This window comes from Brienomyrus brachyistius, chromosome 18 (genome assembly GCF_023856365.1).
Source record: "Brienomyrus brachyistius isolate T26 chromosome 18, BBRACH_0.4, whole genome shotgun sequence".
NCBI lineage: Eukaryota > Metazoa > Chordata > Actinopteri > Osteoglossiformes > Mormyridae > Brienomyrus > Brienomyrus brachyistius.
Genome location: NC_064550.1, coordinates 182,455 through 247,500, shown reverse-complemented (window position 1 = coordinate 247,500; position 65,046 = coordinate 182,455). Strand labels below are relative to the sequence as shown.

Genomic DNA, 65,046 nt, shown 5'->3' with positions numbered 1-65,046 from the left:
TTATGGGTGTATCGAGACTAGATGGTCATTATAGATAACTAAGGTGCACTAAAATTGGGTGAGCAGGCAAGGAATGTCACCCCAGTTGTGTGACAATTATTTTACATAGATGTATATATATATTCCCTCCACCACCCCTCCTCTACGGAGGACTGCTTTATTTTTAATATCCATTGCGAAAAAAAAACACAAGAAAAAGAAAAACTATATATATACATATATATTTATGGGTGTATCGAGACTAGATGGTCATAATGGATAACTAAGGTGCACAAAAATTGGGTGAGCAGGCAAGGCATGTCACCCAGGTTGTGTGACAATTATTATTTATATATATGTATATATATATTCCATCCACCATCCCTCCTTCACGGAGAACTGCATTATTTTTATTGTCTATTGCAAAAAAAAAAACAAAAAAAACTATATATATATATATATACATATATATTTATGGGTGTATCGAGACTAGATGGTCATTATAGATAACTAAGGTGCACTAAAATTGGGTGAGCAGACAAGGAATGTCACCCAGGTTGTGTGACAATTATTTTATATATATGTATATATATATTCCATCCACCATCCCTCCTTTACGGAGAACTGCGTTATTTTTCTTTTCTATTGCGAAAAAAAACTATATGTATATATATATATATATATATATATATATATATATATATATATATATATATATATATATATATATATATATATATATATATATATGGGTGTACCGAGACTAGATGGTCATAATGGATAACTAAGGTGCACTAAAATTGGGTGAGCAGGCAAGGCATGTCACCCCAGTTCTGTGACAATTATTTTATATATATGTATATATATATTCCCTCCACCACCCCTCCTCTACGGAGGACTGCTTTATTTTTAATATCCATTGCGAAAAAAAAACACAAGAAAAAGAAAAAGAAAAACTATATATATATATACATATATATTTATGGGTGTATCGAGACTAGATGGTCATAATGGATAACTAAGGTGCACAAAAATTGGGTGAGCAGGCAAGGCATGTCACCCAGGTTGTGTGACAATTATTATATATATATGTATATATATATTCCATCCACCATCCCTCCTTCACGGAGAACTGCGTTATTTTTATTGTCTATTGCAAAAAAAAACACAAAAAAAACTATATATATATATATATATATATATACATATATATTTATGGGTGTATCGAGACTAGATGGTCATTATAGATAACTAAGGTGCACTAAAATTGGGTGAGCAGGCAAGGAATGTCACCCCAGTTGTGTGACAATTATTTTACATATATGTATATATATATTCCATCCACCATCCCTCCTTCACGGAGAACTGCGTTATTTTTATTGTCTATTGCAAAAACAAAAACACAAAAAAACTATATATATATATATATATACATATATATTTATGGGTGTATCGAGACTAGATGGTCATTATAGATAACTAAGGTGCACTAAAATTGGGTGAGCAGGCAAGGAATGTCACCCCAGTTGTGTGACAATTATTTTACATATATGTATATATATATTCCCTCCACCACCCCTCCTCTACGGAGGACTGCTTTATTTTTAATATCCATTGTGAAAAAAAAACACAAGAAAAAGAAAAACTATATATATATATATATATACATATATATTTATGGGTGTATCGAGACTAGATGGTCATAATGGATAACTAAGGTGCACAAAAATTGGGTGAGCAGGCAAGGCATGTCACCCAGGTTGTGTGACAATTATTATTTATATATATGTATATATATATTCCATCCACCATCCCTCCTTCACGGAGAACTGCGTTATTTTTATTGTCTATTGCAAAAAAAAAACACAAGAAAAAGAAAAACTATATATATATATATATACATATATATATATGGGTGTATCGAGACTAGATGGTCATAATGGATAACTAAGGTGCACTAAAATTGGGTGAGCAGGCAAGGCATGTCACCCCAGTTGTGTGACAATTATTTTATATATATGTATATATATATTCCCTCCACCACCCCTCCTCTACGGAGGACTGCTTTATTTTTAATATCCATTGCGAAAAAAAAACACAAGAAAAAGAAAAACTATATATATATATATATATATATATATATATATATACATATATATTTATGGGTGTATCGAGACTAGATGGTCATAATGGATAACTAAGGTGCACAAAAATTGGGTGAGCAGGCAAGGCATGTCACCCAGGTTGTGTGACAATTATTTTATATATATGTATATATATATTCCATCCACCATCCCTCCTTCACGGAGAACTGCGTTATTTTTATTGTCTATTGCAAAAAAAAACACAAAAAAAACTATATATATATATATATATATATATATATATATACATATATATTTATGGGTGTATCGAGACTAGATGGTCATTATAGATAACTAAGGTGCACTAAAATTGGGTGAGCAGGCAAGGAATGTCACCCCAGTTGTGTGACAATTATTTTACATATATGTATATATATATTCCCTCCACCACCCCTCCTCTACGGAGGACTGCTTTATTTTTAATATCCATTGCGAAAAAAAAACACAAGAAAAAGAAAAACTATATATATATATACATATATATATATATATATATATATATATACATATATATTTATGGGTGTATCGAGACTAGATGGTCATAATGGATAACTAAGGTGCACAAAAATTGGGTGAGCAGGCAAGGCATGTCACCCAGGTTGTGTGACAATTATTATTTATATATATGTATATATATATTCCATCCACCATCCCTCCTTCACGGAGAACTGCGTTATTTTTATTGTCTATTGCAAAAAAAAACACAAAAAAAACTATATATATATATATATATATATATATATATATATATATATATATTTATGGGTGTATCGAGACTAGATGGTCATTATAGATAACTAAGGTGCACTAAAATTGGGTGAGCAGACAAGGAATGCCACCCAGGTTGTGTGACAATTATTTTATATATATGTATATATATATTCCCTCCACCACCCCCCCTCTGCGGAGGACTGCTTTATTTTTATTTCCATTGCAAAAATAAAAAAATGTAAAACACAAAAAAAAACAAAACGAAAATAATAATAATAAAAATAATGTGTTTGAATGTGTGTGAACTATATAGAGATATATATATACACATACATATACAGAAATATATACACACACACACACATATATATATATACACACACACACACACACAGACACACACTCACATAAACACATACACACACTGTGTACAGTCTTATGCAAAAGTTTGGCACCCCTTGACAAATAACATCTTTTCAATTACAAAAGCAACAATATCAGTTAATACAGTCTCTTTAGGAACTGGGGGGAAAATACACAATATTTTCAGCAAACATTGATGAATAGTTACTTTTTGTGCCATAAATTGAACAAAATTACAAAATAAAAACATTATTATGGCACTCTGCAAAAGTTTGGGCACCCTACGTAATCAGTACTTAGTAACACCTCCTCTGGCAGATATCACAGCTTACAAGCGCTTCTTATAGCCAGCTGAAAGGCTTTCAGTTCTTGTACTTGGGATTTTCTCCCATTCTTCCTTGCAAAAGGCTTCTAGTTCTGTAATATTCTAATATACCAAGGGCTGTATTGTCAAATAGGAGATCGCCAGCATTCTCCCACCTGAGAAAACTGTACTACAATGCCCTTGATAGTGTGTAGAAACACACTCGTCAGTTCTAGTCCTCCTGTAACAACGCAAAAGGACTGGCAACCCTCAGGTATTTATGCGTGCGATTGTATGATAAATTCACCCTGACAGTCTCACACTTCTCTTGGCACCAACAGGTCTCATGGAATATATAAAAGGCAACTGCAACAATTATACTCGGCACTAAACATCGAGGCACGGAAATGCAGCAGAGCTTGTGTATTTCTCAGGATGCATTCTAGTAAAATGCCCGGAAAATGAGCTAAAGACATATTTCAAGGGGCACTATATAAAACCGATGGAAATTTTACTGATTAAATAAAAGGAAAAGCATCGTTTGAAAAATCACAAATGTTTCTAAGATTCAATGCATCGCTTTTTGACCACATCATAGCGATGAACACATCATTGTTCCTGACAATGCCCTAATACAGAAATAAAACTTTATGTTGGTAAACTCAAAAAGCCTTCACCTGTCACACTGGCTAACGATCTCAAACGATTATAAAGCAGCATTTTGAAAAGCGCTGTTTTAAAATAACAGGTACAACACTTACCTTGTCTTCTGGCCAAATGCTTTTCACGGCTTGGCACTCCAACGGTGCTGAAACGAAATTTGTATTTCCTCCTACCTCGTTGGCCCTTCAGTTCTTCTTTTCTCCCTTTGGATGTTTTTTTCCTTCTTCTTTGGATATTGTTTTTTTATTTTTGTTTGTTTTTTTTTACTTTGCATGTTTTTCCTTCTTCGGATATATATTTTATTTTTTTAGACGATGTTTTTTTCGTCTTCTTTAAAAATTGATTTTTTTTCGTCTTCTTTAAAAATTGATTTTTTTCGTCTTCTTTAAATATTGTTTTTTTTCGTCTTCTTTAAAAATTGATTTTTTTTCGTCTTCTTTAAAAATTGATTTTTTTCGTCTTCTTTAAATATTGTTTTTTTTTCATCCTTTTGATGTTGTTTTACGGAACAAGAGCCGTACAGTGTTACTTTATCAGGAGGTAGCGCCAACTGAACGCCTTGAAGCAGTACCCAGCTCTTTTATAGGGAGCGTCAACCCGAAGTTCTAGAACGTTGCACTCACTTTTCATTGGTTTCCCAGCTATGCTGTCAGAATAATGTTTGCTGATTGGTCAAAAATGTTAAAACGTACCCGAGTACTGTAAAAAAACTCAAGATCTTGCTACCCTACGGAGCACCCATAAGGTGATTTTTTTTTTATACGTTATATGCAGCTATTTGTAGCAGGCCGTAATTAGACTAATCCACCCTTTGTCAATAAAGCCAACAAGAGAACAGGTTGCCCAAAGTTTGCTCAGGTACACGCCACAGCACAACCTTAAAAACACATCCAGCACAAATCACACTAGTGAATGACACAGCAAATCACAGCAATAAAAAAGACCCCTATGGGCAATCCAGCACCCAGACTACAGGTGCCAAAAGGCCCAGCCTGCCTAATAATGAACCCAAAATATACATACAACAAAGAAAAAGACACAAACAAAAAAGAAAATAAAACTAGCCAGCTGCTCCCACTAAACCCCGCTCCCGAGGCCACTAAGCCGGCTGGCTTGATAATACACGATACAACCTCAGATAAAACATATTAAAGCAACACCAGGGAGGGTTACATCCAGATCCTTAAAATTATCGACCCGTAATTCCACCTTGAAAACCCCTAAAGAACAGTAGTTTACCCCATAACTCACTGCCCCATTCAAACAAAAAAAAAAACAGGTTTTTGGGGTAACCTTTAGGTCAGCTCTTCAAAACCAGGTATGAGGACTCTTCAGCTAATCAGTCCTCTAATTAGAAATCTAATTAGGGAGTTGCAGCGAAAACCTGCATACACACCGGCCCTTTGCGGATAAGATTACTCACCCCTGAAACAAACAAACAGAAAGGCTGCTACACTGCAAATTCAATATGCCCGCCGATGCTCCACCAAATCTATCAGGACCCTGGCTGTCTTTCCCGTGCCTGCTCCTTTGCCAATATGCCCTACCATCGGAACATGCACAGCCATCTCGCCCCGGCTATGCCTCCAGTCCTAACTGCAGTTCCTATACCTGCCTATAATTGCCTGGCTACAATCCATCCCCCAAAATGAAATTGATGACCCAACGATCACAGCTAAGAATTCTATCCTCAAACCACTGGTCTTCCTCCCCAACCGAACGATCATTCACTGACCGTGGTAACTTATAAGGGTTGGTATGATGACCAGTGGTGGACCACACCGAACGTTTAACTGGTCTCTACACCTCGGGGGGGACATAACCTCCTCCATTATATGAGGCCTACTTGTGGATGCTCTATTGCGACCCCTTCCACCTGCCCTGTCCCCGTAAAATCACAGAGTCCTCATCCGATTCCATTTCTGTTGCCCCTGTGGGCAACCCAGACTCAGGAGACATTACCAGAACATCTTCCCCTGACATAACAACCCCCTGTGGTACTGGACGCAACTCTGTTCGGTGAACTTGACGGACAACCCCGTCCCCCTCCATTGGAGTTGCAGAGTAAACTGCACCCTGATCTTGGGGACACCGAACTACCATATACAAACAGGCATCCCAATGATCTTGTATTTTACCTCGAACATGGTTCCGCAAACACACCAACTGACCTTCATCAAACCCCTAATCATTAACCAACTCATTGTGTTTCCGATTTCGTGGTGTGGCTTGTTCCTCCAACTAAGCCTTGACATACTCTTGAAGCACCTGCAAACTTTCCTGATGGTTTTGTACCCATTCCTCCAAAGGTCCACCATCCTGACTGATCCCGGCAGGAGCCTGAAGATAGTGTACCGGTAATCGAGGTTCACAGCCAGACCTTAAATAAAAAGGCATCATCCAGTCATTTGGTGGGGTGTAGTATTGTAAGCTTCTCTGCTGGAGGAAGTGTGCGAAGCAAATTGTGCAAAAAAAAATATTAAAGCAACACCAGGGAGGTTTACATCTAGATCCTTAAAATGATCGACCTGCAATTCCACCTTGAAAATCCAATTACCATATAAAGGATACAAGATGTAAAGATGACAAATGACATGGCACACATTTGTTGTTTACACTGTTGTGTCAGGTTAATTGAAAGCTGAAGGATCTTAGTGTTTACTAGTCTAAGTAACAGAATGTCTAAACACTGTGCTTGCCTTTATGGGTTTTTAAGCAGAACACATAGGTATAGAAACATATTAACATTACGTTTCACGATTCACTGACTGGAGAATAGGAGAATATACACATCAATATTACTACTTAAGTTAACTAACCCTAATCCCAACCCCTATTGGCACGGAGCCCGCCAGGGTTCAGGTGAGATATAAATCTGTAATCTGTATCAACGGTTTTGCTATCCATACCCACCCTATTAATGTTAGCTTCCCAGGGTTTCTTGTTAGACAAGCTCTGTGTCTCTCTATACCCCCATTTACTGCGCGACTGATTGTCCATTTATAAAGAATCAAATAGGGTGAAGATGGTTTTAGTTTACAATTACTCTGGAAGGTGACCACATTTGAAAAAAACTAAATACCATGCCTACGTGTATGTAATCTCCATCACAGTCCCCATTTTCCCCATAATCCTCGTTTTGATAGTGCCAATTTGTGTAATGTGAGTTTTTTTTTTTTGTTGAAAAAACTGTTATAGAAGAACATACTGGATGCCACATGTGTACAATTACCCCTTTCTAATTAGTGGGGTCCGTTGTGTCAGCTACAGCCTTTACTAACATACACATAAGTATACAGTCTTACAGCACTTTTGTTTTCCTTTTGTATTTAATGGTTTTCCATTTAGGGGGCAGCATGGTGGTGCAGTGGTTAGCACTGTTGCCTCACACCTCTAGGGCCCGGGTTCGAGTCTCCACCTGGGTCACATGTGTGTGGAGTTTGCATGTTCTACCCATGTCATCATGGGGTTTCCTCCAGTTACTCTGGTTTCCCCCACAGTCCAAAAACATGCTGAGGCTAACTGGAGTTGCTAAATTGCCCATAGGAGTGTATGCATGAGTGAATGGTGTGTGAGTGTCCCCTGCGATGGGCTGGCCCCCCATCCTGGGTTGTTCCCTGCCTCGTGCTCATTGCTTCCGGGATAGGCTCCGGACCCCCCGCGATCCAGTAGGATAAGTGGTTTGGAAAATGGATGGATGGATGGATAGTTTTCCATTTGAGGAATTTGCAAAAAACTGCAGTGCATGATGGGTAGGATCTAAAGGCTGCCTAACGTCCTTAATTTGTTTGCAATTTCGCCAGGTAGGCTACCTTCTTTAAACTGTGTTTTGTTAGACTACACATTTCGAGATGTTTTATTGTAGTCTTGGTAAATATATATATAGTTTAGCCTAACCCAGCCACTTAAGGGAGCAAGCCAGCTCAGGTAGGTGCCAGTCCCAAGCCCGGATTAATGGAGAGGGTTGGCGTCAAGAAATAAAGAGAAATAAACACAACTAATACTCCTAGTTTGCAAGATCTGACTGCAATGGCAGCACTGCCACAAGGGTGTGGATAAATCTATACAAATATCACCTGCATGCACATTACTTCTTTTACAATAACCAACTCCTGATCCATACTGTTAGTCGTGAAAAAAAAAAACTATCGTGTACATAGAGGCCCTGTGTAAAAAGATAACTGCCAAAGAAAAGATCAAAAACATTTATTTCAAGGATTCAAAGTTTTTATGGTCATGTACAGTGTACAGTGCAGTTCTTATTTGATTAACTTGAATGTCTCCACAGACTAGACGATGAAACAAATAAAGCAGCGCAACATTACAGTAACTAATAACAAATAAACAAAGCTCACGAGTACTATTACAGTATTTATATCATTTATTTAAACTTAATTTTACCAGGTAAATTAACTGCAAAGCAGTTACCACTGCTTTACCTGCTTCTCGGGAGAAATAGCAGATATACAAACGTCATGTATGTGACTAAATTCTTAAGCCAATAAGGGCAAAGTTGTGTCGTCATGAAGACGGATCCAGTTTGTGCAGCCGGTTAAGAGGTGCAGCGTGATCTGTCTTGCTCTCGCGAGGTTTTTGTACGACGTGACATGGTGACATAATGCAGCGGATGATAAAAATCTAACCACAATGCATTGCGTCAAGACCAGAATGTATTGCTTTAAGCCAGCGCTGTATGTGGGTACATGAAGTGGAAAGCACCCAATAACAAACATAACATTAAAAAAAAAATCTACAAACTAGTGGGAATATAAAATAAATGTGTCTGGGCAAATTGGTAAGTTAAATTAAATCGTTTTAAGCAGTGTTAAGCAGTGTGTGGTTTTAAACACGAGTAGCATGTACCGTGTTGACGGCGCATGAACGTATCTTGGCAGCACATGTAAAACTTAGATTTGCAAGCGGGATGTGAAACAGCATTTAGGTGTTTAAAACAGCAATAGAGTGCGTGTTTGTTCACGCAGTTACAATGTTTGGTTGTTATTTCTGTGGAACATCAGTGCAAACCCTTAGGGAACATGTTTTACATGTCAAACTTCACCGTAATGAACCACGATGCGTGTTCAAGTGTGGCGCTACAGATACGTTTCGTTCATATGGGGCATTTAAGGCTCATTTTTACCGTAAACATAACACAGATTCATATATTAATACTACAAATGCCCTTACGGTGTTTACGTGTAATATGTCTATGTGCCAGCGCCATTGTCGCGATGTCAGATCACTAACAGCTCACTTAAAGGAACATATAGCCGAAGGACGTGTTGTGACATGTCCGGTGACAGGACGCGACCATACGTTCACTGTAAGGTCGTCGTTTACAGCCTACATGTCCAGGAAACACAGACAATGTTCTGTGGACAGTATAAGAGCTCTTTATAAGGAGACAGTTTCTCAGTTTCTTGAAACTGAACCGTTAGTTACAGGCCCTACAGAGAGATTTAGTGAGACTGATGAAGGTGAAGTCCATCTTACAGAAAATTTCAGTGACCTTTTTCTTAAAAATATTTCTCTTTTCTACTTGAAATTACATGGGCAGTTTCTTCTGCCAGCATCAACTATACAAAATATTATTGAAGAGATGCTAAGCATATATGAACTAGGACAGACATATACTTTGAATAAATTAAGTGCATTCCTGAAAAGTGACTTAACTGAATTAACAGATGAGGTTATTGGTAGTATATGTGATGTTGTGAAGGAATCTGACCTTTTCACCATTAGTCATGAAGGACCAATGAGAACCAATTTTTCAAGAACTAGGACTTTTAAACAGATGTTTAGATACACAGAACCTGTAAAGTTGTACTTAGGAAGGGATGAAACAAGGTCACAGAGGTTTGCCTACTATGTTCCATTGAAAGACACTTTGAGACATTTACTGGAGTCAGACTTATGGCAGAATTGTGCTGCACAGGGTACATACGTACCATACACTGATGTTCTTTGTGATGTCAGTGATGGTCAGGTATATAAAAACAATGAGTTCTTTTCTCAAAACCCATCATGTCTAAAACTAATTTTATATCAAGATTCTTTTGAGGCGGTGAACCCATTAGGTTCAGCAAAAAGCAGCACAAAGTAGTAGCTGTATATTTGTCTCTGGCTAATTTACCACCTCATATAAGATCAAGTACAGACCACATGTCACTTGTAATGCTGTGTCAAGAAAAAGACTTCAAACACTTTGGCCATGACAAAAGTTTGAAGACCTGGAAGACAATGGAATAACGGTGGCAGAGGAAAAAGTTAAAGGGACTGTTTTGTGCATTGCAGGGGACAATTTGGGGTCTCATAATATCGGTGGATTTACAGAAAATTTGAGTTTTTCTGAATATTTCTGCAGGTATTGCCGGACAACCCGAACAGATTTTCAAACAGATCCAAATGCATGTGGACCTCAGCGCACTCGTGAGCACTACAAATCTGCAGTAGACATTTTACAGTCTGAGAAACAACAAAACGTTGAAGGTATAATATCTGAGTCCATTTTTAATTCATTGAATTACTTCGATGTTTGTATGCCTGGCCTGCCACCTTGTTTAGGCCATAACATTTTTGAGGGTATCCTTTCCTATGATTTAGCCCTTTACCTGAAGTACTTCATCAAGCAGAAAAAGTGGTTCACTTATTCAATTCTGAATAGACGCATTAAAAAATTTAAGTACAGTGGCTCTGATGCGTTGAGTAAGCCATGTGCAGTAAACTCCAATGGAGTAAAGCTTTCTGGTCAGGCTGTTCAGAACTGGAATTTTCTAAGACTTCTTCCTGTGATCATGTGTGACAAGGTGAAAGAGCCCACAGATGATGTTTGGCAGTTGACCCTTCAGCTAAAAGACATTGTGGAGCTGATTTGTGCACAGAAAATTTCATTGCCAGAGGTTGCATACCTTGACGTTCTTATCCAAGAATATCTTGCTTGTAGATTTTCTCTCTTTCCAGGACATAGGTTAAAGCCTAAGCATCACTACTTGCAACACTACCCTGCACTGATTTTAAAGTTTGGTCCTTTGATCAGGTTGTGGACAATGCGATTTGAAAGTAAATAAGGCACCAGGGCAACAACAGTCAGAACAGCATCCATTTCACAGCTAGTTTTAAAAATTGCTTTAACGCAGAGTGATTGCAGGAAATAAGTGAACTGCTTAATATTAATTAAATTATCAAAATGTGCTAATAATAGACATATTTGTCAGTCAGACATTGTGCTTTTTAATGAGCAGAAGGGATACATTAAATCACGATTATATTGTCCTTACTGTATATATTTAAAAAATTTTCCCCTCAATGATATAAATATTTTCCCCCCTGACACATAATCAGTGTAAGCACACAAACACGTTGGCCGGTTATCCTATTCATTCAGTTCCACGGACAGTGACCTGTGTTACTGTACTGTGACATCTGGTTCCTTCATTGGCTCTGAATATATTTCTATAAATGACTAAATGGCTCTGTTGTAGAAATTTCCAGCCAGAGACTTGGTTCTTATATAACGAGAAGATTTTATTTTTACTCGGACTGAGAAGCTAGAGAAAATCAGCTCTGCATGTGATCTCCCCTTTACTGCTCAAGCAGAGCACACACACATCAGCAAGTCCATACAAACAACTTCTCAGGACAGTTATAGGGCCTTCAGGAAGAGTCAGACTGCAGTGCCATTCAGAGATACCATTGTCTAAGACTTGCACTAAAACATTCTATGCACTTGGGCATATTTAAACAAAGTAGTATGGCACCTGTGTCAAAATCCATCCCTGCCTTGTCCTGTTCACATGTCACTGGCCATCCTATTCTCTCCTCTGTCTTGTACCCCTTAGCCCGTAGTGTGTTTGCCTGCTCATAGGGCCACCATGTGGCTTAACGGGCCAAGTGGTTGGCCACCGTTCCTGACTCCCCTTTTGGTTGTGGGTTTTGAGGATATCAGAGGGTCTGTGTTTTCATGATTGTCCCCCAGGCCACCATGCAGCTCAGCCCTTGATTCCAACTACAGTAGAAATCAGGTGGTTCTCAGTCTACTAGGACTGTATAACAGGATTCTCCACCCATTCTACCTTTACTCCTTCAGCCGCATACATGAGTCAGACCTATAGGTTATTCAAATGTCGTCCTGCCAAATTTACTGGACAGGAAGTGGACACTGCAAATGAATCTGAATACTCCAATACCTACATCTTCACAAGTTACATTACGGGGTTTGGTACAGTAAATGGTTGTGAGGTGGGATTTCTTCTTGATGTCTGTTTGTAGCCCGTCCACTAGCAGCGGCTGCTGTATTTATCACACCAAGTAGGGAACGTATATTGCTAAATTTTCCTTAGTTCAATTACGCTTGACTAAGCTAATTAAGCCGGCTATGTTGTTTACATTCAGAAGGATGCCGCCATATTGGGTTATACACAGATGCCACGATAGCTCGCACTCACATTCCCTCTTCATTATTTTTCTAAATACACTCTATCCTGCCTTGTCTCCTGCAACAAGATCTCACTCCCTGTATCAAGTAAAGTCTTTCTAATGATTGAGCAGATTTCTGTTTCTCTCTTAACCATGGACATCCAAAGTAAGATGAAGCAAAATGTTAGGAAATTTGATAACACATGGTTACTCTTTTGGTAACAGTGACTTTGGTTTTATTTGGATAGATGTAAACCACATAATATGGTCTTAACCTTGTTAATCTGTCCTAAAAACAAACTTTTGTGTTACGGGAGAAAAGTGCACAGCTGCTCAGATCAACCCCAGCTAATCAGCGCATATGGGAATCTTTTCAAAATACCATGTGAGTCTTATGCAATTTACCCAAGTAATATAAGCTCTTTAGATGACGCTCAAATAATCAATTCCCATCAACTTAGTGTCAGAACACAAACTCGGTGGCAAAAAAGTGAAGCATAACAGACTAAGTTGTGAAAATGAAATCTGCATGTGATGAAAGGGCATGTGACTGTATCACGATGATTATAATATCAGATCAAACGGAGTTGGCGGTATGGCCACACTGCTGGTCCCATGTCAGTAGGGTATAGCACACCCCTGGGCCCGGATACCACTAGGATGTCACTGGTGTACCACTGTGCTGTCAGAGTGTGGTGTGTCACTCCACAGCGTTGGCAGGATTGCTCTTCTCCCTGCGGCGCCACCATACGCACACAACAGTCATCTGTGGTACTGCAGAACTGAGATGTATCGCTGAACATGGTAGGACGCCAGTCGTCATCAGTCCATGCCTCCCAGTGACTACACCACTCCAAATGCAACCGTTTCTGTGCTATTGTGAACGGCAGCCTATGCATGGGACGGTGAACCCGTAGTCCAGCTGATGCCAGTCATCGCGACACGATGATATAGGGTGTTGTAGAGAGTCCAGTAGCTGTGTCCATATATCAGGCGCAGGTGTCATGGGGATCTGTGATACTTGGAGCACAATCCGACGATCCTTCCTTGGCGTGGTCTGTCTTGGATGAACAGAAACTTCACGATGTGTGTGGGTACCCTCACGTGCCCATTGGTTTCAATATCAGGCCACTGTGATATCCGCATGGCCCACATGCAATTGCAGCATATGACCACCTGGCTTCATGTAAACCTGCAATGCAACCCTATCAAACTCCGTCAAGTGCCGTTAACCCTGTCTAATGTGACTACGAGGCATCCTGTGTCTGGTGATTAAACATGCCAACTCCTTGCAATTTGAATCATTTACATATCTGTCGCTGGTCTGCACATGTACCAAATTACATCTTTAATCGGATAGTTACTTCTGGGTTCTCAACTTTTTTTTTCATAATACCCCTTAAGTGTATATGCCCTTCACTGATGAGAAATTCATCAACATCTAAGTCCTACATTCATGTACAATGCATATTAAATGAATATTTTGTCACTATTAGTTTTGATGTATCATTCTTTGAATGCACTCAATTGAATCATGGACATTGGTTCCAAATGGGGAAAAAAAAAGAATATTCTGAAAAGGAAACATCCTTCTTCGGTTGATACATTCACTTTGTGTTCTGAGAGTTTTTCCCTTGTGTGCCTTGTACAGTATGTCTAGTGTATTTTTGGTGTGAATGTGGCCATAATCATAAAAGGAAAAAAACACTGACTTGTAGTGAACATGTAAAACCGCAACATGCAGTGTCATATATAACTGAAATAAGAAATACTGGATTGCCTGAGTTGCATGCCTGTGTGTTTTTTTATATGGGCAACATGGTTCCCTGAGATGCCTCAGTGTTGCTCACCACCATCTCTAACACGCAGCCTCACAAACCATCTTAAAACTACTGAAAGAAATAATTAATTGGCTACACTGCAGCTCCACTGTTTTCTTTGGCACCCCTGCATGTTCTGCATTGTGTGGGGAAAAAAGCTGAAGGCTGAGGAATGTTACATAACACAGCTAGAATGCAAAAACTCTCTCTGGTGTAATTCACTGCGTAAAACCAATGGTCCTAAGTGTGGTGTCTTCTTCATAACACTCCCTGACGTTTGTATCTGTGACCATGAGATAGGGTGGTCTGCTTTTCTTCCTTCTTTGACTAGTGTTCCTCCTTTTCCTCCCCAGTCCTGGTTGGAGGGTCAGGCAGCATCACCTTGTTTTAATAGACTCAAGTGCCATTTATCTTGAAATTAGGCTCAAGTGCAGAAAATGTTCTAGCAGAAGTCTTTGACAATCTCTGAATTACACAGAAATCTGACTTCTTCTGAAGCTGTGAAATTGTTCATCTGTATTTGCTGCATTGGTACTTGTTGATGTGCGTGTGCCCTGCTTAAGCAGTAAAGGGGAGATGACATGCAGAGCTAGTTTTCTGTAGTTTATTTTCTTTGTCTGAATAAAAATATTCTCTTCATATAGGAACCCAGTCTCTGGTTGGAAATTTCTACAAAAGAACCATTTAGGTATTTCTAGAAAAATATTTAGAGCCAATGAAGGTACCTGATGTCATAGTAACACAGGTCACTGTCCGTGGTGCTGAATTCTCTACTTGATGGGCTGGTGCTGAATGAATAGGCCAGGTGTCTGTGTGCTTCCACTGACTGGCACCCAGACATATAATGACTTTTAACAATGAAGGGGGAAAAGTCCAGACAAGAAATTAGGTAACAATAATTAGTAATCATAGTTCTCATTTATCATGATGTAAATTTCAAAAACCTTTTCTGACTATTAATCTGCACGTTGCAATAATTTAATATTACCTAACTTGCTGTAACGTAAAGTGAAAAACAAGTTTTAAAACTAGCTGTGAAATTTTTGATGCTGTTGACCTGAATGTTGTTGCCGGAGCCTTAGGATACGTCTCTACACATAAGTGAGGGGATGGATGCACTATTCTATGGAGGCTTCTGAAGAGAATAATTATCCCAAATTTAAATTGAGAGAGATGATTAATTCCTTTTTAATGCAGTCTGCATTAAGAGCCCCAGTTCTGCCGTTGATCTTTTGCATGGATGCTATCATGTATTAGTTTACTCTATGAAATTTAGTTTGAATTTTGATCACATGTCAAACTAAAGCATTTTGGACTGGATTCCTGAGTTCTTTTTAACGCTGTTAAGTTACATTTTTATTTCAGCATAATTACAAGATCCTGCAGGGAAGAAATAAGTCAGTTACTTAATAAATGACTATAAAGTAGTTGCTGCAGTATATATTCCATAAATTTACTGAACTGGAGTTTTATGCATCCTTACAAAGTAATAACTGTAAGTGTTCTTTAAGTATGAAAGAGTTTAGGACATTGTCACCTGCAGTGGACGGCCACGTGTCCCCATAATTATAACTTTAGATTATATTTCTGCATGACTGAGTATTCACTGAGTACCTGGTAGTGTTGGATGATATTCACGTCTCATATTTACCATTTATATCAGTCTTCAAAGTGTGTGGATTATTAAGGTTGGTCTTGGTTGTTTTCTTCCCTGGAGAAACAGAAGTTTAATGCCATGATGCCACAGCAGCTCGCCGTTCCTGTCAGTACGGTGGAGGTAAGAGTTTGAAACATTCATCACGCCTGGATATGGGACTCAGCTTTTATTCTTCCATAATACCCCCTAAGTACCTCACTGTACTCAATCTCAGTACTGTTTGGTAGTAAATTAGTTATTGTCACTGACTTCCACAGATTATGGCAATTAAATGGCAAACATGATGCAGACATATAAATACAGTGGGCTGTTTGCAGTAAGTTGGGCTTAGGGTTAGTAATGGGGCTTTTTCCACTGACTTCTGCTTCTGTGCCCTTTCTTCACACTGCTGTTCAACTGTCCTCTTTATAGGAGGGAGGAGCAGCGCAAATGCAGCCGACAGATATAAAGCCATGTGCTGGCAGCAGACGCTTCGCACCCCTTAATAGCATATCTGTTGCTGGTAAGACTGTCTGTGCTGCCGGGCATCTCAGTAACCAGGTGAAACTCCGCAGGTAAGGACAGGACAATGTTGTGTTGTTTTCCAGGGAGTTTCCTGTGTGTAAAGCCAGTTTTGGGGTCAATGTGGAGCCTGGTCCAGTCATGAGCTGGGGAGACGTGACCAAGGACTCATTCACAGGCTGCACTGTTACTCTTGTGTCTTTTCATTCAAAACTCTTTCTTTTTTTATTTCCCCACAGTGTCCATCATCTTGAGCAGCACCGGCTGTCATTTAGCACGAAAGATGCCTGTTCAGTTTTCCATCTGAACAAGGGCCCTCTGGACCCAGGTGTGCACTACATGAGCACTTTGTTCCTGACTCCTTATCAGCGTTTACATTTACACTCTCAGCCAGTCTTTAATCTGCAAAGTTCCACTTGGTGAGATTTATACAGACAGGAGTAAAGAGGATCTTTTCATTTTTCCCAAATTCCCACTGAGTCTGTATTTTCACCTCTTGAATGCTGGGATTTGTAGGCCCAGCTCTTCACCATGTATAACAACATCACCCTCAACGCTAGAGAAACCAAGGAGCTGATCCTGGACTTTCGCAAACGGGTGACTCCCCAAAGTCCTATCTACATCGCAGAGGATGCTGTAGAGGCTTCAACAGCTTCCAGTTCCTCGGGCACACAGCTTCTGGCGGTCAAAGGCATCGTCTTCAGGTGCTGCCTCAGAAAAGCAAGCAGCACCTTGAGAGACTCTAGCCACCCAGCACTGTCACTTTTCACCTTCCATCCATCCATCTGCACAAGCATTTCCAGATTTAGAGACAAGTTTCCTCCCCATTGCTGTTAACCAGCCAGTGACGCTGACATTTCCTCACACTGCCACTGTTACCTCATTCTGTACCGTTGCTGTCTATGCTGGTGCCATTACTTTAATTTTATTTATATAGTATTATCACTGGTTATACTGTTGAGGTGCAACTACAGACAATTTTTCTTTGAATTAATCTAGCGACTATTTTCCCAAGCTGTTGATTCATCAAAACTATTATTTTTCCTCCAGAAAATCAGATTGACCGTTTAAGTTAATATTATTTTAAGAACAACACAAACTACGTCATTGCGGGGTTTTAGATAATGGACACTATACAGATATTTTTTTCGCCCACCATTCAATAAGCAGATAAGTAACTTGTCTAAAATATTTAGATTTGTATTGTGATGCCCAAAAGTTAGTAATCTGTATAAAATCAGTGTATCTTTGTTTTTTAAATTTGGTTCTGTAAATCAATGTAGAATAAGCCCAGATTTTAACCTAAAAATTTTCCTCAAATGTTTATTCAGTGGAGATAAGTACAACCTCTACAGATAGGCCTACACCCGTTTTGGCAGTGTCTCCGGATCCCATGACAAATAATGCCTTCAGTACATCCTCCTCAACCCACACTGAAAGCAGAAGTGCTATGGGCTTTGCAAACGGTTTGCGGACATCACTCCTATACGTCCAATGATGACATTCACACCGTCTCCAGGGCGATGTTCCCTGACTCGCAGGGTCACTTGTGGTAGGGATAAAACCGCTTTTCTTGCGCGATTTGGACTCGCTCCATATATTAAAAGGGAGCTTCGTTGTTGTCATGCCCGGCTCGTCCGCTCCTCCTGTGTGCCACGCCCCCTGATTACCCACGTGTTTTCTCCCGATTGTACCCAGCTGTATCCAGTTCATTTGCTCAGTCCTGTCTATTTCAGTCCGTGTCTTACCTGAGTCCTTCGTCCGTCATTGATGTTTGTGAGAGTCAATGCCTGTTTCCCGTCCTGCTCCCAATAAACCCCCGTTTTCCCCGTATCCCGCTTGCCTGCCTGCTCCTTGCCCGCACGATCGCCGCTCTGCCCGCGATCGCTGACGATCTCCCGTGACATTTGTCATGTTTGACGTAAGTATGAACAGGACCATCAAAAGAAAACAACTGGATGTGCATGTCAGGTATTGGGTAAATGGCGAGAATGGCTCTCGAGTGCAGTCCTGGTATCTGGGATCACAGTACATGAGCCACTACACCGCTGAAGACTTACTGGAGAAGTTTAAGGTAAGCCATTCAATAACATTTAAACTCATTAACGAACCCATGATTTTTAAATATCCATGGTTTATCTTTCCATGTGTTTAAATGGGAGAACCATATTTATTGGTAAGCATATTTTAAAGATTTTATTGCTGCTTCATGGCTTTTGCTGCAAAAAAATAGTTCATTGAGGAAATAGAATGTTTAAGTGTTGTGTGGCAACATGTACAGCTGGTCCTGCATCACTCTGTCGGGGCTTATTCCACGAGAATGACCGCCTCACTGAACATTATCCCTTACATAAGATTGTTTCATTAGCAAGTCTTCTGTACTAGTGTATGCTTATGTCCTTGCACTCCTTATGTTGCGTGAACTTAATATATGAAAACTATTTGACTGCAATATCTCAGTATAGTGCTATAAATATCTAACTGTTTTTACAATTTTTTTTTCTCCAGTAATTTCAGGAGTGTACAAAGGAGCTCAATGTAAAACATTTGCTCTCCTTGTCGGTGGATGGACCTGCGGTCATTTGGATGTTCGCAGAGCTCTTGCAAAAAGACCATGGTGAGCAATTTGCTGGGACCCAGTTAATTGTAGGAAGCTGTGGCCTGCATACCCTTCACAACTCATTCAAGATTGGTTTTGAAGTGTGGATGGTGGAGAAAGTTCTCAAAGCCCTACATTTTCTTTTCCAATCTGCACCAGCCAGAAGAGAGGACTTCACAGCTGCAACATCATCCTCAAGATTCCTTCTACCTTTCTGTGGGCAACGGTGGCTCGAACATTTGCCAGCTGTCAAACGAGCATTGGAAGTCTGGCCCTCTGTTGTGAAATATGTGGACCTTGTGAAGTCAGAAAAGGTGAAAAACCCAGGGACATCTTCTTTTGACTGCATTTCTGAAGCCCGAATGGATCCCCTTCTTCTGGCCAAACTGCATTTTTTTCATGGCCCTATCACAAGCATTTCAACCATTTCTTGCTAAATACCAGACAGGTGTTCCCATGATGCCCTTCCTTTGGAAGGACTTGGCAGAATTGATCCAGGTAAATATTCACCACCACAGTAACAACAGCAATAAATGAACATACAAAGACGCACATGTGAACTTAACTCTAATTTTAATTTTATTTTCAGACTCTCCTTCAGCGCTTCATCAAACGAGATCCCCTGCCTCTCACTCCATATAAGCTGGTCAGACTTGATGTCAGTGATCAAAAACTCTGGCTCAGTCCAAAGGAGGTGGATATAGGAATGGCTGTCATCAAGGTGGGACTTCTGTGAATTCACTGGTATCTTTACATACAAATGTATCAAACAATTGTGAAGTAAAAAATATGTGAATAACATGGAGTTTGAGCTGGTTTGACATGTACAGCTGAGGAAGTGTTAACCTTGGGCTGAGTGTGCAGAAAGATTCTGGAAATTTGACAAACCATCTTTTTGTCAGAGACAGTCAGTAGCCAAAGGCAGTGGAAGTGACCTTGGTGTCCTTCAGATAAAAAAAACTGCCAGATTGTGCTCTCAAAAATGTGCAAAAAGGCCTTGGATAAATGCCCTCTGAAGTACTCGATTGTACATGAGATGACGTGCTTGGACCCAAACAAAATGCACACCAGCCAGATAACTGCCAGCAGAAAAGGAGAAATCTCATGCAGAAGTTTGCGCAGGAGAATCGGTTGGCAGGCAGGATATCTGCTGGTAAATCATAGGAATTAGAATAGGATAGTTCAGAATATTATTGTTAAATTATGCTTTTCTTTTTTCACATCTAACTGAATCAGGGACGGATTACAAACCGGACCAGCGGGGCCGCTGCCCAGGGGCCCTTGGGGTGCAGGGGGCCCGTGGGCCCCAAGCCCAAAACAATTTGCAATGCTTATCAACAATGTATTTTCGTTTGTCTATTTTAGAGGGCCTACATTCTTTGATCCTCTGCCTACAAGGTCCCCTGACCCTATAGGGAGGGTGTTTGGCTGCCAAGGGCCCTTGACTTGTGGTGGTTGTGGTGGTGGTGCAGGTGGTGGTGGTGGGGGGGGGCCTCGCGAACGTTTTACCCAGGGGCCACACAACCCATAATCCGTCCCTGAACCGTATAGTGTTAACACGTAGATTTTAGCAGTATTTAGAAGACCGTCTCTTGGTGTTTGAAAAGAAGCATCAGCTCAGTTAACATATTTTCTTTGATGAGCCTAGAGATATCTCAAGATTAAATTAAAATGATTGCACATTTATGGTATCATAGGAAAATTGGGTTATAAATCACTTTCCTATTCTACATGTGATTCTGTGTATTGACATTGTTGATCTGCATCTAATCTACTCTAATTACAGGTGATGCAATATCCCAGCAGTCTGATAATCACCTGCACAATGAGGCAAAAGGCTTGGATTTTATATCCTTCATTCCTTCAGCACCATCCAAAGTTGATGTCTTTTTCCATCAAAAAGTTAGTGGGCCTTATCCTGACCTCTGGATGTTCTGCAAGAACTTGCTGCTACTGTCCTATGGGCAAGCCGAAGTGGAACGAATAGAGGTGGAGACCTGCAACTTATCAGAGGAAACAGTTGTTGCACAGAGGCTTATATGCGACCATGTCAGAGCGTGTGGGGGAGCAACCAAAGCGCCTCTGACCAAAGGTGAAAGATGAGCAAAAAGCAAAAAAGAAAACTTGAGGAACTCAAGAGGAAGAGAGTCTCACTGGAAAGTGTATGTGAGAGTTTACAAAAGGATGCTGAGCACATGGCAGAGGAAGCAGAGAGTGCTGCTGGAACCAAAAGGGCAACATTACTTACCAAGTCCAATACTCTGAGGCGACGAGCGAAGGAGGAGAAAGAGCAGTTTGTGGTCTTAAAGGTAGATACTGAAGAGTGGGCTACTGCACTGCGACTCCTAACACATCAAGAGTGAATCGGTGGAAACAAAAATATTTAGGTTCTTTGCATTTTTGGAGTATTTTACTTTCTGTGCTTGTTTGTACATTGTTCACAGCCACAATATTTTATAATTACAAGGTAGTTTTATGTTAGAGCTCTTGCTCCAATAAATATGTGCCTTGTAATTAACTAAATTCTAGGCTATTCAGTTTTTTTTGCCGTCGTGATGGTCGTGGGCTGTGAAAAATGCCTTCTTGTTAGGGGTACCGCTGGGGCCAGCCGGGCGTATGTCGTGGCTTCAGTGAGTACTTATGTTTGTCATGCTGCCTGTGTACTTTATAGCGGCACAACATATTTCTGCAAATTGCATGCGTCAAATTGTCCGTCTCTCTTAAAAAATATGAAGTGTCACCAAAATTTTAGACAGGGGGAATCAATCTCAATGAAAAATATTCGTCAAGTATTGTTGGTAACGTTTCTAAATAATAAAGACATACTAATAATTATGTATTAATAAATCGGATGAACGATGCATCCCAAATTGTATCCGCCGCGCACTTCTTAATCAGGGCAATCGCATCGTGGATGTTTCTGCAGACGCCCAAAAAGACTTACTTAAGAAAACTGTTGCATGATAATTTGTACCATTTTCAAGGGTGGGGGGCGTGCAGTAGATGCCCCCTTTATTTTTGTGCTTCTGCCGTTCAAACCGAGCAGCACTGAGTTTGTCACGGCACCTGACGCCAAATCTACTGCTTAGCTGCTACAGACAGAACTATCTTCAAATCACCACTAGGGGGTGTCAATGCTGCAGCTTCGTTCTATGGTTGATCTTTTTCAAATACAGTTTTTTTTCTCTCTCTCCACATAATCAACTTAACTGATTAGCGTTCTTTCATAGTAATGGTTTTTAATCCGTGTTAATCTTCTGAACAATGACTAGTAAAGGTTCTATGAGGTTATCCTACTTACTATGGATTTAAAGTTTTTTTATCAAGGTGTTAAAACGTACCACAGTTGCCAGTCCTGTGTTTTATGTCTAGCAATTTGTACAGTTTCTTCAGTATAAACACATGCCATCATCTGTGAGAATCTCCTCCAGAACTCTGCATTTCCTCAAGATCTTTTTGTAATATTGCATCATGGCACTGCTCAGAACAACACAGATGGTGCATAACAACACAAGGGAGTACAAGACAACATGGTGCAGAAACAGTGCGATACAAAGCAGGACAAAACTGGATGATATGTGGTCAGTGGTGGATAAAGTGCAGAAACAGCTGTACAGTGCAGCTGCCGTGGAAATGACTGTTACAGGGGATGCAAAAGCTGCAGGTTTGAATTGTTTGGCGAATGAAGCTGTTCATGAATCTGCTAGTCAGTGTTTGTGGATGGTGGTCAGAGTCCTGGATTATAGACTGAACCTTGTTACTGTGGCAGTTAAAGTACAGCTGGTCAATGGAGGGCAGTTCAGTGCGAATGATGTTCTTAACAGACTTCACAATGTACTGCCTTCCTGTCATGTGGCTCCACCATACCATAGTACTACTGTAAGAACCAGGGATGTAACGATACATTTAACTCACCATTTGATGCGATTCACGATTCTGAGTTCACAATACGATTTTCTCATTTTTTGTAGAATGAGTTGCAGACAAATATATTCAAAAATATTCTTATATTTATCTTTCTGAACTGTTGACACTGTTGTGAACAGTGCAACTGAATTTGAATAAAATACTGTTGAAAAAATCCCAAATCAAAATAAGTAAATAAAAAAAAAAAAATCTAATAAATAAGCTAAGGTTTGCATGGCAGCTTTTTAGCGTGCTTTGCCCTTTTAATAATCTTCGCTCGGCTCACAGTGGTGCCAGTGGACCTGTTTGTGTATGTTATCAGTCTTTTACAATGTTTGCATGCAGTTTATGTCTTGTCTGTGCTTCCTCGTTGTTTGTGATCACCAGAAAGCTAATATGCTGCCGGAGCCCCCGGCGAAAATGGGGAGAGCATGCGAACTCCACACAGAAAGGGCCCAGGACCGAAGCCAGCACTAACCACTGTGCCGTCCTCCGTTTCAAATTCATTCGCCATCTCACGCTTGGTCAAAACCAAAAACTCGTATCAGTCGACGTGATACGTAGTGACATCTGACGTCAAACTCACATTGTGAAATCAAATGTAATATTACACCAGTTTTTCTGTTAAAGTACTGTGAAGTACTCCTACAATAGTGATTCATTTTCCACATCAGCCGGTTTAAATCGTCATACATTTGTACCGATTTTTAACTGATTTGTGATTCATCGTTACATGCCAGGGCCAGCAGCTCTGCATGGCTCGACCCTCATAAACATTCTCCACACATGCTGTTCAGGCAGTGGCCACAGAAATTCCCCCAGTGAACTTTATGCTTTCTGTCGGAGAGTATTCTGTGTTCTGGCCTTAAACCCTGCATACTACTTTGCAGACTTTGATCCTCTTAACAACAATTGGCATTTCTGGTGGCTGAATATCCATCCATCCGTCATCCAACTGCATGCTTAAAAGCTGTGAATAATAGTAATAATTCTTAAAATTGCAACTATCTAGAATTTCAGCCTAGTTACTCAGCTAAATCACTATTTAAACCTAAAATAATTTCTATATGTGTGATAGAATCAAAAAATATTTTGTTTTACATATAAATCTTCACAAGGTGTATTACACATGGTATTCCCCAGACACCGCCACCCCAACAGATGCTTTGTTTGTTAAGACAATAGCTCAGAAAGTGGTTGATCGATCTTTTGCAGCTTTTACCAAGGTTTGTACAAGCCAAAATTAAATTTTGAAATGGATCCCTGCCACACCCTGCCCTCCTGAACCTCCCGTTTCCTCCCTAGTGTGGTATAACGTGCCATGCCTGTTCCGCGTTTGTTTTACCTCTCCTTCCTGCCCTTGTGTTACTCATTTCAGGTGCCTCTAGTTTGCTCCCTGCTTAGCCTTGTATAAATGTGCTTCTCAGTCCTGCCATTAATGTTGCTGCTGCTGTTTGCCTGTGTGTTCTTCCCTGCTTATGATTCCCCCGTGATCCAGTTGTCTTCATATAGATAATGTCACTCTACTGCCTCAGTCCAGTATTATCTCTGACCATCATCTTATTGCGTTCAATATTTCCCTTGCTCAAAATATTAGCCCCCCGACTCGCTTCTATATGCCAAACGTACAATCACATCAAATACAGCGAGTAACTTTATCGATAATCTCCCTGAACTATCGTTTTCAACCAAACTAATGTTGAATTCTGCTGAACTTGATAGCATTATGGATTATTTATCATCTATGCTTAATTCCACTAGAGAAAATTGCTCAGTTAAAAATAAAAAAAACAGCGTAAATAAAACTGCTCCTCGGTATAATGATCACTTGCGTACTTTAAAACTGGAGACACGGAAATTAGAACTGTAGGGAGCCGCCCACTGGCCCAATGGTGGAATCCAATGGCGCAGCCGAAGGCTGTGAATGCGTGTTGGTCCTTCCAAGCGCTCCTAGGAATTACTTACCCTTTTTAATATGCAAAATATTCTTTTAGACACATATCTGACTTTGGATTACTTCGAGACTTTAGATTACCAACTCTAGTTTACCCCCGACGAAGGAGTCCGCCAGATTCGCCTCGGCCGACAGGTCGATCCGTGGGCTTGTTCCACAGGGTTTGTCTTAAAGGTTCGGAAATTGCCACCATTTAAGACAATGTCAGCCTCTGATTATTCGGGTCCCTCGACCTATATAATTTCCCAAAGGCTCAGTGTCTGCCAATTACTGAGCTTGTGGGTGCCTCGGAGATTAAGCCGATGTTTACCCAAACCTCACGTACGTCCACCTCAGAGGCTCAGCCGGGGGCAGCCCATATCATAACGTGTGTCAACCTCAGCGGCTGTGAAGGCGCACCTTCTGTTGCGGTAGTTTGTACAAGGTTTACTTTTGGCTCGTCTCGGGGACTCCGCCGATGCCGCCCATTGTCTTACCATGTGAGCGTCTCAGGGACTATGCCCGGTGCCTAGGAACATAGTGTGTACGCCCCTCAAAGGGTAGACCTGTACCTTTCATCAGCATGTGTTGACCTCAGAGGTTACGTCGGCCCGTAACTGAGCGTGTGCGAACTCCAGAGGTGTAGTTTTGGTATCCACCTAACTTAACTTGGGCAGTCGAGTTTGGGACCCGGATAAAGGGGATTTAACCCAGAGGCTGCAAGATAGTATTTACCACCATAGTCCTAATAAGGATAGAAGTCCAATCTGGAAAGTTTATGAAGAAGTTAGCAAATCAGACAGTCATAAAGTAATCGAAACAACATTTATTAAACATACTACAATATACAATTATTGACATGTGGACACATACTTGTAAATACATTTGGACAAATACAATATTAAACAATCACATTCCTCAGCTGAGAGTGAACAAAGTTCTGTGGAAAGTATCTGACTACAGATGGACTTTCGCCCAGTTCTCTGCGGGAGCTCTGATTACAGAGTGACTCCCCGACTACTTCTGAAGCCCTTCCTTAAGTATCCAGACCAGGTGATGGCTTGTCTCTGAAGACTGACCAATTTCGGTCAATGGTTAATTTTAGGGGCATTGCTGACCTTGGTTCTCAAGTCCCCAGCCAATCAGATCACTTTAGGGGGTGGTCGTAATTCCCTTGTTCTACCATGTGAGAGGCTCTCTCAGTTTGGTGGGTTGAGCCGAAGTTTCTGTATTTCTCTTAGGAAAAGCTATACTGCCTTAAATCTGAGAGTATAATACTCCTCGTCTCATGCCTATTCAAACGAGACCAAACATGCGTGTATTTGTCCCTAACATCTATGTGTGCTGAGTTATCCTGTTTATAGTGGAAAAGGTGTCTGTGTCTGGAGGCTGACAGCTGTTGTTGCTGTGGATTGATTGTGGAACTCTGGTCACTCCGGGGGTGAAAGGTCTTGCTTTTTCTGTGTTGCTCCAGTTATTCCTATCCAGTCTCTCAGGAGCCGGCAGGCCTTTGCCTTCCTTAAAAGGGGTGGTTTGACGAGTTGAGTCCAGTCTTGCCTGGGCCAGCGGAGCTCTGAAATAGACTGATGCAGGCTGATCAGAGTTGGGGCCTGCAGGACCTATAAGTTTTATGTCCTTACAGAATGTAAGTGGCATCATACTAAACTAGTGGTGTTCGAACTAGCATGGAAAGAGGCTATGGGTAGCTACAAAAAGGCTCTTAGTGCCGCCAAATCATCTAGTATCTATCAGAACTAATTGAAATAAACAAAAATAATCCTAGATTCCTATTTACTATGGTGTCCAAGCTGACTAATAACCAGACCACTGGTTATTTTCCAGTGACGACTTTATGAAATTTTTTGACCAAAAATATGCTCAATTAGACAAAACATTTTGAATATTCCAATAACTACATTCTCTGGCCTTGACACGGCATGTGCTAATGCTGCAATCACCCTATTTGAAGCATTTACCAGGGTTAACCAGTCAGAACTGATGTACTTAATTTTATCTTCAAATTCATCTACTTGTATGCTAGACCCTGTTCCATCAAAATTATTCAGAGATGCTCCCAGCATTGATTGAACTGCTACTAGCAATAGTTAAACTAAAACATATGATCATATTACCCCAATTTTATCTTCACTGCACTGGCTGCCAGTTAGATTTCGTGTTGACTACAAAACACTGCTCTTAACCTATAAAGCTGTAAATGGTCTTGCACCGCAGTATGTGAGTGACCTCATTTGCGTTCCGAATCATACACTTAGATGACGAGATGGAGGTATTCTATCCATACTCAGAATAAAGAACGTTACCTTTGGGGGAAGAGCATTTGCTCATAAAGCACCACAGCTATGGAATAAACTTCCTATTAGTGTTCGGAACTCAGACACAATCTCTGCTTTTAAGTCAAGGCTTAAGAAGTACCTCTTTAGCCAGTCTTTTGGATAGTTAAATCTTCTTTTCTAAGGTGAATGGGAAGTCTGGAGGTTCATAGTTATTTGAGATTAAAGGGGAAAGGGGGGATTGGTGCTGTCGTCCTGCCACTCTCGCCGATCACTTAAGCTGTGGATGGGAGGTGGCTTGACGCCAAAACCCCTGTAAACCCTCATGCCTGTGCTTCCTTCCAGGTCTCTTTTAGCCAGGCTGTCATAGTTGCTTTAGTCCTGCCGGTTAGGTGTAGGGCAATAACTCTTCTCCATCTTCTCTTTTCCGAGCTGATACCGAGCCGACTACACCGTGTGAACCCGCACCTGGACTCCTGGATATAACTACATGAAACCAACTGGGACTTTATAACTATATGAACTCTAATGAATGTCAATGTAAATGCAGTTTCATGCTCCCTGGTCGCCCAGAGGAGGATGGGGTCCCCTTCTGAGTCTAGGTTCCACTCAAGGTTTCTTCCTGCTAGAGGGAGTTTCCTTGCCACTGTCGCCTCAGGCTTGCTTGGTGCGGTTCTGGCCGGTTAAATGTAAAGTGCTTTGTGACAATGCATGTTGTTAAAAGCGCTATATAAATAAAATTGAATTAAATTGAAGTGCTTCCTCAGATTCATTTTAAAATGTTCTCCAGCTAATTTCCACTACGGCCACGAGTATTTTAAATTAATATTGAAATGGTCATTTGGCTGAACAGCATCCCGACCTGTTAGAATCTTATATACCTAGATCATGTCCCCCCTTAGTCTCCTTTTGCTTGAGGCTAAACAGATTCAGCTCAGCTAACCTCTCCTCATAAGACATTCCTCTAAGAGCAGGAATCATTCTCGTCATCCTACGTTGCACCTTTTCCAAGGCAGCAATGTCCTTCTGAAGGTATGGTGACCAAACCTGCACACAGTATTCTATGTGGGATCTTACCAAGGAATTATATAATCGTATCACTTCCCTTGACTTACATCTCTAGGTGTGTGGAGTTTAATCCAACGTCCTATTGGCTTTTTTTTAATGCTTCCCCACACTGGCAAGAGTGGGACATGGAAGCATCAACAAACACACCGAGATCTTTCTCGTAATCAGCTACCTTTATTTCAGTGGAACCCATAAAATATTTGTACTTTATATTTCTGCTCCCTGCATGGATTACCTTACATTTATCTATGTTAAATTTCATCTGCCACGTATGAGCCCAGTCGCTAATTAAATCCAGATCCTGTTGTAGCCTCTCTGGACATGAGACATGATCTAACATCAATCAGAAGATACCACACCAGCAGCTAATGATTTCTGGAATAGTAAAGTTAAAGGTTGGCTAATAATACCCCTCATCTCTTTTAAAACTATAGATAAGATGCCATCAGGGCCTTGCGATTTATTTATTTTGAGCTTAGCTAGGCTTTGTACCACATCAGCCTCAGTTATACATATATTGGTCATAGACATCGTTGTATTTGTACTAAATGGTGGTAAGCTATTCTACTGTGAACAGCCATTGTAAAATAATCATTAAACTCATTTATATCAATATCATTTTCAATTATAAGGCCCTTACTATCCTGCAAATGAGTGATTTTCAGCTTTTAGAGCTCTTTCGGTGTTAAAATATTGGAAGAAACTTTTAACGTCATCCTTATAACTGTTATTAACTAAACCTGTAGACTTAGATACTCCTGCTTTATTTTGAAATCATTAGTTAATTTCCATTTGTGGAAGAAAGCCCTTTTGCTCCTGACTTTATTCTTAATTTTCGTAGTAAACCACCTGTGACATTGCATGCTGGAAGAACAGGCAGGGAGCGAGGAATCAAGGATCCGGGAAACGGAGAGTCGGGAATGAGGGTTTATTGATGAAAACAGGTACCAACACTGAGAGATTTCAATGACAGGACTGGGGAAACAGACTTGAACATGGACTAAATACACAGGACTACTCAAACTGACAGAAAACAGCTGGTTACAATCGGGGCAGCACACATGGTTAATGAGAGGGCGTGGCACACACGAGGATCGTACAAGCAGGTCATGACACCAGCTTGGTTGCAGTTTCCTAGATTTAGTTTTTCTGGAAACGGGTATGAAGTCCTTTTGCACTTGCAACAATGTGCTTTTAAAAAATTCCCATGCCTCTTCCACAGTATTGCTATTTAACTCCATCCGATTTACAGTTTCTAGTTTCAGTCTCATACCATTGAATTACCCTTCCTAACATTGTATACTTTTGTTTTGGACTTGGTTGAAGACTCAGGCAGCAGGAGTTGCCCCAACGTTGGTATGTCCTTATCCATAAGGGGGAGTAAACGTTCTGGTTTCCCGACCTTATAGATGAAGGAGTTGGGGGATGTTGCCAGTGACCTGCCGGATTCCAGGCAGAACAGGCCTCGCTATGCCACAGCCCTTCAGAGACTGGGCCTTCCGTGCAGAACCTCTGCATCCAAATTAGACCAGTTGTTTAACAAAACCCTAAAATGGGGTTATTTTTGACATGGAACGGGACTTTGATTTAACAACCCATTACTTAGCTGCGGCAAGTACCCAATATCAAGTATAGCTGCAAAGAATCTGCCAGAGATTTTCAGAGAAGTTCCCCAGATGCATGGACTGGACTAAGGTGCGTCAGATTAAACAGGAGCCTGGTAAATTCTGTGAGCCCCACGCCAAGTGACTGATGGAAACATACTCCACCTACAGTGAGATGGACCCTCCAGCGGACCGAGAGTGGGATTCCCTCTGGGAGCGACAACTCGTGCAGTTGCTGGTGGATGAGCTGCAAACAGACATCAAGAAGGACTTCCAACCTCACAATCATTTACCAAACCACTTCAGGTAACTTGTAAAGATGTAGGTATTGGAGTATTCACACATTCATTTGCAGTGTCCACCTCCTGTCCGGTAAATTTGGCAGGACGAAATTTGAATAACCTATAGGCCAGACTCATGAATGCGGCTGAAGGAGTAAAGGTAGAACAGGTGGCCAATCCTGTTATACAGTCCTAGTAGATTGAGAACCACCTGATTGCAACTGTAGTTGGAATCAAGGGCTGAGCAGCATGGTGGCCTGGGGGACAATTATGAAAACACTGACCCTCTGATATCCTCAAAACCCACAATCAAAAGAGGAGTCAGGATGGCCAGTGACATGTGCTGGCTAAATGGGGACAACAAAGAGAGAACAGAACAAGGCAGGGAGGGATTCTGACACAGGTGCCATGCTACTTTGTTTAAATATGCTGGAATGTTTTAGTGCAAGCCTTAGACAATGGAATCTCTGAATGACGCCGCAGTCTGGCTCTTTCTGAAGGTCCTATACTGTAACCGTCCTGAGAAGTTGTTTGCATGCACTTGCTGCCTTGACACTTGTTGATGTGCATGTGCCCTGCTCGAGCAGTAAAGGGGAGATCACATGCAGAGCTGATTTTCTGTAGTTCCTTAGAATAAAAATAGAATATTCTCTTCAAATAGGAACACATGCTGCGTTCGATTATTTCACTCCAACTCGGACAAAAACGTCACGAAAAACATCACTTCCCATTGGAAACGCCTCTTTTATGACGTTAATGTCTGACAGAATCTTCTTGTCCGAGTTGCCCCTGTGACGTAATTTCAACATGGCGGCTTACACACTCAACATTAATTCTATTTTACAAATCCTTAAAAATGTTTATTTTGTTAAATTTATTATTATCCCAGCCATCCATTTTCCAAACCGCTTATCCTACTGGGTCACGGGGGGTCCGGAGCCTATCCCGGAAGCAATGGGCACGAGGCTGGGAACAACCCAGGATGGGGGCCAGCCCATCGCAGGGCACACTCACACACCATGCACTCTCACGGGCAATTTAGCAAGTCCAATTAGCCTCAGCATGTTTTTGGACTGTGGGGGGGAACCGGAGTACCCGGAGGAAACCCCACGACGACATGGGGAGAACATGCAAACTCCACACACATGTGACCCAGGCGGAGATTCGAACCTGGGTCCCAGAGGTGTGAGGCAACAGTGCTAAACACTGCACCACCATGCCGCCCATTTATTATTATTATTATTATTATTATTATTTATAATTATTAGTAATTATTAATGTAATTGCACGTGTTCGATTTAGAGAATACCATATCGTGACCGTAAACAGTATCCTAACATACAATATCAGATTTTTACCAGACTTGTTAGTGTTTTTGGTTTGTTTGTAGTTTGTTTGCCTCTCGAAAAAAGAATATCGCTATGAATGTACTAAAATACTTTATAAAGCTTTTAATGTGATTTGACTAGTTCCTGTTTCCTGTTTGTTTGTCTGAAATAATAATCTTACTCCATAACTGCTAAAATATAAAGCAACAACACAGCAGCGTATTCATGGAGGCAGCCATGTTTGTTCCGAGTTGTGCTAGCTCGAACGGGAGATTGTCGGATGTGATGTCACCCAACTCGGAATTTCCAAGTTCCGAGAGAAAAACGAATGCACCACAAGACTCTGGCTGGAAATTTCTACAATAGAGCCATTTAGTTATTTCTAGAAAAATATTTAGAGCCAATGACCTGATGTCATTGTAACACAGGTCACTGTCCGTGGTGCTGAATTCTCTACTTGATGGGCTGGTGTTGAATGAATATGACAGCTGGCCAACATGTCTGTGTGCTTCCACTGACTGGCACCCAGACATATAATGACTTTTGACAATGAGAAGGGAAACGTCCAGACAGGAAATTAGTCAACAGTAATTAGTAATCACATATAGTTCTCATTTATCATGATGTAAAATTCAAAAACCTTTTTTTTATTATTAAGGGATAAATGTAATTGAGTATCCTTTCCGCTCTTAAAATCGCAAATTATTTCTGACTATTAATCTGCACGTTTTAATAATTTCATTAATATTACCTAATTGGTTTGTCTTTTTTATTAAATTTTAAAACTAGCTGTACAATTGTTGATGTTGTTGCTGTTCTCAATGTCATTGGCCTGCTGCCTTACGTCTGTCTAAACATGAGTGAGGGGATGGATGCACTATTCTATGGGGGCCTCTGTAGAGAATAAATGATCCTAATTTTATATTGAGAGAGATGGTTAATTCCTTTTTAATCCATACTGCGTTCAGAGCCCCTGTTCTGCCGTTGATCACTGCTGCATATCATCCCCAAACCAATGGCCTGGATGAGAAAACGAATGATGACATAAAACGGTAAGTCTGTTTTTGAGGTTGTTTTAGAATTGTGTGAGACAGGCTCTATTCTTTTAACATTACATCAGGAATTACTGATATTATTGACAATCAATCCCTTAATATACTGTATCTCACAAAAGTGAGTACACCCCACACATTTTTGTAAATATTTTATTATATCTTTTCAAGGGACAACGCTAAAGATATGAAACTCTGATAGAATGTAAAGTAATCAGTGTACAGCTTGTATAATGGTGTAAAGTTGATGTCCCCTCAAAATAACTCAACACACAGCCATTAATGTCTGAACTGCTGGCAACAAAAGTGAGATTAAAAATGATTTGTGGCAAGATCGGATCATGTGTGTTGAAGAGTTTCTTATGACTGACAAGTAGTTATTTAAAAACATATCTTGAAACAGCAAATTACATTGTTCTTAATGCTTTTAGAAAATGACTCTTTATCATGGTCTGTGAATAATAATAATTTGCTATGAATGTTTTTCCACTTCAGCTTTCCACAATTATTCTTCCCGATGAGAAAAGCTACGGCAGGTTTTTTGATGAAAAAAATAAAGTAGTTGAGACAATAAGCAACAACAGCTGAAAACATCTCCTAGTCACAGGAAAAACAGAAGCAGGCATGTGGTAAACGAATACAAAAGAGGTACCAAAACACAGTTTATCATGTTGGAGATGAGGCGCTTCTGTTCAACATGAGGAAGCGGGGACGGAAAGGAGGAAGAACGGAACCGGATTTTACCGGACCTTATGTCATCCAGGCAATATGTGGCAAGCTGGTTACACTGTCTAATTCTGAATGGGCAACTTTAAAGAACAAATACAATGTAAACCACATACAGAAGGAGCCAAACTGATGTCCCAAGTCAGGAATCACACAAGGTGCCAGAAGAGTATAAGACCAGTAAACCTCCCTCTAGCGCAGAGCTTCTGACAATAGAGAAGGATGCTGACAGTTGAAAAAAAACTCATGTCTGTGTGTTATGAAAGAATATCAATAAATGTTTCCGAAAGGGGCTGACTCATTTGGTAATTATTTACGGCTTATGTTATGGCTGCCAATTTACAGTCTTTACTGAAGTCTGACTTCTTTCGAGTCACCTTTAATATAGATTGGACACTCTCTATGCAATGTGCAATACTTACATAGATGGTAAATGTTTACCTGCTTGCACAGATGGATGATTAGGTAATTAGTGTAAGTGTGTGTGTGTGTGTGTTCAATCGCATGTATGTCCAAGGTCCATAATAAATAATATACATTGATCAAGAGATGCCCGAAAGTGGATAAAAGAGGACATTAGTGGGTGTATCACTTAGTGTAACGCGTGCAGGAAAATGAGCAGGACTGCAAGCCATATAATGACCCTTGTCTAGCTCTTAATACAGTATGCATACAGTGATGTATATACAATGGACAGCTACTATGAGCAGATAGCACAGTACAGGTGCTTAATCTGTATGCTATTTCCATCCATCCATCCATCCATCCATCCATCCATTGTCCAAACCGCTTATCCTACTGGGTCGCGGGGGGTCTGGAGCCTATCCCGGAAGCAATGGGCACGAGGCAGGGAACAACCCAGGGCACACTCACACACCATTCACCATTCACACACGGCTCTTTTTCTGGTGTGTGTGTTTAAATAAAAAAAATAATAATAATTTCTGCACTTTCTTAACGGAGTTTTCAGACAGATGGTATTCATAGCCTGGGTCCTTATTGAGCTAGCATTGGTAATTCATCGCACAGTCTCAAAGCACTTATGTAAGTCGCTCTGGCTAAGGGCATCTGCCAAATACTGTAAATGTAAATGTAAATTCACTCACACATGCATATCTACGGACAATTTAGTAACTCCAATTAGCCTCAGCATATTTTTGGACTGCGGGAGGAAACCCCACGACGACATGGGGAGAACATGCAAATTCCACACCCATGTGGCCCAGGCGGAGACTCGATCCCGGGTCCCAGAGGTGTAAGGCAACAGTGCTAACCACTGCACCACCATGCCGCCCCCTGTATGCTATTTCATTCTATAAATGAAAATTATTTTAAAGAAGAATTAACATCTAAAAGCTGCTAGTAGACCGTGGGAAAATAATTTTTCTATTTTCTTGCTGCCATCTCGTGGCCAAAAGTAGGTATTGCAATTTCGGTAAGAAATCATTTCTTTTCAAATTACAGTACCTACTTTTGGCCACGAGATGGCAGCAAGAAAATAGAAAAAATATTTTCCCACGGTCTACTAGCAGCTTTTAGATGTTAATTCTTCATTAAAATAATTTGACTTGATCCAATGTATTTTTAATACAAACAATTACCACACAAAGCTGCTAGTAAACCGTGGGAAAATATTTTTTCAATTTTTTTGCTGCCATCTCGTGGTCAAAAGTAGGTATTGCAATTTCGGCAAGAAATCATTTGTTTTCAAACTGTAGTACCTACTTTTGGCCACGAGATGGCAGCAAGAAAATAGAAAAAATATTTTCCCACGGTTTACTAGCAGCTTTGTGTGGTAATTGTTTGTATTAAAAATACATTGGATCAAGTCAAATTATTTTAATGAAAAATTAACATCTAAAAGCTGCTAGTAGACCGTGGGAAAATAATTTTTCTATTTTCTTGCTGCCATCTCGTGGCCAAAAGTAGGTATTGCAATTTCGGTAAGAAATCATTTCTTTTCAAATTGCAATACCTACTTTTGGCCACATTTGACTAGGTCCAATGTATTTTTAATACAAACAATTACCACACAAAGCTGCTAGTAGAGCTGCTCCGGTTTCCCCCCACAGTCCAAAAACATGCTGAGGCTAATTGGAGTTGCTAAATTGACCGTAGGTGTGCATGTGTGAGTGAATGGTGTGTGAGTGTGAGCTGTGATGGGCTGGCCCCCCATCCTGGGTTCTTCCCTGCCTCGTGCCCATTGATTCCGGGATAGGCTCCGGACCCCCTGTGACCCAGTAGGATAAGCGGTTTGGACAATGGATGGATGGAAATAGCATACAGATTAAGCACCTGTACTGTGCTATCTGCTTATAGTAGCTATCCATTGTAGATACATCACTGTACGCATACTGTATTAAGAGCTAGATAAGGACAGTGGGTCATTATATGGCTTGCAGTCCTGCTCATTTTCCTGCACCCGTTACACTAAGTGATACCCCCACTAATGTCCTCTTTCATCCACTTTCAGGGATCTCTTCATCAGTGTATATTACTTACTATGGACCTTGGACATACATGCGATTAGACACACACACACACACACACACTTACACTAATTACCTAATCAACCATCTGTGCAAGCAAGTAAACATGTACCATCTATATAAGTATTGCACATTGCATAGAGAGTGTCCAATCTATATTAAAGGTGACTCGAAAGAAGTCAGACTTTAGTAAAGACTGTAAATTTCTTAGCCATAACATAAGCCGTAAATAATTACCAAATGAGTCATCCCCTTTCGGAAACATTTATTGATATTCTTTCATAACACACAGACATGAGTTTTTTTTCAACTGTCAGCATCCGATCCAAATGGGATTCCCATTTCCTTTCTGTGGGATCCAACAGAACACGGGCTGACCATCAGTCAACATGCCTTCAACCGTGCAGGACAGGACCCAGTCCAGGCCAAACCTCACGGTGCTGGTGTTGATAAAAAAATGTAAGGAACATGCAGCTGCAGCTCACACACAAACACAGTCCACAGCATCCAGAAAAAGGTCAGGCCTTTTTCTTCTTTAGCTGACTCCGCCCAGACCTCGCCCCCTTTCTGGGCGCCTCGCACTATGCCTTTGAACTGGCCCTGCAGCTTGGCCCGTTTCCTGTTTCCCAATGCAAGTCATAAGATTCACCCGTAAATGATATTTTGAATCGGAACGATATTTATTACTATTGTTTAGATTAAATATATAACGGTTTAATGATTGAATATAACTTGATATTGTTGTTTGTGTTGTTTAGTTTGAGGTTCTAGTTTCTGTCTTTATCCGCTTTCGTTTCAGTAGGCAGCTGGTTCATCCCAGACTCAGGGTCTCTCTGCTCTTCATCAAACCCACACCCCCAGTTTGGGAGCACCCTCTCCCTCTCCTCCCCCCACGGCTGTGACCGTTACTCCTCCTTGAGGAGTAACCGCTTTGCACCCTATCCCAGCCCCTATACCCACAGGAGTGCATCACCCAGTGACCAGCCGCCCTGCCTGTCCCCTCACACAAGCACACACTGAAATCATGGTCCTAAGCTCTCTGTGTGGGTCACCACGATAGTACAGCACACCGACGATTACCCTCTGACTGAATCAGAATCAGCTTTATTTGGCCAAGTATGTTCACACATATTGGGAATAGTCAGACATTTAATCAAAATAATTAAGACAAGACATAAACATACAGTTCTGTTGATATGCGACGCATGTAACCTCTGCATTCACAGCACTGCTTCAGTTATCGAAGAGCAAATTTCCAAAACTCACTCAGTCCGATAATAAATAAAGTAATAAGTCATAATCCTCTTCATACGTTGCAGTAATGGGAATGAAATCTCACTCAGTGTTTATGTAATTGAGTGATGGAATTTCGTGAAATTTCCAAAAGTCCACAGAAATATTCAGAAAAACATTCCTGCAGACTGAATTTTTGATATTTGCTTTTCAATTAACACAATTTTTTTCAGTCTGAGGTTTAACAGAATTCAGCCATATGCTGTTCAAAAAAAACTCCACAGAACAAAAACAGAAAGGACTTTACATCTGTCTGAAAGGAAAGTTGACACAGGCTGCAGCAGTGAACAAATCAATCAATGTATTAAAGTTAGGCATTAAGTAACTGGAGGCAGTATATACATAACATGATAACATGCCTTTTCTGTATTGACCATATTAAGGACGCTGTAACACTGCCCACCACATACCTGCTTCATTTACTGTTTTATACTTGCAGCTGCTTATTCAGACAGCTCGTCTACCTGTCTGTCCATGTTGCCCTCCCATGACAACTGGTCCAGCCTACAGGTGCCGTCCCATTCCGGCATGTTACCCATGAGTCATAGCGGCACCTCCGGGAGCAGCTCCAGGTGAGCCCGTGCCTCCCCTCCCCTACCTGCCCCCATGCTGAGTCTCGGGCCCCCGTCTTCCCTCTTGTTCTCGCCTATACCCACATCCTGGCCTGTGTCTGCATCGTCTCACCTCGTTAACAGGACTTTCGCCTTCTTCTGTCCTGATCCATTCAGGCCCATCACTGCATTCTGGGACATGCTTTGATTTATTTCGCCATAGTTACTCTTTGTTTTCCTTTGTACTTTGCACTCTACAAGTAAAATGAATAAAAAATAGGCATTATTTTGATATTGTTTTAGTACAGTGACACTGTAGTATATTTGTTGATGTTTCCAGGCAACACTGCATGCTGATTTAACGTCTTTCCTTAATCTCCACCCCATTGCTCACACACAGCCAGTATCCCAGTTTGTGGTCAATGAGCTCCTCCTCACTCACCCAAGTCTCCCAGTCCAGTGGAATGTCCAACAGCTTGGGCTCTCAGTTCCTGCGCAGCTCTACAACTCATTACCCAGGGCTCTTGCACCCGGCCACAGTGCCCCTCTCAGGTTCCCCGCTGTATGACAGCACTGCCCCATCGGAAGTTCATGAAGCCTCACAGTACGACGCCTCTCCCCACGCGCGCTTAGCCACCACCGAGACTCCCATCACTCCTCCTTCCCTGTAGGGCGGCGCACTTCCATTATTATTACAGTTTCTACTGTCACTCTGTTGCTTTTCCTGGTGCTGGACTTTTGACAGATAAATACATTATTTGTTGCATTCAGTGACAAAAGATTGGTCTGTTTAACACCCTCAGTCTCCACCCTATGAGCCCCTTGTTGGCGGCAGAATCAGGAAGATGTCGGAGAAAGCAGAGGTAAAGTGAATAGTCACCTCGACAAAAATGTGGAAACCGCTTATGGTGATCATGCCTGTGTGGGTGAAATGGATCACTACAGTATAAGCGGATGATGATTATAGGCGATTTTTCCCTTTTTCTTTATGTCTGGCTGTTTACCATCTAATAGGCATTTTTTTTCTTTGGGATGCGTCTAGGTCAGATACGACCAAAATATTTTTCTCATTTCAGAAGTGAAAAAAAAATATTGCTCTCAGATTCTGTTCAGTTGTAGTTTTTTAAAATAATGTACCTTGATTTGTGTTTGTTTAAAATGCCATTACCTGCTGCTTACTGGGCCGCTGAAAATGTCTGGCCCAGCTAAATTTCTTGGTTTAAAAATCTGGCCCAACTACTTTCCAGACCTGGACTAGCCCTACTGAATCATACACTAATGTTATTCTGTTATGTGGGCTGTTGTGATAGGGAGATTTGCAGGATGCTGCACGACGGGTGGTGTCCCTGCTGCAGAATGCCCTGTCTGAAGCAGCACCTAGAGACAGTGAGGGTTGTTGTTATCACCTTAATATTGTATATACGCAATCTGTTATTTCTTAACTAATATAATTGTAATGTATTCTTCTGATATGTTGTGCACAGCCAACAAAAAAGAGAAAAATGCAAAACCAAAGGAAGGCTTTCTTTTCTCTTAAAAGTCTTTTTTCTAAACCAACTGAGAGTCAGTTAGAGGGGTGTTCATTATCAGTATTGTTGCTGGCATTTCTGAAAATGTGCCAATTTTAGTCAAGTGGCTACTTTTCAAATGGAGTCCCTGGCCAAGATGAAGAAAGTTCATGAAGACTACATGATAATATTAAGCACTGACATAACAAAAAACATTTTTTACATGCAAAATATACAGGAAATATACACTGCAACAGGCTAGGATAGACAAATAACCAAATACACTTGCAAGCCTGACCACTTTAGACCCCAGATTAGAAAATTGGTGAATGAGCATATATTTTTTCCAAGTTTTGTTTTGCTTTCAAGTTCTCACAAAAAAAAAAAAAAAACATTTTCCCACTATAGCCAGATCCAGTTTCTGTGGGGGGCGGGGGGGTGACAATTTGTAGTAATAACTATTTCCTCCCAAGTTCCGAGTCCCGAGACCTCCATGACAGATAGATATAAGTTGCTAGTGTTGATCGGCAGGAAATCTTCTCCAAAGCCCCACCACCACCTCACACCAATCCACCCAGGGTTTACTTCAAATAAATTTGCTGGTAATACAAACCGGATCAACTTGTGGTTTGTGTCCACGTGTACTAGAGACAAAGGCCCTGGTACATTCTGCGTACAACACAGCCAAGACTTGACAACCTTGATATGATGCGCATGGAATCAACCCTATGCATGGAGGCTGCAACTCTTCTCCACCGAACCCTGTAGCCCATTGACTGCAGCCTCCCTCTGACCATCCTGTAGCCTGCATTTGGTAGATCATTCTTAACAGAAGAAACCAAATTGTCAAGTTCCTCATCACTGATGGAATTATATGTGTCCCTAACACAGAGCTCATACTCTTTCATTCTTCTTAAGATTGTTCTTCTTGAAACACCCATCAGTGTGGCTATGCAAGGCACAGGAAGTTGAGTATGGAACATTTCTTTCAAACGTTGTTCTTCAATCAAAATCTTGGGTCGTCTATTGGTGACAGCAACTTCCTGTGTGACACATGGGGCTGGACGTTCCAGATGTGCCCTCACAAGGTCAAAGAGCTCTTGCAAAGCCAGGGTGATAGCAGGAGGTACTTCAATGTGATTAGACAGGGCCTGCAGAAGATACAGCTCCTGATGACAAAGGAACTCCAGATAATCCAAATTTTGTGGAGTCGCGCTGAATCCCATTTCTATTTTATGCAGAAGACTTTCGAGAAGGTGGTATCTGAGCTGTTCACAGAACAAATTATAGTTATTGAGGTGTCAAGATCTGGTCTCTGATCCACACACTAGGCCTACCATTCAAAAGTTTTAATTATGAAAATGAAATGTTTTTGTTTTGTGAGGTGCTTGTTCATGTATGATGATGTAGTGGCTGCTCTGTTTGACCGTGGTAAACCTTTTCACAAACAATATAAGTGAATAAGTATGACATTAGATCTAAGGACCAGAGTCAAATAAAGTTAAATAAAATCCATAAAAAACACTTACTCAGTGGAGATTCCAATGTAGCAGGCAGACAGCTTTATGGCTTTAATAATGAGTGTATTTAGCAGCTACAAGGACAAAAGATATTAAAAACCTCTCCATTCTAATGCTAATTTAATAAACATTAACAGATAGCACTTAAGGTGGTTTCGCCTATAGTCTGCTAACACTAACCCGAGAACTAATATCTGACGAGCGCTCTTCCCAGGATTTGAATTTATTAAATTGGCTTTGTGATGTTGTATTAAGAAATGTTATTCACAATGCAATTTATCGTACATTGGCCCATTCTTTTATATATGGTAAGACGAAGTGGGAAATTCGAGCGAGCGAGTGCTGTGCAGACGCGAGCGCGTAGAGGGGATGGGTTTTCAGCACTGGAGCACACACACGCGCGTGGTTCTACTTTTGGCACTAATTTAACGCCGAGCGAGTGAGTGAGTGCTGTGCAATCGCGAGCGCGTAGAGAGCATGGATTTTCTGTTCGCGATCGCATGCGCGCGTGGTTTTTATGCGCACGACTTTTGGCACTAATTTAACGCCATAGAAATGTGTGTTTAAAAGGGGAGGAGATCGGGTTGCAGCGCTGGTGTGAGCGGTTTCTCCGGGCAGTTCGCTCGAGGCTAACGTGGCTTGGGGAACGTGGTGTACCCGTCACCCATGCCAGGGAAGAAATCAAAACCGAAATGCTAGGAATATGGACTTTATCTTACGTCAAGCGTTTTCCCCTCCATTGACGCCCATAAAGAAAAGGCTTAAAGTCCATATTCGTAGCATTTCGGTTTTGATTTCTTGTCAGGTAAGTCTTTATGGCCAGATACATTCGCGAGAAATTTGGTGATTTGTGGTGGCTGTTTTGATACATTAAGTTGCGTTACGCATTTTCACATTAAGCGTTTTAGAATGTCCCGTGGCAGGTATCCCCTTCTATTGCCCTAGGGAGGGTTGTAACCCTCGTCTGTATATTAATAAAGAATAATCCTTCTATTCCTATGTCGTGTATCTGTCCCTCCCCAGCAATTTAACGAAATTTGGTGGCAGCAGTTACAAGTGAACCCGTTTAAGTTTAGCGCTCATACTTCCGTCCATATGTTTAAGACCCACCTTGGCTGACTTAGCTGACATGTCCTGATTTCATAATCTTCAAATTTGTAATCTTTTCTCCTTCATCTAACTCCATGTTTTTAACTTCTTGTCATTTTCTTGCCGTTTGACTCAGAAAATTATCAGACTTAAATGACACGTCAGCCTGTGCAGACAGCGATTTCAGTGTTTTAATAAATTGGCCAGCAGGTGGGGGCAGTGCTCAATTTCATCAATGCCATTCAGAAAACCTTCAGGCTTTATGTCTTAATGAACAGCCTAGAGAAAGACAAAGCATTATATTACTGATGCATACAGCAGATCCCCAACTCAGGCTGTGTTGCATATTCTTAACAGTGCTACAGTATGTTCACACAGCCAGTACAAACAAACTTGCAAGATCTAGACCAGGGGTCACCAACCTTTTTAAAACAGAGAGCTACTTCAAAGGTACTGAGCCATACGAAGTTTGATATCAGTTTGAAACGCCCTCCTAAACATGTCTAAACTTCATGCATGATAAACATGTTTTAAATGCTTTTTTTATATTCAATTTCAAATCTATATAAATGCAAATGTGATAGATTAGGAACAGGATAAAATTACATTTTAGATGATGTTCGCTGGTGAGTTGTGCTATTTTATAGAACAGGTCCACGGGCAACTCATGTGGTCATTGGGGGCATCCTTGGGGCACCATGTTGGTGACCCCTTATCTAGACCTACCACATCAGGTAGGAAAGTGCCTATTTCTACCAACTATTCAGACCATCAGACCCAAACCATACATTCAGTCATGCACAGGCACTCCACCAGTGGGCTCTACATTCTGTGCTACATCTGCTCACCTGTTAGACCCACACTCAGTCTCCATTCTGATTTCTACCTACTACTCGGACTATCTCACCAAAACCAGTCCTGTGGCCTGTTCTATGAAGCGGGGTTACTGGCTTATCGGGGTAACTTGTCGGATTTCTCGATCGGGACCTCCAACTGCTCTGCCATAGAGAGCATCCTAACATACGGCCTTACGGTGTGGTATGCGGGCTGCTGGTGGCCTCCTACCGCTCTGCCATAGAGAGCATCCTGACATACGGCCTTACGTTGTGGTATGCGGGCTGCTGGTGGCCTCCTACCGCTCTGCCATAGAGAGCATCCTAACATACGGCCTTACGGTGTGGTATGCGGGCTGCTGGTGGCCTCTATGACTTTTTTGTAGACAGTCCATCTGTGTGGTGCTGTTTGCACGACTTGTTTTGGGAAATGCACTGTTTATCTAATTGTTCTCATTTTACCTGGATGTTAAGGAGTAAATTAATAAACGTCATGTAAGTGCACATTAAAATGCTTTTTCACTATTACTTAAATTCCCATGTGAACAGCCAATCAGATCAGCCTGATGTGTGTCTCTCTGTTTCCTCTCTGTTTCCTGCCCTTTCATCCCGACCACGACCATGATCTCTCACTTAGCAGCAGAGCAGTTTATTCTAAACAGTGGAACCACAAAGATGTTCAGACTCTTTGGTCTTCTCATTTTCATTAGTAAGGCCCTAAAATATAAATTATTTTTGGATTTTAATATTTTCATTTATCTATATGATGTGATTAGTGGAATTTGGCCATTTAATCTTCATCATAGTTAATAGTTATTTAGATTACTATTATATGTCTTATTTGATTATGATTTTTTTGTTTTTCTGTTTTTGCAGACACTGCACTGACTACAGATGTTGTTCATCCCAGTCACCTGACGAGGGTTCAGCTTGGAGACAGTGTGAACCTGACATGCTTCTATCCAGAAGAAACAACATCTGTTGCTTGGTTTAAGCAAGCTGCTGGTCAGAAGCCCCAGCCCATGGCGAAAGCACTTCTCTACGTACCTGGTGAATTTTACAAGGAATATAAAAGCATAAAACGTTACTCCTTACTGAATGCAGAGGGGAGTTTTAACCTCACTATTTCTAACGTGGAGCCGTCAGATTCTGCAGTGTATTATTGTGCTGCTGTGTTTCTTCATGAGGTCACCTTTGGGAATGGAACCTTTGTCATAACCACAGGTAAATGAGATTCCAGCTATTTTCATATTTGATTTATTATAATGTCAGTAAGATTGTTCCCTGCAAAATAATTTTGATAGTTTAGTTGTTTGTCGATATAAAATTAGCAAAGATACCTTATTGTCTGCTTTGTTCCATAAATGTTTTTCTAAACATCAAACAAAATCATTCATTATTATTATTATTATTATTATTATTATTATTATACAATTTGTTGCATTTTGCTTGCTGTCAGCCAAAACGCCTAACCTTCTCTTTATGCAGATGTTAATGTTACACATTGCAGCCTCTTTAAAACAAATAACATAAAAAAATGTTTGAGTTGCTATATACAGTATAGGACTCTGCAAAAATCTTAAGCAACGAAAGAAAATTATTTTTTGACGTTATTTATCTGAGCAGTCAGTGTGTATTCACTCTGAAAAAAAATGCATAATTTAACATATGAACTAGGGATGTGCACCATTCAGAACTGATTTGAGAATGAAATTCTCAAATACGTATCCTAAAATTCAGGATTTTGAATACGTATATGAACTTGAATTTCAGTTCATTTTGTTAATCTGAATTACATTTGAATTGTGGTTGAAAACAGGTTGTGGCATTGAAATTTATATTTGAATTTAAAGAAGAAGAACGAAAAAGGGTTTGAATTCAAATTCAAGTTCATATACGTACTGTAGGTGCAGCTTTTAACTACAATATGAACTTTAATTTAAATATGAATTATACATAAACACATTAACATTGTTATACATCATTGTTATAAAAATGTCGTTTTGTTCAGAATGAAATAATGCAACATTTGAAGTGTTACCTAAAATAATAATTAAACTGTCATTTTGTGCACCATGGTGGATCTGCTCATAGGAAGAGCTGAGTGTCTCTCCTTAGAAGTCAGTGTTGGCTGCAGTGACTGCAGTTTCTAACCTAAGAAACGTCCCAAACACTTTTCCTGCATCAAAAGTCAAACTAGTCCCTATTCCTGCCATGAAAGCTTCACATAATGTCACCGATACCTGAGCCAACCATGTTTATCAGAGGATGCCAACCCTTTGGCTGCAGCTTTCTCTGCACAGGCTGAGAGAGTCTTCAGTGTAGCAGGAAAAGATTTCAGGCCAGAAGATTGCAAATTAAATCATGAAACCTTTGAAGATATTATGCTGACTAAATGTAATAATAATGAAAAATTAGCAATGTGTATTGGAATGAAACATAATTGCATTTGCCATGACGTTTTGCTTTTCGCTGTAGTGCTATGGTTGAACAGAAAAATTTACTTTTGTGTGCATAAGAAAATAAATAGGAGCAACTACCAAACCAAATAATTCCTTTTACTATGTATACTTTTTCTTTAATGTTAAAAGATAGACAAACTAGTAATGGGCAAACAGCTCTTCGGCTCTTGAATTAAATCATGCAGGTACTACAGCAAAATGCTCAAAAATACCAAAACACATCAAGAACTAAATATGCAAAAACAATAAATACCTTCCTGTGGAAAAGGGGCAACATAAACCAAATGTAAAGTCACGAAAATCATGAAAATATAAAGTACACTTTACACACTTCATTTCTTTGAATTGAAATTAATTATATTCATCTACCTTCATACATTAATACAAGACATTATATAATTATAATGTTTGTTATTATCATAGAATTTTTATTTAGGTATTATGTAGGTGCAGTTAATGTATAGTGTTACCGGATATATACTAATAAGCAGTAATATAATAAAAAGAGAAAAGAATGTCAGCTGTTCTCCAAGAAGTTGCTGATTTCTTGGATGGCTAGAAGAACATTGATTCAGTTCCCAAAAATCTGTAAGAACAATTTTTGAGGATCTGTATTTTCCATTCTTACTCTCAAAGGGCTGTCATCATGACTATTTTGCTTTTCAGGTAAAGACTCCAACAGCAGGACAGTGGTACAGCAGCCTGTGTCTGACACATTGCAGCCAGGAGACTCTGTGAGCCTGCAGTGTACGATAGAGACTGGGAGCTGTGCAGGAGAACACAGTGTTTACTGGTTCAGACATGGATCAGGAGAATCCCTTCCTGGAGTCATTTACAGCCACGGAAACAGCAGTGATGAGTGTGAGAAGAGCCCTGAGGCTGGATCTCCTACACGGAGCTGCGTCTACAGCCTCCCCAAGGGGAACCTCAGCCTCTCCGATGCTGGGACTTACTACTGCGCCGTGGCCATGTGTGGGGAGATGCTGTTTGGGAACGGCACACAGCTGGATATAGATGGTAACACCCAGTGTGGGGAGATGCTGTTTGGGAACGGCACACAGCTGGATATAGATGGTAACACCCAGTGTGGGGAGATGCTGTTTGGGAACGGCACACAGCTGGATATAGATGGTAACACCCAGTGTGGGGAGATGCTGTTTGGGAACGGCACACAGCTGGATATAGATGGTAACACCCAGTGAGGGGAGATGCTGTTTGGGAACGGCACACAGCTGGATATAAATGGTAACACCCAGTGTGGGGAGATGCTGTTTGGGAACGGAACACAGCTGGATATAGATGGTAACACCCAGTGTGGGGAGATGCTGTTTGGGAACGGCACACAGCTGGATATAGATGGTAACACCCAGTGAGGGGAGATGCTGTTTGGGAACGGCACACAGCTGGATATAGATGGTAACACCCAGTGTGGAGAGTATATCTGCTTCAAAGTTTTATTTAGCTTATTCTGCTATTAAGACATTTATTTCTTATTTTAATGTAATGAATTTTCTAATTTAAGTGCTTAAATTTAATTACACAGATGTTAATTTAATAATTATTTCAAATATTAATAGAAATTGTTAAAATGCAAAATACTAGAAGTTCATGTTAAAAATGGACTATTTACAAAACAACTGCTGTAATGTGTTATAGATTTTATCTTTAACTAATGTAATGTAAGCAAATGGGAAATGTGTCTCTATATCATTATGCTGAAATCTATCTCTTTGTTACAGGCTTTCAGAAGCTGCTGGATCCTCTTCACTCTGGCTTGCTGATAGTTTTATCTTGCAGCATTATTCTGAACGTTGCTCTCATTTGTATAAGATGTAAACTGACCTGTACACACTGTGCAGGTACGCTGCCCGGCTTTATGCACTCAGAAGAAGGACAAAATGTAGTTTTTAACAAATTATAGAAATATAAAATTGTTTTATGATAGATAAAATTTTCATATTAAAACCACTCTTGCAGGTAATACAGTTTAAAAATCCATTATTAAATCTCACCTTATTTATATAAACCTTTTTGTACTGTAAGATTTACATTTTTGTATTATATCTTTCATATTTTGCAAAATCTATTGAAATATACATGTTGCAATAAGTTGCATATCAATAACTTTTATTACCAAGATCTCCTCTATAGCAATTTTATTATATATGATATATGAGAACAAATAACACATATCCAAACATGCACACTTACATTGACAGAAGTCATTTTTACTTTCATTTTTGAGACAAAAAGGATGTTGATTGCTTGAAAATTCGGAATTTTATCTGACCACTGTGATACCGCGTGAAATTAAATAATATATTGATGTGTTATATATTTTAAACAGATGAAAAGAACAGTGATATATCAAAAGTGGAATGGTCACGCAAGCAAGTATGTAATAAATATTTCAAATTACAAATCGTCAGTAAAACAAATGAACCTCAGACTGATTTCCATCCTGGGATCAGCATTTTAAGTGCTATTTGTGAAAATAAGTAATAGCAAACCAATTTGATCCATCCAATTCTGCCATCTTTGTCTCCACAGTGCCATGACGAGGACACACTGAATTACGCTGCCCTGAACCTTAAGAAGCCAAAACCCAGGAGACAGAAGAAAGACGGGAATAATGACACTCTGTATTCTGACCTCCGCTACAGAGATTATGAATAAAGATGCTTCTCATTCATGTCAGTCACACAGAGTGTTCAGGGTGTAGCTTTAATAATGTTCAGAAGGAGGGCAGGGGAGCCAGTGCTTCTGAGACTGAATCACAGGATTTTACGGAGTTTGGTGTCAGTGTGTTTGGGGCGCATTTTTACTGGAAGTGCAAATGTTCAAGCCAGACTGGGGGCTGAGGGAGGGGGAGAGGGGAGCCACAGAGATTATTTCTTCATGGCATGGGGGGAATAAGCAGCTTTAATGTTGTGGAAAGGCTGAGTTGCTGCAATCAGTTCTTTGATGTGACACATGCTTACTTGTCTCCCTTGTGTACCATGCTGAATGGTTTGGGGCAAACGCACAGGGACTGATCGATTATATTAAACAGATGAAAGAAACTGAATGAAAATTTCAAGTGTTCTTAAATTACGTTTTTCATTTAATGTTGTGTACTGTATGTATTTTTGAGTATATACATGTACCTGTATATGTACCTGTATATATACCTGTGTCGTTAATAACGAAGTGGATAATTAAGAAATAGGAGTTTTGTTTCTTGCTCCCTGTCCTGTTACTTGGCTCACAAACATACACACACATAGACACACACACAAACACACACATGCACACAAACACACATGCACACACATCCACACACACAAACATACACACACAGACACACACATGCACACACACTCACACACACACTGCTACGGCTCTGTAAGAACACTAGCATGCTCTTTTGTGTGAGTGGGGTGGGGGGTGTTAAATAAGATGAAAATGACAATGGCTGTACTTTTGTTATGCCAGTTGTGTTTCTATCGTCATTGTATCATATTCCACAAGCTTTTTATTCTACAAGATGTACAAGCCAGTCAGTGTATTCAGTGGGGTGTTCAGGAGTCATTAGGTTCTGAAAAATGTCTTGCATTTAAAACATGATGTACTTTTGAATACTTAAGTATTTTTAGATGCAAATACTCCAGTACTTTAACTGAAGTAAAAAATTAACTGAAAAGCTTTGAGTATTATTTGACGAGGAGTATCTATACTTAACTCAAGTAGTGAAGTTGTGTACTTTGTCCACCTCTGTCCAAAAGTGACATACAGCTGTAAGCTGTTTTGGTTTGTTTGTCTGCTGAGTGCTTCTCTGCAGTGCTGCAGATGTTTCCACTGGTTAGATGCAGCTCAGGAAGACTGACCCACTGACTGCACTGTGCTGGGCTCACTTTGCAAAGAGTAAAAACCACACAGAGAGAACAATATCTGCTTCTTGTAAGACCCTGTTTCCTCTCTACCTCACCCAGGTCACGCTTTCAAGTATTCAGCCTAAGTTATTTTATCCAAACAAGCCACCATTATTATTCATACAGCTGGACATTTGACTGGAGCACATGATTGCTACATATCACTACCCTGTACATGGAACAGAATGTACAGCTTTCACAACAGAACAAAATTCTCATCAGTCCACATCTGAAACCACCACACATCTTAGGGATCCCATTTCTAATGGTACATTTTTGTTTTATTCACATTCTTTTTCATCACACAGATAAACACCATCCATTAATCTTACAGCATGTATCCTGGTCAGGGTGATGGGGACGACACCACCTATATCGAGTGTGATTTAAGGCCAAGACCTTAAAAGGAAGAGTCAAGACTGAGGCTTGTTACAAGAGCAGTGGGGCACAAAACAACAAACAACATCATTATGAATGTAAAAGAAATGTATGTATTTATAAATATAGGGTAATAATAGAAACAAAATATAAGAATATATTACATACAGGAATATTATAGGAATATTAAAATTAACTTATGCACAATCCTTAACTTATACACAATCCTATTGCATGTAACATTATTGCTCATGTGCAAGATATTAGCCTCCCAAAGGAAGCTGCCACACAGGGGAATAATGCACTGGCTCAATGCAACACTGCACATCAGTGAATAAGGAGGAACAATATTGCAGATCAGCAGCAGATAGAAACTGTATCAGAAGACAGTGAACAGAGGAAAAGTTCAATGAGCAGAGTGCAGATTCTAAAGCCTGACTGCTGTGGGGCCCAATGACCTGCGGTACCGTTCTGTCACACGCTGGGTGTCTGAGTCTCTTACTGAAGGAGCTGCCCCGGGCCTCCATAGTCTGCTGGGGGGTGAGAGGAGTCACATAAAATTGATGACAGCCTTGTTATCTCATCCATCTACTCTACAGTGCCAAGGGACGCTCCTCCCTGATGATGAGAGGAGTTTAAGCATGTGGACATTTGGGATAATGTAAGTTCATAATTGGATAGTCAGCTGTACGACTTCCAGTCTGTAGGCAGACTCATCGCCTTCAGTTATGATGGCAAACGTAGTAGTATCACCTGCAAAATTCAGGATCTTCACTGGAGCAGCAGTGATTTGTGTAGAGACTGAAGAGAAGGGGGAGAGCACAGAGCCTGGAGGAGCTCAGTGCTGAGGGTCAGCGTGTCTGATGTGTGCTGTAAGCATACAGATGTCCTGCATTTGTGGAACATTTTGTTTGTGCTGCTGTTTAAATGTGTTGTTGATGCTGCAGTCAGTAATTTTTCACTAGCAGTCTCACCTCCGCATTTTACAGGAAGACTGACCGACTGAGAGCAGGGTGTTTGTGTCTCTCGTCTCAGTGAGCGAAAACCACACAACCGTCAGGTCCTCAGCTCAGACCCTCTGCTTCACTAGAAAAACCACAAAGGGTATTTTTATCTAAAAGGGGGTGAGCAAGTGAGATGTTATTGACAGCATGAATTTGTCTACTAACATTTTAAATTCAAACCTAAAAAGCAGTATGTCCAGGATGTCAGTAATTACATTTAGTCAGTATGAACAATTTGGGTGCAATAATATAGAATAATGTAGAATTTTGCATAATTCAGTTAATACCAGTAAGATACCGATCATTAGCACTATAAGGTCATGTTGCTGAATCTCATTGTTAAAGTTAAATGAATCTACGCATTTTTATACACACAAGACTGTGCTTAGTTCATCTTTCAGTCAAAATCACACAGTGAGGCAAATCTGACCATCTTAATTGTTTTTGTCTGTGTGGAATGGCATCCCATGCAGGCCTGTGCTCTGTGCTTCCTGGGACAGGTCCCACCCTCTCCAGAGCCTGACGAGAATTAGTAGTCGCTGGATAAAAGAATGACAAAAGATAAAAATACAAAAGTCATTTTTGCTGTCTAACCTCTGATTACTGCATGACATTTCTGATGACTGATAAGTAGAAGATACGTTTAGTCTGTTTCTTGGTGGTAAGATGTTTCCAAAAGGAGAACCACAAAGAGCACAGTCATTTTCAAGGTTATTTCTCACTGGTCAGTGTGAAAGGCTGCATCATTACTATAATGCCGGGCTCAGCACAGTGACTGCACCTGCTCTGCACTGTAGACCACAAGCCAGGCTGCAGACCATCAGCCCTGAAAGTTAAAACAGGACTCGTATGTGTGTCATGTGTTGTTTAATAAAAATTTACAGGACAGAACATAGTGGATTCAGTTTGCTTTGCTCTTACACTCCCAGTCCAAAGTGTGGCCACAACTGCTGTCAATGCATCTGTCTCTTTTTTCACTGTGTTATTCACCTTAATATCAAAAGGCTCCAAAGCAGTACAGTAATGCAGAACAAATATTGTAACTAACAAGAAAGTGGGGAGGTAATGGACAGAAGTGTTGGTTTTTGGTAACTCCACTCCTCTGACCTCCACTCCATTTTAGGTTCCTTGGAAAACACCTAGGGGTTAAAGTCGACACCAACCTTAAGTTTGACACTCAGATATGGTCAGTTGTCAAGTCAAACTTTTTACAATTGAGGCAGTTGGCCAAAATAAAGCCAATTCTTTCTAGGCAGCACTTTGAGACAGTAATCCACTTTTTTGTCAGTACTAGTTTGGACCACTGTAACGCCCTCTATGTTGGAGTTAGAGGCTCCACTATTGCTCACCTCCAGAAGGTTCAAAATGCTGCCGCACATGGAAATATGAGCATGTCTCCCCCATATTAGCCTCACTCCACTGGCTTTTAGGATTCATTTTAAAATTCTGTTATTTGCTTTTAAAGCCCTCAGTGGTCTTGCTCCACCTGACCTCTGTGAGCTGCTTCACCCTTACACCCCCACCCGCTCTCTCAGGTCAGCTGATCAGCTGTTCCTGACGGTTCCTAAGATTCAGCGTGAGCTTAGAGGGGATCGAGCTTTTGCAGTCGCAGCTCCTAAAATGTGGAATGACTTGCCTTTTCACATTAGAGAGGCCTCTTCTCTGTCCGTTTTTAAATCTCTTTTTAAAACTCATCTCTTCTCCTTCACCTTTGACACGTTGTGAGATGTTAATTTTAATAGTAAATTTTGTTTTAATCTTCGCCTTTTCTTTATTAATTGATTTTTTAAAATTTTATTAATGGCCTTTTACTCATATTTAATGTTTTGGTTCTTATTAAATTTCTTTTACTTCGTTTTTAAGTGTGTGAATGTTATTATTTATTCCTTTGTGCAGCACTTTGGTCCATAAGGTTGTTTAAAGTGCTTTTCAAATGAAGCAGGATTGGAATAGATTGGAAGATGGCTCAACAAATCTCTCTCCCAGTATGTAAAATTCGACAGAGGGGCGCAAGGTTACATTCTGTCAGGGGCCCAGAATTTTTAGCTACACCTCTGTGTTACTGTGTTTTTTTTGTCCTAGCCATCAATAACTCTGGAGTTGCTATATCGCCACCTGGTGGTGAAAAGATCAGACAAAAATATGTACACATGTGTCACGATCGGGGTGGTGCAGGCAGGCGATCGTGCGGGTAAGGCGTGCAAGGAGCAAGCGGACAGGCAAATACGGGGGCAAAACGGGAGTTTAATCAAAGGTCTTCGGACGGGAAACATCAGATGCCAACTTACATCAATGACGGACAAGGGAAACAGGTCAGACCAGGACTAAAATACACAGAGTAAGCAGACAAAGCTGGAGACGATCAGGGAAGCACACGTGGATAATCAGGGGGCGTGGCACACACGAGGAGCGGACGGGCCGGGCATGACAACATGTTACCAACAGTTTGAAATTGAAGTGCAGAGTTAGCAGGTTTAATTAATCGTCCCCACGGATGCCAGTCATGAAATTTGAGAATTGCAAGTTAAAACACAGGAAAAAATCAGGAACACTACAAGATAAAATATTTACCAAACACTCAATGTGCATCCAGGGTGACAAGGGACAACTGGAGGATGATGTGACAATCTGACAGTGACATTCACAGCACTTTATATGTTGCCAAAAAAAGAAAAGGGGATTAAAATCAAAAATCTGAAATCATGTATTAGGGTGGGGCTGCTTGGTGGTGCAGTGATTAGCACTGTTACCTCCCACCACTGGGACTCGTTTTGGTTCGAGTCTCCGCCTGGGTCACATGTGTGTGGAGTTTGCATGTTCTTTCTTGCTAAATTGGCCGTAGGAGTGCATGTGTGTGTGAATGGTGTGTGAATGTGCCTTGCGATGGGCTGGCCCCCCCGTCCTGGATTGTTCCCTGCCTCGTGCCCATATCCTTCCAGGATAGGCTCCGGACCCCCCGCGACCCAGTAGGATAAGCGGTTTGGACAATGGATGGATGGATGTATGAGGGTGAGTCACAATGACAACAGCTGCTCTGTTGACTTGGTCCCAGGAGTCGTCAGCGTTGGTCTGCCGGGGCCCCCGTCCTGTCTGTGGAAGCACCCCTCTTGTTGGCTGTTCTCTCTGCCTGGGCCCCCTCTCCTGCTGCCTCACCTTTGGGTTGAAGTGGCTCCCCAGTGCTTCTGTAAAGCGCTTTGTGTATCTTAGAAAAGGGCTGTATAAATGTAACATTCATTCATTTATTCGAGGTCCCAGCCAGAAGAGTGCAGTCCCACACTGTCCCCCGCATCACTTCACTTTAGCACCTGTTACCAGTAAAAGTCAAGTCAAGTAGGTCTTTAATGTTATTTTTAACTTTACACGGTTGAGTATAGTACAGAGTTACAAAACAAACAGCGTTTTCCTTGGATCAAGGTGCTACTTAAATTAACACAAGACTAACACATAACAGTCTAGCAACATACTGTATGGTGCATAATGAGCAAAAACTGCAAACATTGCTGGACAGTGCAAAAAGAGAGGACAACTGACACCAACGAGCACAAACAGCACAGTAAACCCAATACTGATAAGGTGCAGTTTGGTTGTGCAATGAGGTAGCAATAAAAATAAATAAAAGTAACTGTAAACATGGCTACAATAAGATAAAAAATAGTAGTTAAATAATAAAGTGTGTTAATGAGTGTATGTGTGTGTGGTATCAGATTAGTCCCTGAGAGTTCAGTAGTCTGACGGCATGGGGGATAAAGCTGTTTGAGTCTGGCTGTGAAGGCCTGAATGCTCCGGTACCTATTTCCAGAAGGCAGGAGGGTGAAACGATAATGTGAGGGGTGGGTGGGGTCATCCACAATGGTGGTGGCTTTGCGGATGCAGTGTGTGGTGTGAATATCCGTGATGGAGGGGAGAGATACTCCAGTGATCTTCTCAACTGTCATCACTATCTGTTGTAGGGACTTGCGATCTGAGGCGACACAGTTCCCAAAGCAGACCGTGATGCAGCTGCTCAGGGTGCTTTCAACAGTTCACTGATAGAATGTGAGGATGGGAGATGGGCTTTTCTGTGCTTCTGTAGAAAGTAGAGGTGCTGCTGTGCTTTACATACTATGGAGCTGATGTTGAAGGACCTGGTGAGATTCTCCGCCACAGTGCACACAGTGAGTACATTGCGCCTGCCGGTCCATGTTACATCACAGGAATGACCTGAGCAAACTTAGGCATCTTGGGTGTGAACTGGATCATTAGCACCTAATAGCTGTGCTTTTATTATAGATGCTCTACATTTTATTTACATAAATATTTCTCCTCTTTCCATATTTAGCAGTGAGGTCTGCAATGCCACTCGTTTTGTGTCACACTGTTGGGTGTCAGCAGGAGCCAACTGACCTTCTATTTAGTTCTCTCACCTCGTCTCAGTGTCCTCCCATCATGAGCAAGGAAAGCTGAGCTATAGTCTACTTCTTATGTTCCTCTTCTCTTCAGGTAATGAGCAGCTCCCTTTTTGAAGCTTGAGACTTGGTTAGTCTGTTGTTTGACTAAAGTGTTGTTAACTTCCACAGAACTGGCCAGGGATGGTGAACTTCCTGTGTAAGGTCACAGGGGGTCTGGAGCCTATGCAGGATGATATGGGCACAAAGCAGGGAATAACCCAGGACCAGGTGCCAACCTGTTACAGGGCACACACACCACTCAGACATGGGCAATTTGGCAACTCCAATTAATCTTGGCATATTTTTGGACTGTCGGGCAAAACAGAAGAAACCCCATGACACCTGGAGAACATGCAAGATCCACAGACGTGACTTGAACCTTCCTCCCAGATGTGTCAGGCAACAGGCCTAACCACTGTGCAGCTCCTACGTACAAACAGTGAAATTAAACGATGTTGCTGATGTAGTCATGAAGACTGTAAAAATTAACAATGGCAAAAGTAATCAAGCAGATATTCAGATTCCTTCATGAATGTTTTTATGCATAAAAAGGAGAAACAAGAGGAATATCTCATCACAACCTTAATTTTGAACAGCTTTATTACAGGACATCATGGGGTTCACCTAAAACAGCTGAATAAAGGTCATTCTAACTGGTTCAAGATTTATTGTCATTAAGTGCAGGATGTACCAAAATACAATGAAATCTGTACTTGTGTTTAATCCAAGACTGATGCCTTAATTGATAATACATACAAGTATCAGGTAGCAGAAATGAAAATGTACATAAACATGATGTCACGCCCGGCTCGTACGACCCTCGTGTGTGCCACGCCCCCCTGATTATCCACGTGTGCTTCCCCGATCGTACCCAGCTGCACCCTGTTGTTTTGCTCTGTCTTGTCTATTTAGTCCATGTATTGCCTTAGTTTCTTGTCCGTCATTGATGTTTGTTAATGTCAGTACCAGCGTTCCGTCCTGCCCTGCTCTTTCCCTTGAATAAATCCCCGTTTTCCCCGTACTTTGCCTGCTTGCCTGCTCCTTGCCCGCTGCTCTGCCCGCGCGCTCACCTGCATTACCAGCGCAAATCCTGACACATGACATAAATACACACACATAAAATATATTCACTTAAAAGTGTCAGCAGTATGACATGTAGATGCTATTGGGTACGGAATAGGATGAAATAAATAATGATGTCAACTAGGGCTGCCACTGAAAATCTGTCAGCATCAATATTTTAAATCAACATATCAGTTTATGTATTAAAATAATTTAATTTTAAATTTCAAGTTATTTTTAATTATTTTAACAAAAAGATGGTTGTACACTGTGTAAAGTTTCGATGGCAAACCACACAGCACTGGTGCTATAACAAGGGAAAACATACAGGCACTATTCTGGATGATGGACCACCAGAATAGGCAAAACTCCACCGTATGTGTTGTCTATTAATGGTTATTAAAATACCATTAATACAGAGAGCTTTGTGTTATCTTTTGCCATTATAGTTCCTAAATACACTCATTATTAAAGCCATGAAAATGTTTTATTTTAAATTTTTTTAAAGGCTTTGCCCTTTCCAGGCCACAGTTGTAAATAAGAAACATGTTCTTAATCTTTCTTGCCTGGTTAAATAAAGGTGAATAAAATAAAAAAAATTGTCGGCTTGCTACATTACAATCTCCACTGAATAAACGTTTGAGGAAAACATGTAGGTTAAATTCTGGGCTTATTCTACATTAATTTACAGTATCAGTGTGTGTGTGTATGTATGTGTGCGTGTGTGTGTGTATGTGTGTCTGTGTATGTGTGTGTGTGTGTGTATGTGTGTGTGTGTGTGTGTGTGTATGCATGCATTGGGCTTGTTTGGGACCAGTTATATTACCGTAATATAAAAGTGAAAGGATGATGGAAACTAACGAAAAAATGAACTGAGCTAAAAGTGAAAACTATACCAAATAAACACGTCAGACTTTAATCAACAAAGTCACTCCACCGTCTTGTTACCTAGTTTAACCACAATATGTCCTCTTTTAAAAGATGTTGTAGATGCTAAGCTTGCCCTTTCTTCACAGCGACTACAGTACTTACTGCTTCCATTATTTACCGAAACAGCTGCATGTGGGGCTCTGCTAACTGAATTTAAAAAACATAAAGATACACTGATTTTATACAGATTACTAACTTTTGGGCATCACAATAAAAAAATCTCCTAAATTTTTTAGGCAAGTTACTTATCTGCTTATTGAATGGTGGGCGAAAATAATGTCTATATAGTGTCCAAATGCCGGCACCCATTATATAAAACCCTGCAATGACGTAGAGTTTGTTGTTCTTAAAATAATCCATCCATCCATCCATTTTCCAAACCGCTTATCCTACTGGGTCGCGGGGGGTCTGGAGCCTATCCCCGAATCAATGGGCACGAGGCAGGGAACAACCCAGGATGGAGGGCCAGCCCATCGCAGGGCACACTCACACACCATTCACTCGAACCCGGGTCCCTGAGGTGTGAGGCTAACCACTGCACCACCATGGCACCCCCAATAAGAACTCTATGTGATTACTAATTACTGTTACCTAATTTCCTGTCTGGTCTTTTCCCCCCTCATTGTTAAAAGTCATTATATGTCTGGGTGCCAGTCAATGGAAGCTCACACTCAAGAAACAGCATAAATGCTACTCATACACAGTTGGGGGGCAGGGGTCAGTCCTTGTGCCTGTAATGAGAAGGTCACCAGTTGAAACTAACCCAGCCTCAGCATGTCTGTGGGTCCTTGAGCAAGGCCCTTAACCCCCAGCTCCCTGGGCGCCCCAACAGGTAGCTGCACTTCGCGGACAACTTACTCCACAAAGAGTAAGTTGAGGGAGACATAAAAAACACAATTTCCCCACGGGGATTAATAAAGTCCATCCATCCATGGAATATTATTTAGCACTATATAACGTAGAATATAAGAATTATGATTTTATAAAAAGTATGCAAAATATCCATGATATAATCATTACAATGTAAACATTATAATTTAATCAACACAATGGAACTAACTGAGTATGTATTTGCACCTTTTGTTAGTCTGAGTTTCTGTTAGCTACTTCATGTTAGTCCTGAATCTATGAATATTCACTTTTATTAGCGTATATTTTATCACTATGTAAAAGGACAAATATATTATCAACCTTTTAGTGAGACAATGTGTAAACGGCTGAAACTACCAAGGTTTACTACTGAAGGAAGGGATTCACCTGAGTTCACCAGAAGTTCATGGCTGAGTATTTTTAAAAAACCAAGTGGAGCTGCTCGCGCCACCATTATGTTCAACCGAGAGACCAAACGGTAAAAGAAATGACTGTCAAACTTATCACCCAGGGGTGAACATAAATCTATACAAATATCACCTGCATGCACATTACTTATTTTACAATAACCAACTCCTGATCCATACTGTTAGTCGTGAAAAAAATAACTATTGTGTACATAGAGGCCCTGTGTAAAAAGATAACTGCCAAGGAAAAGATCAAAAACATTTATTTCAAGGATTCAAAGTTTTTATGGTCATGTACAGTGTACAGTGCAATTCTTATTTGATTAACTTGAATGTCTTCACAGACAAGACGATTTAACAAATAAAGCAGCGCAAAATTACAGTAACTAACAACAAACAAACAAAGCTCACGAGTACTATTACAGTATTCATATCATTTATTTAAATGTAATTTTACCAAGTAAATTAATTGAAAAGCAGTTACCACCGCTTTACCTGCTTCTCGGGAGAAATAGCAGATATACAAACGACATGTATGTAACTAAAAGCTGTGTCGTAATGGAGGCGGATCCAGTTTGTGCAGCCTGCTAAGAGATGCTGCCTGATGTGTTTTGCTCTCGCGGAGTTTTGGTACCATGTGACATGGTGACGTAATGCAGCAGACGATAAAAATCTAACCATGATGCATTGCGTCAGGACCAGAATGTGTTGCTTTAAGCTAGCGCTGTATGTGGGTGCATGAAGTGGAAAGCACCCAATAACAAGCATAACATTTTTTTAAAAATGTTTTCTTCACCGGTGCAGTGAATTTAAATAAAGAGCTATGATGGTGCTGCAAATGGCTTTGCATAGTAGTTAGTAGTAGCATTAGCCGCTGTGTGCGGCATTAGCTTTCTACAGTCCTTACAGATGGTTCGTGTTTTGTCTGTCTCCCTTTCGCCATTTATATTTTCCGCCGGGCACCCAAAATGCTGCCACACAAAAGATTTAAAAGTGTCTGGGGTATCTACTATAGTAATTTAGTCAGACGCCGACATATTTGCAGCGCATTCGTGAAACGGCTTTTCGCTCCAACGAGAAATCTCGTCATGTTGTAATATCGCGAGATCTCGTGACACGCGTTTCACTCCCACTTCTTAGTAACAGTCATGATTTGATAAAGTGACAACCTGCGTAATAATTGGTAATACATAGAGTTTGCTATTGTTCAGGCTAGCAGACTGTTATGGCTTGAGGTTAATGGTGCCTGTTACTTGTGAATTTTCACATTTGCAAGAATCTTCAGCCTCGTGAATGAAAAACGGGTAATTATGCTAAAAGAAGAAAAAAGCAGAACCGCAATGTGTGTAATGCTGGTGCTGATTTTTCAGTATGAACACAGTAAAATTTATACAAACTACCTGCATTCAAACTTGTATTCTTTATATAGTTTGGTTAATTACTATTTAAACGTTTTATCTGCGCTCCATTGTATATCTTGTATTGGAGACTTGTATGTACTTTTTGATTGGAAATGGTTAGTTGTATATACATTGACTATTTTTATGATTAATTTCTTTGTTTATTTAATTTGGCAACAGATTTGCACTTTTAGAAGTATTGCTGTTCATGTTCTAATGTTAAATTGTGTTATTTGTTCTAAGCCAAAGTACACTTGCTACCCAGATAAACAGCTTTAAACATTTCTTTGGACTGCCTAAGACTTTTGCACAGTACTGCATATCTTAGAACATAAGAAATTTACAGATGAGAGGAGGCCATTCGGCCCATCAAACTAGTTTGGGAAGAACTTAACTAATAGCTCAGAGTTGTTAAAATCTTATCCAGCTCTGATTTAACCATCTCTCTCAATATAATATTGGGATCATTTATTCTCTTCAGAGGCCTCCATAGAATAGTGCATCCATCCCCTCACTTATAATTAGACAGACGTATCCTAAGGCACCAGGGCAACAACAGTCAGAATAACAACAGAATCATCAATTTCACAGCTAGTTTCAAAAATTTCTTTAACGCAGATTACAGAAAAAAAGATAAGCAAATTAGGTAATATTAAGAAAATTATTAAAACGTGTAGAGTAATGGACATATTTGTCATTCAGACATATTGTGCTTTTTTAAGAGCAGAAGGAATACATTAAATCACAATTATATTTAGTTTTTAATTATATATATATATATATATATATATATATATATATATTATTTTTTTAAATGTACATCATTATAAATGAGAACTATATGTGATTGCTAATTACTGTTAACTAATTTTCTGTATGATCTTTCTCCCCTTCAGTCTTAAAAATCATTATATGTCAGGGGGCCAATCAGTGGAGGCACACGGACACATTGGCCGGTTATCCTATTTGTTCAGCGCCAGCCCAACAAGTAGAGTATTCAGAACCATGGGCAGTGACCAGTGTTACTGTGACATCTGGTTCCTTCATTGGCTCTATATAGTTTTCTAGAAATAACTAAATGCCTCTGTTGTAGAAATTTCCAGCCATAGACTTGGTTCCTATATGACGAGAAGATTTTATTTTTACTCAGACTAAGAAGCTAGAGATAATCAGCTCTGCTTGTTATCTGCCCTTTACTGCTCGAGCAGGGCTCATGCACATCAACAAATGTCAAGGCAGCAAGTGCATACAAACAACTTCTCAGGACAGTTATAGGGCTTTCATTTGGAGTCAAACTGCTGCGTCATTCAGAGATACCATTGTCTAAGACTTGCACTAAATCATTCTAAGTACTTGGGCGTATTTAGTGTCAGAATCCATCCCTGCCTTGTCCTGTTCTCTCTTGTTTGTTCCCATTTGGCCAGCACATGTCACTGGCCATCCTATTCTCTCCTCTGTCTTGTAGCTCCTTAGCTCATAGTGTGTTTGCCTGCTGCTCGGGCCGCCATGTGGCTTAGTTTGACATGTGATCAAAATTTAGAGTAAACTAATACATGATAACTTGCCTTAAAAAAAGATCAATGGCAGAACAGGGGCTCTGAACGCAGTCTGCATTAATAAGGAATTAACCATTTGTCTCAATATAAAATTGGAATAATTATTCTCTTCAGAGGCCTCCATAGAATAATGCATCCATCCCCTCACTCATGTGTATAGAGGCATATCGTAAGGCTCCGGCAACATCTTTCAGATCAACAACAGCATCAACAATTTCACAGCTAGATTTAAAACATACTTTAACGTACAGTGATTGCAGTAAATGAAAAATAAATTAGGTAATATTAATTCAATTATGGAAATGTGCAGATTAACAGAAAAGGTTTTATAATTTTACATCATGATAAATGAGAACTATACGTGATTACTAATTACTGTTACCTAATTTCCTGTCTCGACTTTTCCCCCCTTATTGTTAAAGGTAATTATATGTCAGGGTGCCAGTCAGTGGAAGCGCACAGACACGTTGGCCAGCTGGTCTATTCATTCAGCACCAGCCCATCAAGTAGAGAATTCAGCACCACGGACAGTGACCTGTGTTACCATGACTTCAGGTCCCTTCATTGGCTCTACATATTTTTCTAGAAATAACTAATTGGCTCTTTTCTAGAAATGTCCAGGCTATATGAAGAGAATATTTTATTTTCATTTAGACTAAGAAACTACAGAAAATCAGCTCTGCATGTGATCTCCTCTTTACTGCTCAAGGAGGGCACACGCACATCAACAAATATCAATGCAACAATTACAGATGAACAATTTCTCGCAGCTTCAGAAGAAATCAGATTTCTGTGTAACTCAGAGATTGTCTAAGACTTCTGCTAGAACATTTTCTGCTTGAGCCGAATTTCAAAATAAATGACACCTGGGTGACCCAGGTTCGAGTCTCCGCCTGGGTTACATGTATGTGGAGTTTGCATGTTTTACCCATGTCGTCGTGGGGTTTCCTCCGGGTACTCTGGTTTCTCCCCCACAGTCCAAAAACATGCTGAGGCTAATTGGAGTTGCTAAATTGCCCCTAGGTGTGCATGTGTGAGTGAATGGTGTGTGAGTGTGCCCTGCAATGGGCTGCCCCCCAATCCTGGGTTGTTCCCTGCCTCTTGCCCATTGCTTCTTGCCCCCCGCGACCCAGTATGATAAGCGGTTTGGAAAATGGATGGATGGATAAACCTGGGACTATTAAAAGAAGGTGATGCTGCCTGAACCACCAACCAAGGCTGAAAGGAAAGGGAGGAACACTAGTCAAATGAAGGAAGAAAAGGCCACAGTATCTCATGGTCACGAATACAAAAGTCAGGGAGTGTTATGAAGAAGGCACCACACTTAAGACCATTGGTTTTATGCAGTGAATTACACCAGAGAGAGTTTTTGCATTTTAGCTGTGTTTTGTAACATTCCTCAGACTTCATTTTAATGTTTTCTTCAACACAACAAAGTCCCACGGTAACAAAAGCGCTGAAGTCTGGATCGTTAATTGCAATGTGGGGAGTGCAGACCAGCTGGGGTGGGGGATTGTGCTCAGTCACGGTAAAAGGCAAACGGGTAAATTGTGAATATGCTCTTAAGCTAACTACAGCTTCTTGAATTGTGGGAGGCGTGTGTAACATAACGTTGTTCCACATACCAATATCATTACGTATCGGTATCGCAAAACAAAATTTTAAATGTTAAGATTCTGTCATTCTGAAAATCTGAGTATTTAAGACATTATGTTCCATAGCGATTTGTGGAGATAAATACCCTCGGACAGTAGCGTTCATTTCACAATTAAGTCTCTTTAAGTCAATGTTTTATGTTATGCAGGATGAATGTGTGATTTTTAATTAATCAACCTTTAAGGGTTATATGCTTACGGTGTTGTATACTATTCTCGGTGTACAAGTTATTTGTATGTATATTAAAATATGTTTGGTGAGTAAACTCTGTATATTGTTTTTAAATAAAGTGATTTTGTTCCGAGCTACTATGTTAATTATATTTAAATTTTATGTGCAAAGTATAGTTGACGTTTAACTTTTCCGCCTGCGCTTTCCCGCGCTTAAGTAAATTATTGCGCTTGCTTGTGAGTAAATTAGTTCATTGCTTTTAAATAAAGTGAATATTGTTGCGGGCTACTGTGTTTATTATATTTAAATTTTACGTGCAAGTCGGCTATTTCCTGTGCCGCAAAGTCTAGATGATATTTTACTTTTGCACGTGCGCTTTCATGTTGCATTCGACTGCGGATGCGGGTGGTTGCGCTCGGTGCTGCCTACAGCAATGATATTCCAGCAGACCAGGAGAGGCCAGATGTATTGCAACAAACACAGATAAAAGTAGTGAAGCAAGACCTGTAAAGTTTGTTTGCTGACTAAAATCAGTATATTGCCATTTAGTAAAATTTTAAATTGTTCCAGGCTTCTGTCTTCATTATATCTAAATTTTATTTGAAGGTTAACTAGTTTCCTATGCTATAATGCAGTTGTTCATTGCGAAGGTTTCAGTGCAGGACTGTATTCCATGTGCCAGGAGTGACTGACAGCTCCATTATATTGCCTGTATGTTGTTTTTCCTCAATCAGAAACAGACGAATGGCGAAAGCTGTCAGCTGGAGCAACGACCGATACTGGGCAACTTGGGACAAATGGGGGGAGGTGATTGACTGGGGAGATGAGGAAGAGCTGTGCTCCCCAGCAGAAACACCCTCTGACCAGGCTGACGGTTAGATTGTGTCACACACCCGAAAGCCAATTGCCAAGGCAATTAGCTGGACGGATGATGTGTATTGGGCAGCCTGGGACAAGTGGGATGAGATCATCTGCTGGGGTGAAGAAGAAGAGTGCTCCCCAGCAACTCCACCCATGAACCAGCCTGGGAGGGATAAGGGGTTAGACATGTATGGATTAGAGGTTTTTGTGTTAAATGAAAGGACAGTCTCCATAAAGCCTGCAGATGACCACCAAGACAGGCTGAAAATAGGAGCCGTAGTGGTCGACCTCTGCCAATTTGAGCTAGATGATGTAAATGGTAAATTTGAAATTGTCCAAATACAAATTGGAGAGGTCAAATTGGAGGAGACTGCAGAGAGGGGTTTTAATTCAGTATTTGAATTGGAAATTATGGATGTTGTTAGGGGGCAGCATGGTGGTGCAGTGGTTAGCACTGTCGCCTCACACCTCTGGGACCCGGGTTTGATTCTCCGCCTGGGTCACATGTGTGCGGAGTTTGCATGTTCTCCCCGTGTCGTCATGGGGTTTCCTCCGGGTACTCCGGTTTCCCCCCACGGTCCAAAAACATGCTGAGGCTAATTGGAGTTGCTAAATTGCCCATAGGTGTGCATGTGTGAGTGAATGGTGTGTCAGTGTGCCCTGCGATGGGCTGGCCCCCCATCCTGGGTTGTTCCCTGCCTCGTGCCCATTGCTTCCGGGATAGGCTCCGGACCCCCCGTGACCCAATAGGATAAGCGGTTTGGAAAATGGATGGATGGATGGATGGATGGATGGATGTTGTTAGGTTGAAGAAACAGTTATACATCATCTTGTCATCATTTCTGTATGATCAGCAATGAATGTAAATACATATATACATTATTTCTTATCTTCTAGCCACATACTCTTAGCTATTGTACCCTAAGTATGTGGTCAACAGATGCCTACTTAGATATGATTCTCACTTCCCTCTCTTGCGCCTCCCACTGACTATAAATAAAGGAGCCAAGGGGAACCACCCTTTGTAACACATTCTGCTGTAGTTTGCATTGCAGAGAGTGTGGGTACCCTTGCAAGTAAAACTGTAAAGTGTGTGTCTCGTAAATGTGGAGTTGGGGTGGAAATGCCGGGCGCTTTCCCCAACATAGAATTTGGTCCTTCGAGCCGGATCCGAGGATCCCCGAAGACGTCTCCAGTACGCCGAGAGAAGCGACACCGAAAACTGCCAGCAGTCACTCGAAGACGGGTGCAAGAAAGACCTGTGATGTGAATTCGTCATCAGGCCGGTGGTTAGAACTGCGCTCGACGTCTGGTGATGTCTGA

At 40.7% G+C, this 65,046-nt stretch overlaps 1 protein-coding gene and 2 long non-coding RNA genes across 3 annotated transcripts; all 3 read left to right on the top strand.

Moving 5' to 3' along the window:
- Window positions 1-8,829: 8,829 nt before the first annotated feature.
- LOC125713034 (uncharacterized) lies at window positions 8,830-18,464 on the top strand. The gene is made up of 5 exons (XR_007383448.1): window positions 8,830-8,959; window positions 10,529-10,653; window positions 16,117-16,176; window positions 16,468-16,610; window positions 16,797-18,464. It is a non-coding gene; the product is annotated as an uncharacterized LOC125713034 (long non-coding RNA).
- A 166-nt stretch (window positions 18,465-18,630) lies between these two features.
- On the top strand, window positions 18,631-21,667 carry LOC125713026 (uncharacterized). The gene is made up of 5 exons (XM_048983801.1): window positions 18,631-19,174; window positions 19,316-19,470; window positions 19,601-19,654; window positions 19,746-19,877; window positions 20,943-21,667. Exons 1-5 carry the CDS (start codon window positions 19,144-19,146, stop codon window positions 21,141-21,143), a joined length of 573 nt encoding a protein of 190 aa, XP_048839758.1. The 5' UTR covers window positions 18,631-19,143; the 3' UTR covers window positions 21,144-21,667.
- Window positions 21,668-46,830: 25,163 nt separating this feature from the next.
- LOC125713036 (uncharacterized) lies at window positions 46,831-47,864 on the top strand. The gene is made up of 3 exons (XR_007383450.1): window positions 46,831-46,949; window positions 47,438-47,484; window positions 47,641-47,864. It is a non-coding gene; the product is annotated as an uncharacterized LOC125713036 (long non-coding RNA).
- The last annotated feature ends 17,182 nt before the right edge of the window (window positions 47,865-65,046 follow it).

What these genes read in the sequence shown, in the direction of transcription:
- LOC125713026 (XM_048983801.1), top strand. Translation starts at nt 19,144, where the DNA reads ATGTTCGCAGAGCTCTTGCAAAAAGACCATG. An exon ending in ACCTTGTGAAGTCAGAAAAG is followed by an intron (nt 19,471 to 19,600) that starts GTGAAAAACCCA and finishes GCTAAATACCAG; the next exon opens with ACAGGTGTTCCCATGATGCC. An exon ending in ACTTGGCAGAATTGATCCAG is followed by an intron (nt 19,655 to 19,745) that starts GTAAATATTCAC and finishes TTTTATTTTCAG; the next exon opens with ACTCTCCTTCAGCGCTTCAT.